The 70382-nt window shown below is 36.6% G+C and overlaps 7 protein-coding genes across 15 annotated transcripts in view; 3 read left to right on the forward strand and 4 right to left on the reverse strand.

The window, feature by feature from the left end:
• The window catches only part of LOC103447151 (uncharacterized), a 4773-nt gene extending 4692 nt beyond the window's left edge, over window positions 1-81 (reverse strand). The window contains exon 1 of the mRNA XM_029087899.2: window positions 1-81. This exon is cut by the window's left edge and continues 487 nt beyond it. The gene's annotated coding sequence lies outside the window, so the exon portion shown is untranslated.
• A 5419-nt stretch (window positions 82-5500) lies between these two features.
• Window positions 5501-7986, forward strand: LOC103429833 (uncharacterized). Of its 4 annotated transcripts, none has more exons than XM_008367958.4 (7): window positions 5501-5695; window positions 6008-6268; window positions 6372-6491; window positions 6574-6732; window positions 7036-7208; window positions 7472-7577; window positions 7787-7986. In XM_008367958.4, the coding sequence occupies exons 2-7, from the start codon at window positions 6047-6049 to the stop codon at window positions 7814-7816; spliced, it is 810 nt and encodes a 269-aa protein (XP_008366180.2). In that variant the 5' UTR covers window positions 5501-5695; window positions 6008-6046; the 3' UTR covers window positions 7817-7986. The 4 variants fall into 4 exon arrangements, with proteins under 4 accessions (XP_008366180.2, XP_028943734.1, XP_028943733.1 ...); XM_029087901.2 differs by having other exon boundaries at window positions 5511-5701; window positions 5917-6268; XM_029087900.2 differs by having other exon boundaries at window positions 5511-5701.
• A 2045-nt stretch (window positions 7987-10031) lies between these two features.
• LOC103429832 (uncharacterized) lies at window positions 10032-13260 on the reverse strand. 2 transcript variants are annotated; one of them, XM_029087904.2, is made up of 7 exons: window positions 12775-13260; window positions 11947-12156; window positions 11708-11851; window positions 11474-11593; window positions 11291-11377; window positions 10632-11184; window positions 10032-10436 (listed from the first exon to the last, which is right to left on the reverse strand). In XM_029087904.2, exons 1-6 carry the CDS (start codon window positions 13132-13134, stop codon window positions 10636-10638), a joined length of 1470 nt encoding a protein of 489 aa, XP_028943737.1. In that variant the 5' UTR covers window positions 13135-13260; the 3' UTR covers window positions 10032-10436; window positions 10632-10635. The 2 variants fall into 2 exon arrangements, with proteins under 2 accessions (XP_028943737.1, XP_028943736.1); XM_029087903.2 differs by having other exon boundaries at window positions 11474-11596; window positions 12775-13258.
• A 7279-nt stretch (window positions 13261-20539) lies between these two features.
• LOC103447128 (transcription factor bHLH122-like) lies at window positions 20540-24394 on the reverse strand. 2 transcript variants are annotated; one of them, XM_008386303.4, is made up of 7 exons: window positions 23756-24394; window positions 22634-23358; window positions 21902-22248; window positions 21648-21821; window positions 21449-21514; window positions 21296-21364; window positions 20540-21167 (listed from the first exon to the last, which is right to left on the reverse strand). In XM_008386303.4, exons 2-7 carry the CDS (start codon window positions 23232-23234, stop codon window positions 21117-21119), a joined length of 1308 nt encoding a protein of 435 aa, XP_008384525.2. In that variant the 5' UTR covers window positions 23235-23358; window positions 23756-24394; the 3' UTR covers window positions 20540-21116. The 2 variants fall into 2 exon arrangements, with proteins under 2 accessions (XP_008384525.2, XP_008384526.2); XM_008386304.4 differs by having other exon boundaries at window positions 21902-22242; window positions 23756-24006.
• A 17636-nt stretch (window positions 24395-42030) lies between these two features.
• On the forward strand, window positions 42031-43590 carry LOC103412707 (DNA damage-repair/toleration protein DRT100-like). Its single transcript, XM_008351243.4, has one exon. It carries the CDS (start codon window positions 42317-42319, stop codon window positions 43418-43420), a length of 1104 nt encoding a protein of 367 aa, XP_008349465.2. The 5' UTR covers window positions 42031-42316; the 3' UTR covers window positions 43421-43590.
• Window positions 43591-55869: 12279 nt separating this feature from the next.
• LOC103412722 (pentatricopeptide repeat-containing protein At3g42630) lies at window positions 55870-58425 on the forward strand. Of its 3 annotated transcripts, XM_029087907.2 has the most exons (4): window positions 55870-56025; window positions 56337-57668; window positions 57761-57883; window positions 58316-58425. In XM_029087907.2, exons 1-2 carry the CDS (start codon window positions 55951-55953, stop codon window positions 57495-57497), a joined length of 1236 nt encoding a protein of 411 aa, XP_028943740.1. In that variant the 5' UTR covers window positions 55870-55950; the 3' UTR covers window positions 57498-57668; window positions 57761-57883; window positions 58316-58425. The 3 variants fall into 3 exon arrangements, with proteins under 3 accessions (XP_028943740.1, XP_028943739.1, XP_028943741.1); XM_029087906.2 differs by lacking the exon at window positions 58316-58425 and having other exon boundaries at window positions 57761-58245; XM_029087908.2 differs by lacking the exon at window positions 58316-58425 and having other exon boundaries at window positions 55917-56025; window positions 56139-57668; window positions 57761-58245.
• Window positions 58426-63087: 4662 nt separating this feature from the next.
• LOC103447130 (uncharacterized) lies at window positions 63088-69491 on the reverse strand. 2 transcript variants are annotated; one of them, XM_008386306.4, is made up of 13 exons: window positions 68109-69452; window positions 67543-67745; window positions 67252-67449; window positions 66822-66893; window positions 66556-66651; window positions 66194-66273; window positions 65962-66037; window positions 65475-65685; window positions 65066-65262; window positions 64607-64712; window positions 64381-64470; window positions 64190-64292; window positions 63088-64018 (listed from the first exon to the last, which is right to left on the reverse strand). In XM_008386306.4, exons 1-13 carry the CDS (start codon window positions 68626-68628, stop codon window positions 63550-63552), a joined length of 2421 nt encoding a protein of 806 aa, XP_008384528.2. In that variant the 5' UTR covers window positions 68629-69452; the 3' UTR covers window positions 63088-63549. The 2 variants fall into 2 exon arrangements, with proteins under 2 accessions (XP_008384528.2, XP_008384527.2); XM_008386305.4 differs by having other exon boundaries at window positions 63088-64292; window positions 68109-69491.
• Window positions 69492-70382: the final 891 nt, after the last annotated feature.

Consider the following 70382-nt stretch of genomic DNA (forward strand, 5'->3'; position numbering starts at 1 on the left):
AGAGAGAAGAAATTGGCAAGGGAGTAAAAAGTCGATGAATTAGAAAGGGGGTGGGAGGTTTTGGGGGTGTTCTGATTTTATTTCACACTCGAACTCAATTTCTACGAATTTTCAGAGGGATTTTTTAGCGTACGGAGCCCACATCTTTACATCACTAATAAATTGAAGCAATGATTGCTTAATTAAAATTTTATTATTATTGATCTCTCAACGCATCAAAACGTGTACATATGGTTCTTTTCGTCAATTATGTTAAAATGAGTTATGTTCGAATGATCATTGCTACAATTAGGTTAAAGTTGAAAGATCATTGCTCTAATTGAGTCAAAGTTGAACAATTATTTCTTCATTTGAATTAAAGTTGAGGGATTATTGATAGAATTTTTCTTATTTGATTTTTCATAATTGCTTCTTGATTTAGCCTCACGTGCATGGTATATGACTCATTTTGACAGAAGTTCTAACGGAGTTGACAAAAAGGACTAGCTGTACGTTTTGATAAGTTGAGGGGCCAATGATAATGAATTTTTAGTTGAGGGATCATTTCTACAATTTACTCTTATATAACAACCACTTATAAAAAAAAAAATTCATCCACTTATATTATAACACTTGATTATCAAACTGTGTTCTTGGCGTACTAAAAATTTTCTCAAATTTTCTCTTTCATTAATAGAGAAACTTTCACGAGCACGTACCAAGAATTAAAAAAAAATACACGTATTATAATTTAAATAAAATAATTATTAATATTCAGTGACAGTGTTCGAGGGACATAAAAAATTAGTAGTTTTAACGAAACACTCCTGATATTGTTTACTTTTAACGAAAAACCATATTTTTATATTTATCTGATATTATTTACTACACCTTTATTTATCATTTTTCATTAAAACTAAAAAAAAAAATCAAACTTTTTATTAGTTTTCCTTTAAAAAAAATCTATTTATTAGTTTTCTTTAAAAAAAATGTATTTTTTTAATGTCAAAATCACATGTCCTGTACTTGAGAATAAAATAGGTGATCAACTTGTAATGTTTCCTGGTTAATGATGCTTTGTTGAAACCATATGATGATAATATATTTCTTTGCGTTCTTTCTCTCATATAAGAGAAATGCTAAGTATACTAATTTTTTATATTAAATTTACAAATTATGTAATGTGTTTTTAATTAAAAATAAGCATATTAATCAATACTTAAATATAATTTAATTATTGACAATCACGTTATATGGTTTACAAGGTATAATTTAAATAAATGATATTCCTAACATTATCCTTGTTGGAAATTTGATTTGGATCCCATCCGGATCTAAATTGTGAGAATTCTAGAAATCCTCACATCTTAGTCATTCATCGTGTATCGTGCTATCATAAATAATTTGACTTTTTTATTTTTTTATTTTTTTTTAAATTAAACACATATAGTACTTGAAGAAAATTAACCACACAATGTATAATAAATGACAAGGATATGGAGATCTTTACTATCCCCAGGATCCGAAGAGGACCTTTTCCTTGGAAACTAATCTTTGCAGAACAGCACAAGTCATATTAGTGTACATTGGGATTGGATAAGATCATTGACATTAAGGTGTGGGCATTTTACAATGATCTATTAACTATTCACTGCTTGTTTTACTTTCACTTGGGGTTCAGCCTAAGGTCAATATAACAATAGTAACACTTGTTAGCAAACTACTCTAAATACAAATAGATAGTGCATATTCTGAGGTGAGTGAAGTGATCTATTCTTAATATTTACTATCGCAAATCTAATATTTAGTAAAAAAGAATTACATATGCAATGTAAGTAAATTTGTTGCTTAAGTTCATGATAAAAAAAATTATTTGGATGAGAGGAGTTTTTGTTTGCATTGGGTTGAAGAACCCAATTCCTTAACACCCCGAAAACACATATGCCCGTTAAAAGGTTAATATACGTGTTGCTGAAAAAGTCATATGTGTTCAGGTGTTTCACTTCTTACGAAACATTTCACTAAATTAACCGTAGATGATGGACTACAACTGATTATTAATTCAAGTGACACATTGCTTCAAGTTTTTTAACTGGCAAATTGCAAAATTTAGAGTAAAAGTTCAAGCCAATTTGAGAATTGCCTTCAAATGTAATGTTCTCTTCCTTTTTTTCACACAACCTATATTCATCTTCTTCTTGCTAGTGAGCACGTTCAATCCTTCTATGTAATCGATGGAACTTACCCTTACTACAAACTAATGAAAATTCTAAAAAATGGTGGGTACCAAACAATATTCATGAATGTTCCACCAAAAAAATTTCAATAATATACATACCCATTTAGGTCTTACGAGTTGGATACTCGGATTCAAATGGTGGGTACCATACATTATTTCGAATAATATTATTGATCAATGTTTGACCAGTCTATTTGAAATGAAGAACCGGTGCTTAGAGTCCAAGACTTGTTCAACATGATTTCTTTACATAATTCTCTCAAAACGAGTAGGAGAGAAACACATGTTAGTATTCTGTCCAGATGCAGGTTAACCAACTTGCCATGATCAACAACTTATTACTCAACAACCAAGTCAGCATCTTCATTATTATTGGGGAATGAGACACCCAACCATTTTATTTTGATATGTGCATATATGAGTAATTTTTTATGGGACTGTCAATAGAGATGGTAAATCAACTAATTGAATTATTAATAGATATATGTTAAGATCTGTTTAATTTGATATCACCATAATATATGTGAGATTGGTAATAATGTTGATGGTGCAATGTGAAATAAAACTAAATGGATCTTAATATATCATAATACATTTAAATTGATAACACCATGTTTCTTTTAACCGTCACATCCTAAAATTTCTCTTGCTTTAGACATCGCTTTGAAATATAAAGGTAGTGGCCTACCATATACAATGCATGTAGTAATTAAGCGTACAAGGGGTGACAAAATAATAGCCCACCATGGCATTGAACGACCCAACCATTTTCCAGATAAGATTATCATCAGAGCATGTTTTCCAGATAAGATTATCATCATAGCATGTTAAGTAGGGTGTGAGACTTTGATAGATTGAGCTAGGGACAATATGCATGACGTTGCAACATGATGAATGAATGACGATGATATTTGAAGAGCCATACCAACAAATACATTTTTTTTTTTTTGATGAACTGGAAATATCACATAATCAAGACCGAAGCCAAAAGTACAAGTAAGCCCACAGGAAGCAAATAATTTGGGATTCACATTTTTAGTAAAAATGAACCCACTAATTTAGTCACATAATTTGGAGAGATTTTAGTGTGTCGAAAACACGGCTAAGAACACAAAATGTTATAATACAATTGGTTGAAAACTTAAAAAAAAAAAAAAATTCAACCAATTGTATTATGACACTTAATGTATCCTATAATGTTCTCGGCACATTGAAATTTTTTTCTATAATTTGGGGTTGACATTAATTTTAAGTAGGATCACAATGTCCTGTTCACCCCGGCCTTCTTTATTTCAGTTGCTAAACAATAGTGAGCTACCCCAAAATACTCATTATAAGTCTTTATAATGATTATTGGTCGGTTACAAGAGTTTTATTTGGGGAATGATTTTTACATCACTTTTTCTCCTCTATCTACATGAACAAGATGTTTATTTCCGAAGCACAATACGGTACACCACGTCTTATAACTTAAGTATACAATGGGGCGAGCAAAAGGGCTTCTCTGGCGCCCCAACCCCCGCATCTCGACCCTTGTTACCTTAGGGGCATCAACTTTGGCTCTTGTGCATAAGGAATCTACTCAGAACTGTCCTGCATTCCCCTCTGAACCCTCCCGATCTTTAGCAGTGGAAATCGGGGATGGGGGTTGGGTAATATTTGATTATGAGGACGAACGGGCCGGGACGCAGTCTGCAGGGGTACCCTATGCAAGTCTATGGGTTCGTTTGGATGTGCTTTTAAAATGACTGAAACCGTTTTTGGTGAAAATGTTTTTGACACCAATTCTTAGTAAAAATCTAAGTGGATCCTGGAAAAGCACTTTAAGTACTTCCGGTAAGAAGCACATATCTGGTGCTTCTTCCAAAAAGCACTTAAAGTGCTTTTGGAACTCAAAATCAATTTACCCAAAAGCACTTTCAGACATTTTAAAAGCACATCCAAACAAGCCCTATCTCATGTCAAGTGACTATATTAGTTAGGTTTATTGGTTCATTCTATAATAATTGGTTTGACTACAATTTTGGTGGGCCACCAATACTACAGGGACTTGTTTTTGGAATATATATATATATATATATATATATATATATATATATATATATATATATATACATACGATTGTAAGTACTAGATATAGGGCTGGTTTGGTATTGTTGTGCATTGAAAAAAAAATCGCTTCTGCTGTGCTGTGAGAATAAGCAGCAGAGTGTTTGGTAAACTTTTTTGTAAAAGTGTTTTTGAAAAAAAAAACAGTATTACAGTATTTGGTAAATTTTTATGTAAAATAGATGTGAAAAAAGCCGGTTTTTCAAAGCTGGGTTTTGCAGCTTTGTGTTTTAGGCTTTTTTCACCCAAAACTGTGAAAAAAAGCTGAAACTGAATGTTTACCAAACACAAAAAAGTTCATAGCTTTTTTTGATACCTACTTTTTCCAGAATCATCTCAGTACCAAACTAGGTTATAGAGCATCGCAAGAGATGCTCTTAGGCCATTCACTGTAAGTTGGAGTGAGTGCGATACAATTTATATAGGAATTAGGCAGCCTAAGTTTCTTACCTATAACATTAATGTTACACTAAGTGAGTTCAATAGCTATGAGAGTCAATATTTTTTTACAAAATTAGTTTGTAAGTATCACACTCAAGTTTAATAACACAGTCCAATATATTGGTCTCACAATCAAATTTTTTGGTCTACTATAAAAGCATGAATTTTTCGGCCTACTATAAAACTGTGTTTCCTGTACGAGTTCCATATATTAGTATCATACTCACTTTTATCGGCCTCCTGTTAAGGGCCTTATGCATAATTTATACATGTAGCTGCAAATATTCACATACAGATAATACTTATATCTCATACATATAAGTATCGGTAATGCTAGGGAGATTAAAATTTAATTAAATTTGTAAATTAAATTATGCATTACCAATAAGAAATAAACACGTTAATTAACGTTTAAGTGATAATCTAATCATCAATAAGCATATCGTTTAGTTTGTAAATTTAGTTTTAAAAACTTTGATTTCCCTAATACTATGTATTGTAGTCAATCCATAATCAACACTCCAAACAAAATCCCCCCCAAGCCGGTACAAAAAAAATGATAATAATGAAAAAAAAAGGATCAAATTAGAGTAATAAAAAACGACGAGGAAAGCAACGTCGTTATTAGAGTTGGCTTGCAAGTAATAACAAATTGGGAAAAATCCGCCAAAGCAGAGGAGGATTTTCGTACACCAGTTAACAATTAGCAGCCAGAAATATTCTGAAAATTTTGGAATCAAATGGAATCTCCATCGTTTACCAAAAAAATAAAAATAAATGGAATCTCCATCTCCGTAGCCCTCCATACAATAATTGGTGGCCTCGAAACCCCTCAAAATTCCACAATCACCCCACAAATCGTCACTTGGATAATAATTTGTGTCAGAAACCTGTTTGGTTCCCGGGAAAATTCAACTGCAGGAAAAGGTAAAGGTAAAGGAGGAAGCTTTCTTTCCAGGCTTCATATTTCACTTGAATTAATCAATTATCCATTTTATATGTGCCTTGTGGAATTACAAAACTGCTGAATTTTGAATATTGTTTTTGGGTTTTTCCAAAGGTGGGACCTTTGTGATGGTTTATGCTTATTTGTTATCAGAAAACTATGCAATTTTGAATTTGGTTTTTTGGGTTTTTTTTTTCTGCAGGTAAGAACTTTCAACTTTGTGATGGTTTAGGCTTGTTAATTATTAGAAAACTACTCAGTTTTGAATTTGGTTTGTTGGGTTTTTGTAAAAGGTGATATAGCATTGTGATGGTTCATCAAGTTCTGCAACCATGCTGATGGTGTATGCTTCAGGAGCTATTACATATACAGATTCTGCTCATAATTTTTTACAGCATGAGGCAGTTTTACCCTGCAAGACTACCCATGTGAATTTCTTGAACAAAATCTCTATTTGTACTAACCCAATTGGAGCTCCTTGTAATTCTGCACTCTCTGCTTTCTACTTGTCATGGAGAAGCCGTAATCAGCTAAACAGCCCCAAGAAATGGCTAGTAAGTGTTTTTGTAAGTTTCTTTTGTTTAAAATTTAGGGATAAGGAAATGGATTTTGATATTTGTACGAGTGTTTGATATGTTTTGATATTTTTCATTGCAGTGCCGGATGAAGGATTCGATTCCATCGGATGATGAGTATCGATCATCGCGCAACATAGCAATCAGTTTATTTAGGCGGTACAGGAATGTGGTCGACCGTGGAGGAGGTGCCAACCTAAACGTATATACAGAATTCGGCGGTATTTTGTGTGTTTTGCTTTGTTTAATTTCTTTCACAACTGATGTTTCGTTTGGTTGATCAGGAGTTCATCAGTGCTGGGGTGAATGCTTATGCACTGGGCTGCACAGACGAGGGATTAAGAAAAGAACTGCTTGATATGAAAGAATCTGGTGTTGAAATTGAAGGAATGCAAAGTTATGGTGGAACCACCAGTTTCAAATTCAAGATCGCATCGGAGGAGGTAAACTCCTCTTTAGTTATTAACGTTTACCCATTTGTCGAAATGCAACCATTGTAGTATACATTGAGACATTATCTGATTGACTATAAGGATTGGAATATGAAGTTTTTTGCCCAATTCCGATGATCTTTGTGATCTATTGACTAAACTGAGTGTCAGTCATAGTCTAGTGTTGGAAATGTGAGAAGCAGGGGTGCGTGTTAAGTTTTCTGTTGGTCATGATTTCGACTTTTTTCCTCTTACAGTGAATGATTAGTTCAGTGGGATCCGGATTCCCTTTTCCGTCTTTTCTTCACAATGCAGGTTGATGAGTGCATTCTGTGGTTGAGCATTATATTCATCACCATATTGTGTACGCCACAGCCAACAATAGTTAGATGGTCATCCATACCTCCAGTATCAGACGAAGAAAGGCTTAAATGGAAAGGCTTTTGTGCACTCATAGCAAATGCGTATTATGTGAGAGGAATGGCATGGTAAGCTTCTTTCAGCATATCCAAATCCTACTTTGAGTTATATATATCATAATCCGTATTAAACATGGCTGAATTTCTGCATCCGAATCCTACTTTGACAAATCCGGATTTTTTCTGTGCAAGCACACCGCTGTATATTTCTCAAGTACATGCTATGACAACAAATTATCGACCTCCACCTTGACCTTTTCAAACTACTCTTTTCGTGCAATATAAACCGGTTGTGAAGGTTCACCTCTTTGCTTAAACTTTTTTCCTTGAAGGCTTCCAGTAAAGACACTTCAACTAGAGCAATTGGCAGTGGTTGGACAAGCCGAGGAATCATCAGTTGTTGCAAGTCGAATGCAATTAGTTTTTAGCACACTTGAGGTTAGCTGCATATAGTTCATTTTCTTAATTGAGAATGTGTTTAATATCAAACCCCTTGCCCTTGTGGCGATTTCAGCTCTGTAGTCTCCGTGTTGCTAATCTAATTTCTGTAATTTGTTTTTAGATGGTATCAAACCAAACTAGGCTCTGCCGTAGAATATGTGATAAGGAATTGACTGTGATGACCGACAAATGATTTGCTTGTGCAGGTTGTGAGTCCACACTGGCCTAGAGTATAGCGGTTCGGTGTCAAGAACAGATAACATGCTGCCCGTATTTTTACATTTGTAGTATGTGAATCTGTATGGCCTAAACCTTTTCCACTCTAGAATGGAAAACAGGGGGAAATAATATAGCCTTGTAATCGAATTTTTATATATGAATGGGAAGAATTTCATTGTTTTGTTCACATGTTCTTTCAAAGGTTAGAAAGATTGACTTGCATTACAATCTTGTGCTTTCATGCCATGTCACAATGGAAGAAGAGGGCTTCCCTCGTGGTATGCAGCTTTTTCTGTCATAACATGAATTTCTCAGACCTATATAGTCTGATTGTTATATGTACTATAAAAAATATCGACAGCAGGGATGAATACCCGGAATTTCATGTATTGTTTTTCTCATTAACTTATTTTAATGAGCCGAAATCTCACTCACCGGCCTAAACAACGAGCAAACACTCAAACGTCAAAGTAAGGGATCCATCAACGAATAAACGAGCTCCACTGAGGAAGGAGAGAGGGGGGCAAGAACCATGCTTTCATAGAGAAGTGCCGGTCCGAATCTTATCTAATTGTGAGAATAACTGACTAAGCTATGCCATACTGACATCGTCCCTTTGCCTCTTTTACTTGGAATAATCAAGTATTTGCTTATCTAATTTCTCTTCTTAATTAACACTAATCACACTAGAAGTTCGAATTCCTCCTAATATTAGGAAAGTTTAACTTTCCCTTCACACCAATTTTAGACATGATAAGCTCCTCTTATGCGCACCATCAGGTTCCCAACCTTCATTCATTCTACGAATTTCTCATAACCAATAATATTATTTAGACACACAAAACTGACTCATTTATTTAAACACAATACAAATGGGCTCGACTCTTGTATGTGTTAGTTTTGTATGTCCAAGTAGCATCACCTCGACAATTGATATCTATATGCCCCAATTCTGAAAGGAAAAAAAAAAAGTGGTGAGAGTGGAAAGGGAAACCTAAGCTAGTTTCTTGAAAGGCGAACTCCAAGTCCAAAGCCATTCATGATGTCTTTCTTGAATTCCAAGTCTTGAAAGCGTACGTCAAATTAAGCTTTGAGATCAAAACCCTAGCCTTTCTTGATTCCCAAGTATCGGACGAGCGTGACATCAAAGTATGGAGATGCAGCAGCACAAGAGAAGAAAGATGAAGATGGAGAAAGGGAAGGAGATAATTACTGATGATTCTATCACTTTGGAACACAAGGATAAATTCTATCACGTTCTCCAATGTTGGACCCGGTTGGTCTCCCTATGGAACCCGCTTTCGAGGTTTTCGACCCTAGTGTGGCCAACTGGGTGCCTATGCGACGATCCACTTTATGCAACTGTAGGCACCAACATCTTTGTCGCGTCATTTGGCTCGTCTTCATGTAAATATGTGTTTGTCTTTGAGACTGATCCAACGGTGGATCCCAACGCCGGTATCGTCAAGCATCCCCAGCATGTCTTCAACAAAAGTCCCCTACAACAGGGGTAAAAGACACCGCTACTGGTGGAGCATGACGGAAAATTATATGTTCTTGCCTCTGATCCTTTCAAGAGCGTGATTGGCACCCCCGCGACACCCTCTTTCGAGGTATTTGACATCAGGGAGGGAAAATTGTTGCCTCTTCCCGAACCCCATTTTCCGACTACTCTTGCTTTTCAGACTGTTATGATAATCCCTACCCTTCTATCAGTTATACAATTGTAGGCACCAACATATTTGGCTCATCTTCAAATAGTCCCGTGTTTTGCTTCGATCCTTAACACGTATGGAAGATATGCATCTGCCACTTAAATTCTTACATCCTGAACTTCCTAAAACATTTGACAGTCGAACAAGTCGTTCCTAGGATTCTGTCCATCAAGGAGGTCAAAAAGTCCGCCTTGTTCTGTCCCTGTACTGGGAGCCATTCCACCATCGTCATGTACATGAAGAGTTTGAATTTAAACAGCTTACAAGACCTCCGAGCGAAAAGGCCGAGAAGGTAAGGGTTGGTCCGGTAGTTTTTGAATTTAAACTTGCAGAGAGTAGGGACGCCTCTGATGTCAAAATCTTTATATCCTTTTTGCATGTTCGGGGTTTATGCTTGTTTCATTTCTTCTACATCGCTACCACCGTCCTTCATCCCTCTTTCGCCATGTATTTCCCCTCTATAACTAACACAAAAGTGAAAACTAAAAATAAAAAACGAAATGGTTATTAAACGGGCTTTTAGTTAATCCGGTGTTCGATTATAATCTAGGGGAAAATTGGTCACAGCTTGAGCTTTTTACAATGCAAATCATCTCTACATCATCATTCCTATCCTCTCTCTCCTCCATATGTTCTCAAAGTTGCATCAGATTGACTTGCATCACAAGTTTCCACAATTCATGCTGTATGAAACATAATCTGGCTAATTAACAAGATCTTCCGCTGATGGAGCAATTTCACAACGTAAACAGATGATTTCCCGACTTCTGCAGCTCTGCAGTTCTCTGATAAAATACAAAACTCTCTCAGCACCTATAATATATATCTATTTACTAGCTTGATTCTTATATCTACTTCAAAGTATCGTCGACGACAGGGATGAATAAACTCAATAGCTGCATATACCGTTCTCCACATCAACCTACAAAAGGGTAGACAAGGAGGGATATATGAGAGTACAATTTGGCTAAGAAATTACAAGTTGAAAATCTTGCCCTTCCCCTCAAAACACATATTTAAGGGTCGTTCCTACCAAAAAAAAAGGGCCATTATTGTTTGATGTTTTGAAAATCAAGTAGCTAATTGACCTAATATTGATGGCAACAGCAAGGTCTACCTTTCTATGCCCATCTTTTCTGTGGAGGAGCATCCTTTCGTTCAGATATAGAACGCCTTCGAATGGTCTTTTTTGAATCCCCACCAGCTGATGTCGGCCTTGGCCTTGAAAATTGAGTGGTACTGGATCTTGTGATAGGGCTCATTGGTTGAGATTTTGGGCTCGCCGGTTGAGATTTTGGACTCATTGGTTGAGAAGTTTTGCTCACTGAGTGTACTTGCCTTGAATTCATGGTGATTGCTTTTAGAGGATTCGGTGGGTGGGATTTTATGCGACTGTTAGTTGGTTTCACCTTCGAAGTTGAGGCTTTTTCAGGCTCTGGTTTCTTAGTTGTTTGAACAGGGTCAAGGATCTGAGGAACCTTTCGAGTTTTAAAAACAGGAGGAGCTGGTGGTCGAATCCGTGGAGAGCAGTCTGAATCAGAAGATGAAGGGCCAGTAGTGTTATCCATATCATAAAGGATGTTGTTCATCATGTGATGGTTTTGTTTATCATCTTCATGTGCATCTGGGGAAGAGAAAGAGGGTCTCTGAAGCCTTGTAAGGTGCACTACCTGTATATGTATATACACATTGACAATTTGACATGAATAACTCAAAAGTCAAATACATTATTTTCCGTAATTCTGAAACCCCACATCTTACTTCGCAGCTCCGTACCTTTTGTTCTAGAACTACCATGTCCCTCTTTAGTCTTGTAATCGTTGAGTTCTTTCTACGTATTATGTCTTCTAACTCTGAAATCCTCTGATATGAATGATAAGAATAACCGTGATCAGCCAAAGACAAAATTTGGCAATAGAATTATAGAAGAACAAAACGAGAACAAAAGAGGGAGGTTGCCTTTGAACCGGCACTTTCAGCTGACTGGAGTAAAGTGGTCAGCTCCTGTATGGTTCCATCTTTCTCTTCACAATCCTTCTTGAGATTGTCTATGTCTTGTTCAATATCTACGGCGTTTAGCTGCTGAAATCACAACGAATTACATCAAGAACACGAAAAAGTGATACCTTAGAAAGTAGAAACTGCCATTTCTGGTAAGTTTTGCAGACCAAAAGATGAAAGCAGTTCCATTACCTGGATGTCTGCAGCAGAAGTGACACTTGAGCACAAGTCTGATAAATCTGACATCCGGCGCTCCTCTTGCTCTTGTACATTTGGCAGAGACACTTTATATCGTAGTATATGATCCCCATCAGAGGCTTTCTCAGCATTGTTATCCTGAAACCAAATTAAGAGATTAACCAGATCAAGATTTCTGCATTAGTACAAGATAACTCGAAACAATCCATGTAGCGACATGGAGCAATTCTTACCACCAACCCATTTGGAAGATCACGATGTTGATCACAAAGCCAACAACCACAATCAACAAACTTGATTTTATGGGAACTGAAAGATTCGTTGCGCTGCAATTCTACATTTTCGAGGGTGGAAGGAACAAGAGTTCCCGAGTGATCCTTAATGTTATTCATCTGCTCGCACAGGCTGTCAAGCTTCTGCTGCATGCTTGATAATATCTGATCCTGGTAAACAGTTTGACACAAGAATTTAAGTCAAGAATTATATTTCACCACTTGAAGGTTCTCAGCATTTAACATAAAATAGTACGCGAATTCGGTTAACTCGAAAGATTGATACTTTACTCAAAAACAATATCAAATCTGATACTTAAAAATTTAGACTAACACTTAGGCTGAACCAAAGATTTCAATATCAAATGTATATGAGAATATATAAAAGGGAACTTTCACGAAAAGCTCCTCGTTCAGTTCACTTTAACGAAAAACCATATTTTTACACTAAAAAGTCAATCATAATACTATTCACTTTACCTTTTATTTTGTTGTTATAGTTAAAACTCAAAGTTTTCTAACATTTTTCCATTAGTTTTCCTTATATAAAATTCATGAATAAAATTAAATTGATATTAAAAACACATGCCCAGTTATGAATATAACCTCCATAACTACAACAGTTAAAATAAATATACAGAGAGAATAATGATTGAATTATACAAAATTTCAAAATTTGTTAAAGAAAACGTCCAAAGATTCATAATTTAAACAAACTCAAATCAGCAATTAAAGAGAGAATTGAAAATTTAATAAACCCAAATTAATCAAAACTCAATGACTACAAACCCGAAGTTCCACAGATTTCTTCAGCTGAGAAATGTGGCGGTTTTTCTTCGACTCGGCGGCGGCGACACTTATCACGGCGACGAAGAGGAACCTCTGGAAGGGGGTAAACAGCTCCCAAGCCGCGGCTTGCTCTGGGCTCAAGCCACCCTTAATGGCTCGAGCCGAGCTGGCCTCGTCGGCATTGACCATCCGGCCTTCGAGGTTGACCCAGGCCAGCTTCCTGCGAGCCGGCACGGGGCGGCTCCGCTCATTGAAGCTGCTTGAGAGGCGGCGCTTGGAGGAGGGCGTGGGGATTGGGGTTAATGTGACCCGAACCGCGCCGAAGCCACCGGAGGGGAAGTCTTGGTCGGACACTTCCATGGCATGAAGGGCGGAGAGGAGAGGAGGGAGAGAAGAGAGAGTGAGAGAGAGAATCGACCAAGTTTTAAAATGCTTTTTTGGGAAGTTGTTGGTATTTTTTTCAAATGCTGTTGAATTGAGAGGGAAACCGCAATAACCGTTTGTCCAACGTCTCGTCCCTCTTCAAACGTTGGAAATTTTCTCCCTTTTTTCTTAGGAAAACTAATGGAAAGGGCTTGAAAACTTTGAGTTTTAATAATAAGGACAAAGTAAAGGGTAAAGTGAATAGTACCAGGATTGACTTTTTAGTGTAAAAATTTGGTTTTTCGTTAAAATGAACAGTACCGGGAGCTTTTCGTTAAAGTTCCCTTTTTTCTTTTCCATTTTTTTATTTTTGATTTTTCTCTGAAACTAAATATTCAATTTATCAAGAAAAAGTAATTTTATTTCTGGGCGTAATCCAAATAGAGTTGTTTTCTAAACACCTAGAATCTGTTAATTAGTCATTTATTTTGGTAATTTAGTCATGATTTTAACGCTGATTTACGTAGATATGTCATAGTGATTAGAATCAAATTATTTTTATTAAAGAAACTGAAAAAATCCCGTACGAATAGAGAAGATCAGATGTTTCAAGATTCATAAATTGGAATGAAAATGAAATACGAATATCATGATCATACTCAATTTGTTAGCATTATTTCTCACTTCTTTTTGTGATTCACATAAAAGAAATTTGAATGTTATAAAATACAAGGGCATAAAGTGTCTATAAGAGACTTTTTATGTCCACCGTAAGTTGGAGTACAATAGAGGCAGAGAGAATATTCGGTGAAGTGGAATGAGTAGAGATCGGAAAGAATACTAACGACGAAAGTATTTTGTTGAGCCGACACTGACATTGAGAGACGATTTGGGCGATATTGGTAACAATTAACGAATTGGAGGGCTCAAAATCAAATTAAAAATTTAGAGGGCAAGTATAACAAGATCTAAATTTCAGAACTTCAGAGAAGAGAAATATATGTTGTGAAAAAGCAATTAAATAGTTAAATATCTTGGTCTCATCCTTATTTATTGGGCTTAAACAGGCACTCTATTGGGCTTTAGCCCATGTAAACTTTTGGGTAAAAGATAGACAGAGGCCCAAAAATGCCCAAATGTTCCCAACCCAGATTTTAGCCGAGCAAAAATGATGTGATGTATCAAAAAAAAACCCAAATATTCTGCATGAGTGGTCTTTTCTTTCATTAAACCAACCATACAAATCAAGAGTCCGTATCTTTTTTTTCTTTTAGTTTTTTTGTCAAACGATAAATTTGTTAGATTAATCATTGACGAAATTTGAGCCGACGTCATCATATAAGGGCTCAACTCATTTCTACTACTACGGTACCGAGCCACTTATCTTTTTCTCTCTCTTGAATGATCAGAATTCGAAATATTTTGTTTTTCTTCAGTAAATTAGAGGGAAATAAGGGGATAACTATAAAGAAAACAAAAGGACATAAATGTTTTATTCCACAAGGTGATTCGCTATACGCTGGTTGCGAACGGGGCATATCCTACTACTCATAAAGCTTAGAACAAACTTAATTTAACCTCAACATAAGCTGTGATAACAAATTACTCACCCAAATAAATATAACCCTAACCCATGCGATCGGTGTAGCTTTTTGCCTAATCTCTTTCCCAATACCAGAAGGGGAGAGATTCTCTTGAGATAAGACCTCAATCTTAAAATAACACTTGGCCTGTGAATAGAAAAGGAGGATAAAAGTTATTGATTTAGGATGAGGATCCTTTCTCCTGGTCCTCTTTGAGAGGATCGTTTCGTAGGGATCCTCACATTATGATCGTTCATCGTGTATTGTGTGGTTAATTTTCGTTAAATAATATTTATGTTTAATTTTAAATAAACAAATTTAAAATGATTTATGACAGTACAATATACGATAAACGATTAGGATGTGAAGATCTCCACAACTTGGATTCGGATGGGAAACACAATATTTATTAACTTAGTAAACACCACCAGGATCCTTTCCGAATCCTCTTCTAGGGGATCCCAGGATCCGTAAATCGTGTTCGTTTATCGTACATTATGCGGTTTGTTTTCGTCAGGTACTATTTGTGTTCAATATTAAATAAAAAAATTTAAATGATTTTTGATCTCACGATATACGATGAACATAGACAATTCACGAATTCCTGAGATCCTCACAAAGTGGATCCGGAAAGGATCTGGATTCTTAGTAAACATACTCATGTTTTAATTTTTAATTTTTTCGGTTACATGGTGGCAATGCCAAATGAAAAAGAAAACTACAAAATAATATTAGGAACTTTAATGAAAAGCTTCCGGTACGGTTCACTTTAACGGAAAAACCATATTTTTACACTAAAAAGTCAATCATGATAATAATCACTTTATCCTTTATTTTGTCCTTATCGTTAAAACTCAAAGTTTTCAAGCTATTTTCATTAGTTTTCCTAATAATATTAGACCAAAAATGTTTTTCTTACTTTCTATTTGTACCATTGTTTGTTCCGTATCTTTAATATAGATGAGACATACATGTGTTAGTGAGCTCTACCTCTATTAGAGAGATGATAAGGCCATCTCCAACCGAGGGCTGGCCAGAGGGCTCGTTTGAGCCCTCTGGCCCTCCAAGATTCCCCAAGATATTAATATTTTAATGAACACTACATGGCCATATTTGCCTCCGTCTCCAACCAAGGGCCAGAGGGCCAAATGGCTCGTTTTAGCCCTGTCACAAAAAATCGTCTCCAACCGAGGGCCAAAGGGCCATAGGGCCAAACATAATTTATTATTTAAAAACTACAATTTAATGTTGTATAAATGGCCTAGGAAGTTATACGAAAAAAATAGAATTGAAAAAAAATATGAAACAAATTTTGTGAAATAGATATGAAAAAAAATTTGATTCATATGAAAAGGAAAAAAAAAGGGAAAAAAAGAAGTTTAAATTCATTAAAAAAAAAGAAGTTTAAATTCATTAAAAAAAAAAAAAAAGAGGCCTAATAATCCAACGGCTACTAGCCGTTACATTAAAAAACATTTCAAACTATTAGTGTCGGTTATAACCGACACTAATAGTAGAACTATTTAAAAAAAAAAAAAGCTCTTTAATGCTGTCGGTTTTAACCGACAGCAATAGGAAACATTAAAAAAAAAAATAGCCAGCCCCGGGGCTGGCTGGCTGGCCGAAAGCAGCCAGCCCTCCAGCCCTCCAGCCCTCTCCGATCCCGTGGGGCCCTCCCAGATTCCAGAGCCCTCTGGCCTAGCCCTCGGTTGGAGACGGTTTTAGGGCTATTTTCGGCCCTCTGGACCCTTCGGTTGGAGATGGCCTAAAGGTCGGTAAAGGTCGTACCTAGTGCACAAGGCTCCCGCTTTACGCAGGGTCTGGAAGAGGTGAATGTCGGCTAGCCTTACCCCCATTTTATGGAGAAGTTGCTCCCTAGTCTCGAACCCGAGACCTACCGCTCATGGATAACACAACTCATGTTACACCAAGCCTTGCCGACCTTGTTAGAACTTAACAGTAAACTAGTAGAGGTTCATCCCATATCAGCAATCATGCATGTTACTTAAGTTTTTTGATAGGGATTCAAACTCTCTTATTTTTTTTTCAATGGTAATTAGAGAGTGATTTCCTAGCATGCTTCAAAAATTCAATGACCAAGATCTAACGACTGTCCGAAAATTTCAATAAATAGGATACATCGAAAAATTATAAACTTTTCAATAAATGAGGTTTGTTTGGGTCTTTTCAACACCAACAGGATCCTATTCGGATCTTTTTGGCAAGGATTCCAGAGATGATTCTGGAGATCCGTAAATTGTGTGTTCATTATACATTATGTGGTCAGTTTTTGTCAAATACTATTTGTATTTAATTTTAAATAAAAATATTTAAAATAATTTCTAATTGCACGATGTACAATAAACAAATATGATTTACAGATCTCTGAAATCCTCACAAAAAGATCTAGTGAGAATCCGGATTCTTTTCAACAAACCAAGTTTAGAATGCTATTCTGTATTAAATAGTTTGGGAGGCAGTAGCTTCATCATGCAGCCAAAAAGAAAAAGGTCCCCACTTTTCATTAAAAATAAATAAATAAATCCCCACTCAGAAAAGAAAATTATGTAATTTCATGTTCCAGATGAAGGATTCTCGTCGGATTCTTTTTATGAAGATTTCAAAGATTTTCAAATCACATTCGTTCATCGTATATCGTACGAATAGTTTTTGTCAGGTACTGTTTATATTTAATTTTAAATAATAAAAATTTACAATGAGTTTTTACCGCACGATATACGATTAACGAATGTGATTGGAGGATCTGGCAAGGATCCTCATAGATGATTCCAAGTAGTACGCCTACATCTCTCTCTTTCCAACTAGAAATACGGATCCTCTTCGGATCTCATTGTCCAAAGCTCAAGGAACAAGTAATTTGAATTGTGCAAATTAAATTTGACAGTCCTTATTAACTCATTTCGATGACCTATTTCACACAAAGTAAGAGTCCGAATTTTTTTTTTCTCTTTTGAACTATCCAAATTCTTAGAAAGGTTCGAAGTTCTAGACTATAAGGTCCGGAGAGGATCCAAATCCTCCAACTAGTATATATGATGACCAAATATATATATACACATACATATACATATATACATAAAAAAAAAATATATATATATATATATGAACATTCTGGGCTTCCAGGGAATAAAAACAAGAATATGTATTCATCAATTCCCCCCCTAAACTTGTGATCATTGGCCAATTTCCCCCCTCAACTTTAATTTTGGCCAATTTCCCCCTTAACTCTCATAATTAGTCAATTTCCCCCCCCCCTCAACTTTAATTTGGCCAATTTCCCCCCTCAACTCTCATAATTAGTTAATTTGCACTCTACTGTTAATTTTTTTTTTAATTTTCCATCTATTCTTTTTTTTTTCTTTCAATCTTTTTAATAACTTCCAACAAAGTACTAAAATTAGCATAAACTCACCTGCATAATATAGGGTAAAATGTACAAAAACATAATACAATTAGTATGTGATATGGGTTGATTATAAGAAAAAGTTATGAATCGGGTTTAAAGCATGTAGAAGAAGAAATAATAATCCTAAACTCATTGATCAGACCTATTTCAATAAAATGTATTATTCTTAATAAGGAGTCGAAAATTATGAATTGACTAGCCATTTTTGCACTAAAACTCGATTCTCCACAATTTACTTGAACTTAGCTTTCACTTTTATAAAGAAAATTGTATTCACATACAAAAATGTACACATCAATCCTTTTCGTTATCAATTTTGTATAGTAAAAAATCAAATAAAATTATTCCATACTGATTTATTATGACTAATAATACTATCTATGATAAATTGTAAAATTCTAAATTTTAATATATTTGTAATAGGATAAAGACATAGGAAAATGATTAACATACATCTTATTTAGTTTCTTACACACACTTGTTTACTTATGATCAAATTAAAAAATTAACAGTAGGGTGCAAATTGACTAATTATGAGAGTTGAAGGGGAAATTGGCCAAATTAAAGTTGAGGGGGGAAATTGGCCAAATTAAAGTTGAGGGGGGAAATTGACTAATTATGAGAGTTGAGGGGGGAAATTGGCCAAAATTAAAGTTGAGGGGGGAAATTGACCAATAGTTACAAGTTCAGGGCGGAAATTGATGAATACCTCAAACAAGAAAGCAATCTCTCTTTCATGGGCAAGGAAATACAAGTTTTGGGAGGGACGTGACATCAGATATGACATGGCAATCACTTACATGCAAAAGAAAGTGAGTAGCCTCATCCGTTTAGTCCAGCTTACTATAGCCACTCATTCTTCCAACAATCCTTCTTCGCCAAGGCATCCAGCCTCATTTATCAGCTGGTTTTTCTTTTCCTTATCTCTTCAAACTTGAAAAAGCTCCCACTTCATGCTTATGAAAGCAAGTTGAAAAGGAAGCTGCAAAGAAAAGTTAGAAAGGAAAAAAAAAACAACTCATGTTTTTGCTATAGCCTTCTTACGACATAATAACACGTTACGAGTCTATAGCCACGAACAATAAAATAAGTCTTCGTGGCAAATTTTGTTTAGGTCTAATTCATGGTGGGTTGATATGTTTATATAACACATTAATTGAAGATTCAAGTCGGTGTTAATTTGCAAAACATGATAACGACTCTTTATCTTTGTGAAATATGTTTTTTATTTATTGTTTAGTCTTAACTTAATTGGATTCTTGTGTATGTTTGTTGGTGAAAGGTTGGACATTTGTTACACGATGTTATATTTTGATATTATTCTATATATTTTATTTGTTTGGTGTTTGATTGATAAAAGGAATGAAGAAAAACGAGTAAACATGTGAAAACACAACACAACCAACAAGATCTGCCAAGGAGATTGCGTTTGATATGGATCGAAGAGAAATAGATTGTCAGAATACAGGACACTGATTTAGTGTCTGAGCTCTAATTTAGGCTCGTGATACCTTTTTGGAAAAGGAACGACACCACGAGTCAAACTCACTGCTTTGCTATGATATATGATGATTTTGGTCATCTGAAGTCATTTTAGGCTCCAAACAGTGTTTACAGTTTCGTAATAAAATTGGACCTTTCGGTTTTCCGTTCGATTAATGTTTAACTAATGACGTTTTAATACTTAGAGTCCTTTGAGTTGTTTCAGAGCTATTTCATGTGGTTGTAATCTTTATTTAAATCATCTAGATGTATCAATAATTGGGAACCCGATCCCCTCCGGACCCAAAGGAAATGAGCATACTCATCAAATGATCCGGACCATTGAAATTTAATTCAACGGCTACAAACAGGAAGACCCTCTAAAGTTATACTAATTATAGCCGTTATATTAAATTTCAATGTCCCAAATCATTTGATCCTTGAACTCAGTTCCTTTGGATCCAGAGGGGATCCGGTTCCCAATAATTGTATTCATTCAATCATTAATCAATTCAATCCCTTGTATTTTTTTTTCTCAATTTTTTGATGGATTTTAGACTTGTTCTTCAAGAGATTACGTTGGTAAGCCTTTTAATTACTTCGTGCTGCGTCAAAATTTATATACTTGGGAATGATAAGTTTAGGCTTTAAAATTTGAATTTAATGTAATCTTACTTGACATGAACATTATCATTAGAACACGATAAGCTATGAGATGTCTAGTTCAATAACCCCACAAAACCAACACACATTTACTACAAAGAAACTAGTATTAGGAGTGGTCTCCTTGTTGCATAGAACAAGACAAAGGCCAATAATTTTAGGGTGGCAACCATGTTACTCTTACGTAAAATATGCATTTCTTTGACTTTCATCTGGCCCTCCATACCCATTTATAACAACAAAAAAATGAAATATTTGAACCTCCATTATTGAATCGAAAATGGGCAACAAGAACAGTTAGCATCCTTGACTGCATGGGTGCAATTTGATGCATAAAAATAAAAGCAAAGAGAAAATGCTCATTTAGTAATCATGTGCTCGTTAATTTGCTTCACTCGTTCTTCCTCCAATTATGCCAGGAAAAAGCATGTTTGTCCGTAGACGTCCCCATGTGTTTTCACTTTATATGTTACTTTCTCACATAACGTCGCATGAGTAGAATCTTCGTGTAATTCCGTCTCCTCGGATGGGAAGTGGGGATTTGATAAATTGCTTGAGCTCCACAACTGTAAGCATGTAATGTCACATTCACCACAGAATATTACTATACAGCATGTATTCTTTTAATGCCAGCAGTGGGTTTTGGATCTTAGACATCAACTTTTAGCAGCCCCTTTTTTCTTCTTTTCCCTCTCCACCCACATAAAGAAATAACCTAACTGTCAATTTTTAAGTACAAAAGAGAACCCCAGAAAGCTCTCTTCTTTACAACTTCTAATGGTTCTGTACATGAAAAGCAAAGTCCCTCCTACATTTTGGTGTTGCTACTGCTGCTTCTTTGAGCAGGTACACTTGGCACGATTTTCAGAGAGCGTCTGGAAAAATTTAACCGAAAAGAAAGGATAAAGCAGTGAGTGAATACATTACAAATGCAAGTCAGAAGTGTTTGAGCTACACAATTTGTAAATTTTCGTGATTCGATTTGATTTTTTATAAAACATACCTGGACTTGAGTTTGAAGGTCTTTAATGTACTCAACTGCCAAATCCAACATGTCTGAAGTGTTTGTTTGCTGCAAAGTTAAGACATTAGATGTTTTGAGTCTAGTGCACACGCTAACTGGTTCATAGATCGAAAAGGCATGTGAAGATTCTACCTTGTCCATGTTCGGTACAAGTTCTTGCAGTTTCCTCATTCGTTCGCTAATTCGGGTTCTTCTCACCTGCCCGGAACAAAAATAAACATTTTGAGCATTTTAATTTAACATACATGTTTCAATGGTGCTTTTCGTTTAAAAGCGTTTAAAGCAATAGGAAGAGTGTTCAATGTGTGACATTAAGACACTAAAACAGTACCCTCTCAGCAATGCTTCTTGGGTGTGTTGCACAGCCCCGCTTTGCTCGAATCTTACAAGGAACAGAATCTTGGAGCTGCAAAAACTTTTCAATGGCAGCCATCTCAGTGGCTGTTTTTGGCAAGCTCAAGTGATGAGCTAGAAGTGTAGGAGGGCGACTTCCGGCCTCTACATCCTGCATGACAGCAACGAAAACTATATCAGACACCAGATAATACACAACCAAGCACATTACATTTAACACAAATTTGGTACCTGAGTTTCGGATGGACTTAAACCAGTGTATGCTTTCACATCGTCATCCCTAAAGCCTGTTGAACTGCTGATATCATCACCTAGAATCGCAGAGTCATCCCATGAATCCATTGGGAAACCAGTCGCATAATTGTTACCGCGGCCATCCCCAAAACCTCTAGCATCTAGACTATTCGATCGCATTCTTTTGTTCCCAATTTCAGAAATCGGACTAATTAGCTCCGATGTAGATGGTGGCACTGAAGAGAAATTTTTCAACCTGCTTGCAGGAGAAAAAGATGCTTCTTCATTAGTGCTATCACGTGCTCCGAAGTTTCCCATTCCTCTCAATGCAGCATAGCCTGCCACTGCCAAATGCTAAGTATCATTCTCAAATCGATTCCATCATTTTTATTTCGAATCTAAACTAAGACTAGAATCAAACAAACGCAAGAACCAGAAATATTTTTTCTTTCATAAAATGTTCGGTAAAGATTTCGTAAGCAACAGTTATCACTAAGCCACTTTATTTCCAACTGATTTATCAGAATGATATCCAAAGTTCATTAATTTTCTGTATAAAATCAATCAATTCAAATAACAGAAAGCAAATACAATTCTGCATACAGTGAGAAAATTAAGCATCCAAAAACCGAAAGAAACAAAAATCTGCCTCGCAATAATCAAAATTTACTTGATTTAGCACCTTTTTCCTTTTGAAATTCATCTATGCTGAAAAAACAAAGAACATACCATCAATGTTCATATTGGAGAACCATCCAGCAGGCGAGCTACTATGCCGAATGAGATTGGAATTCGCGACACCACTACCGGTTTTCATAGGAGGCAAATGACTTCCCCTCATTGAATAAGCTCCTTCATTAGCTGATGTCAAGTTCTGATTAGGCAAAGGCGGCTTCGCCGCTGGACTTTGGTAAAATCCTTGAGCAACAGATGAATAGTTGTTCAAATTGCTCTGCTGCTGCTGCTGTTGTTGCTGCTGCTGCTGCTGCTGCTTGTGCTGTTGAATCACCTCCACTTCATCATCCACCTTAGGCACCAAAAATTGTGGTTGCTGATTATTAACTTGTGTTGCTACTTTGTGTTGTGATGCAATTTGTTCTGTTCCTCCACCACCACCACCTCCTCCTCCTCCATTACCACCAACTTCACTGGCCAGAAACCGGGCCAAAATCCTCTCGGTTTCAGGGCTAGAAGGCCGATTGAAAAACGGCTCATAAAGCTCTGAGTCCAAAATGTTTGTGAAATATGAGCTGGGAGCTGACCGGTACCGCATCAAGCCAGAGTTCATATGCTGCTGGGGTTTGTGATGCTGCTGAAGATCTGATTCCATTGCTTCCTTAATTCTTCAAATTCTCATCCAAAAATAGAAACTTCAACAAAGTAATAAACTTCTCCTTTTCTATTTTCTGACCAAAATCAGATCAAATCATAAGTAAAACCTCTGGCTCTTTCCCCTGCAAAAATTCCCAGAAAAAAAAAAAAAAAAAAAGAACCCAACTTTTAGATTCAACCCAAGAATTTAAAGCTACCCAAAAGCCAAATCCATCTAATGTTTACTTGAGTGAAAAGATAAATTGATTCTGCTATAAAAGTAAGCTTCTGAAACCAAGAAAAACTGCGGAGAAGAGACACTAAAAAGTACCATTTTTCATTGTTCACTCAAAAAAATTCTCACAAATCCCAACAACCACCTAAAACCTACCAACAACCCAATTTTCTATTCCTAAAATCTCAATCACCCAAGTAAAGAAGATAACATAAGAAATCCAAACAACCCACTGAAATCAAGCACAATATCAGATGATAGAAGACAAAAGCAAGAACATAAGCATAACAATATAAAAAACAAACCTTTACACTCACACACTCTCTCTCTAGAACTTTGTAGAAAATCTTTCTCTCTCTAGAGATTTGCTTCTTCTTTCTCTACAGGTGCTGCTGCTGGTGCTGGGCATGGAATACTATTGAGAGTGGTGGTGGAGTTCTCGTTGAGGCCAGTGAATTAGGAGACATAAATAAAAGGGAAACCCCACAATTATAATAATAATAATAATAATAATAATAAAACCATTTGTTTCCTCTTCTATTAGTTAAGCCAACCAGAAGTAACTGAGGACCGAAATCTAGTCCCTCGGATATGGTATATTTACATTTTTTACATGACCATATTGCCCTCAAAGACCGGTCATTATCACAGAAGAACCATTGAATTTTAAGAGAGAAATGGCTGCATTCATATTGAATGGAGGGGAGCAGAAGCATAATTATTAAAGCAAGAGAAAAATTGGCTGGATTGTGTACACGTTAGCCAAACACAGAAATGGGGCTGGGGTTTGTGTGACAAATAAAGAACATAATCCAATCCCATTTGCAGCAGAAAAGCAAGGTTTTTGGTGCAGAGGGTGACCACTAGGTCATGGACTATATGCTGCCCTTCGTGAATGTTTGGACCACTAGTATTGTGGGTGCTGTTTTAGACAGAGACAACGTAGTTGTACTCACAGGGAACTTAGGGATTTATTGCTAACGTACCGACATTATATGGTATACAGATGTACGGATGTGTGTGATCAAACGTATTCTACGTGTATAAAAAGTTAGGTATGAGGAGAAAAGTGTGAGTGAACTAAAAAACTGCTGGTATACCTTTCTGTAGGGGAACTGGCGAATTCACATTAGGGCCGGTTTTGATTCACTTTTTACTAGTTTTGCTTATTTTTTACGTATGAAGCAGACCGAGTTCTTTAAGTTTTCATGCTTCCCATTACCATTTCTCCCTAAAATGTGATCACTATACTCCTCCCATGTAATAAATGTATTTCAAGTTTTGGGATTGATCTGCAATCATTTGAAGCAGTTTCAATGCACTTATTCCCAGTTTCAGTTTTGTGAAAGTAATCAGGTAGGCATTTGGTTTCAGTACTTCACGTCGCCAAAGTGTGCAACTGAATCAAGGGTGGTTTGGGAGTGAGGTGCTTGAAAAAAAAACACCTATGAAAAAAAGCTGTGAGGGTTTTAGGTGTTTGATAAACTTAAAAAAAATGGCTTATTTTGGAAGCTGCTGTGAGAATAAGCTGAAATCAAAGGAAAAAGCTGAAGCTGCTATTTGCAGCTTTGGAAAACTGGTTTTTTTTCAAAGCACACGAAGCTACAGTGCTCCTTTAATGAAAAGACCCACTATCGGACTGTTTTTTTTTTTCCAAAAGCACTTTTACAAAAAAGTTTACCAAATACTCTGCTGATTTATTTCACATCCGCTTATTCTCACAACACAACCGCTTATTCTCACAGCAGCTTTTTTTTAAAGCACAACAATACCAAACCAGCCCTCAATCCATTTATTGGTACAATTAAAATTGCAATTTGTTTCTTTGATGTTCTCCTTAACATGATTGCCGTGTGGGCAAGATGCTCTAGCAAAATGCCTCAAAGAAAAATTCCTAGATCCGCCATTGAAGAGATGAAATTTTTTATAATCACCTTGTGTACAATGATGAGCCTATATTTCTTATTACGCACCTAGTGGCTTTGTAGAAGAATAATTTCTTCCTCACAATTTATCGGCAAGATATATTTTTTTTTCTAAGTTTACTTAGATCATTGTAGCACCAATTACTTGTGTTTAATATTGTGAGAATGGAAAACGAAAAAATGAGTTGTGGTGGTGGGTATATATCATATCATATCATATGTCATATATGTGGTTTTGCTTTTACTCTCATGGTGGTCAACACTGGTCTTGAGATTCCAAATGGAAGCACCTTTGAATTATCGTAGCAGATGAAGCAACTCATCAAATGGCTTTGGCATTTTTCTTTGTTAAATCTGTTGTTAATTTTAGATTTTAATTTTGATCATTGAATTAAGTACATTACTGCGAAAAATATATATATATATATATACAGAGAAGAACAGTAGATTTTGATTTTGGTCATTCATCATGGTGTACCTTAGCCAAAGCACCAAAATTAAAATGAAATCAGACAACCAGAGTTTAATACAGAAAATTCATCTCATAGGTTATAAAGTCCTAAGTTATTTGTGGATGTTAATCAAAGGCAAGTTACCCCCTCCACTTTTACAGAAACCCAAAAATTAATTAACAATCCTCCATCACTTTTGGAGAGACTAAATAAATAATGATCTTCTATTAGATTTACAAATCTGGAGGACTTTTTGCTTAATAATTCGTGACGTGCCACAGAATACAGGTTGTGGGAGTTCAAGTTTAATGTTTTCAAAACAAGGGATTACTTTCTTTAATTCTTGGTGCTTAAAGAAATGGTCTCTTTTTGCAATTTAGTGGGGTACCAATGCTGCCCCGATGAGTCGTATACATATAGAAATGTGCATATATTGGCACATGGATTTTAATAAGTAGAGGCGACCCTCATACTAACAAACAAAATCATCACGTTAAATCAAAGATTAATATGAATTATTGAGTTTGAATTTGTCTTATTAAAGTTGTTGATTAGGATTTAAGAGAGATTAACCATTGATTAATATGCATTATTGTCTTCCCTTCATCTAATTTTTTCTGTTGGTGTGCTAGGTTTCATCTAAACAATTTGTCTGACCAAATTTGCAATGCACCAAATGGTCAAAAGTTAATGGTCAATATTATCTAATGCGCAAGCTATTTTTGGACTTTTGGGTTCACTAGTTCATTAATATATAGGCATTCAAAAGTGGATTTCGCCAACTTTGTTGTGGTGGTTAAAGATGTCACAATAATCTAATTAAACTAGTTAAAAGGTGTTTAGAGCTTATTGCTTAGAAGGAAAGTATAAGGTTAATTAACTGAGATCTTACAAAACGGCCAGTCGATTTAATCAAGGTGCTTCAAGTATTATACTAATTCACCTAGTATTACAGTCTAAAGATATTTCTCTTCAGTTGTAAATAAAAGATTTTAGGTTCGATTCTCACTAAATGTGAATTTGAATCACATTATTATGGCTTACCTATTTTAAGACTTATGTCACTCTCTCACCTCTTAATGTACATAATATTATTCTTTTCTAAAAATTAAAAAAAGTCTTATACTAATCTTTAGTATTTAGTATTGTTTTTGTTATCAAAGGTGCTTTTGCACGTGTAATCATATTAGATTAACACTTAATTTGACCGTAAAAAGGTTGATGCCAGCTTATCGGGGATTAATTTAGTTTGTAGTTTAAAACCTATGAGAATCTCCCCCCGTTACTGTAGCCTTAATTAACTAAGCTTCAGATCTTGATGAGATTAATCAAATCACAAAGTGACAAGGATGGTTGAGTGGAGAGTAAGGAGCTGTGCATTATATTATTAGATAATGTTGTATAATTCAATGGAGAATTAGACAAAATATTTTGTAAACATTTCTAGTCATTTTATACGTGTCATAACATAGAATGGCATGTAATGAATGCATGACCCACCACAAGAATATACAATAATTGCATCTTATTTACAAATTGACATTATCTCTGGATTTTTGTATCCCAAACCGGTGGATCCAGAGATCTATACTATTTATTTTAAATATTACTATCTTTATTAGTTTATTTCATTAGCCTACCTCACACAATTAAGTGTTTGAATCTCTTTTTCTCTCTCTCTTGAATGCCCTAGATTTGTGTCTTTGTTGTGGGATCCCGATTCCTTATTTACCTTAACTTCTTAGGATTTGGTCACTAATAAGTCTCATGTCCACTTATTTGGTAAAGAAACCGAGTTTGACATATATATCTTGCAGCAAAAATTATAACTACTACATAAAACCAACTAATTTTTGTTGTCTTCGCAAGCAATATATCGAACAAACTTAGAAAGCCTAGCCTCCTAGTCCTAAGGTACTCCAAAACTTATTACATCAGCGAGAAAATGATCTGATAAATCTAGCTATTATGAGTTTTGAATTTTCTCGGGATCAATATATTTTGAAAGATATATATATATATATATATATATATATATATTTATTTATTTATTATGTAAATGGAGTGGTCAAACTTAATAAATTTTTCATTCTATTTTGTGACATGTTTACTCATTCAAGAAAAAAATTCAAATTTCTCATGTTTTATGCGTTTGTTAACACATGGAGAAAAAAAAATATGAGTCTCATACTGCAATCCGTAACATGAACAACAATGATTTTGCTTTTTCCTTTCAAAATTGGTTAGCATGCGATTATATTCTTAAATGTTAGGTAGAGTTTAAGTTTATAATTTCGTTTAAATGAAAAAAGAAAAACCATATAAGCCCCAGTAGAATTAGTGATAATTCTTAAGGAATTTTAACGAAAAGTTCTTGGTATTGTTCACTTTAACGAAAAATTACATTTTTACACTAAAAAGTAAATTATGATATTATTCACTTTACCATTTATTTTGTTTTTATCATTAAAACTCAAAATTTTCAAATTATTTTCTTTAATTTTCCTTAATTCTTAGTCATTGTCCCCACACGTTTTTTTTTTCAACGCCGGTTCATTTATAAAATGAAGAACTCATGGTGTCCGCACATTTGTCAAAGCTAAGCAATTTTATAAAGCGAAAGGCCATTTGTGCCACACATTTAAAGAAGACATTAATAAATTGGAAGCTGACTTGATAGTTGATGTATTTGAATTTGTCCCTGTTTTTTATTTATATATTATATATTATATTTTCTTTTTTTGAATTTGGCCCTCTTTTGATTTCGATGGAAATGAATGTGAGCTTGATTATCATGACTCATGCATCACATTTGAGATCAAACTCACTGCAGTAAGAAAAAATATTGCAGTCTATAATACAAGGAGATCCTCAATGTTCTTGTTCATGATTAACCTAATGATTTTGACTTAGTTATATATAAAATAATATATATACACACACACGCACACAGATATATGTATCATGTCTGTATATGCAGTGATTGAGAAGTTTATAAAGTTTAAAGCTGAAAATAGACTTCATGCTCTTGCTGAAATCATGATACACACACACACACACACGTATATGCAGTGATTGAGAAGTTTATAAAGTTCAAAGCTAAAAATAGACTGGCAATATTTAGTCAAACTCTTGCTGAAAACATCATGATTCATGACTTCCATGATTTGCTGAAGAACTAGTTGGAAAGGACTTATGAAGTGCCAAGAACTCTTTGGTATTTGCGACAAACTCAACCTTTGGCACTTAGTGAGTGAGGTATACATGCAGTTGTTTCTTAGTACTAAGACAGCTATAACGGAAGCTTACAAAGGGAAAACTAGTCGTGAAGTTTCTATTAGTTGTCTACGAATGCATCAGGATTCTTAGTCACAGAATGATAAAATGCTTATTGTGAGAAGCATGGCAATGGATAACTGAGCGTGCATGAGACTTGGGTTACGGAAACCACCCTAAATAAAATACATGTCCTAGCTAGCAAATAAGGTATGCAGTTGTTTCCTAGTACTAAAAGCAAAAAGATATGTAATTTACATAAGATTATAGATTAAAGTTCTCGTACATATTGATTAAGCATTTTATTTTTATTAGTCGTTTACGCATGCATGAATAATTCATAGTCACCTATCGACAAAAGGTATGTTGTGAGACACTTACGTAGCTATAAATGACTGGACAAGACTTGGATTAGTAATTAAAACTTTTGGTGTCTGATGGAATTTGTTTGTAGGTTTTGGAGGGAAGTGACTAGCTAATGTGAGAGATGAGAAGAGAATAAATTGTACATAAAGTGGTACGGGGAGAAAGGAATCCATAGGAATGGATCATTGAAAGGTACGAATTATATCGACCATGCATTGTTGGCCAGGTAGTGTGGAGCAAAGTCGAATAGAGTCAAATGTCATACAGTAGAGAGTTCTCATGAGTCACGATCATAATAGTGGAATCCAGATGCAAGAATAGATTCTCTCCCAAAACTGAGCAAACCAACGACGACACAAATAGTTGCTTCTCGTATCACCAAGGCATTTAGAGCTGCACACAACCGCAATAACTTTGTTTGCCTTTTCTGTTAAGAATTGTGGTCCTTCCCTTTTGGAGTTAAGAAGGAGGAAAGGCTATGGTTCTTTGGTTTAGAAGATGGGCTATATGGTCATCAGGCTTCACTGTTTCTGCCAAATTTTTTGTTAGCAACCAGGTATGCAAATCCAAAGACTTTGAATAGTAGATCATAGACCGATAATAGGGCTTTTCCTTTACCAAAAAACCAAGCTATCCACATTCCACATGCGGCTATTGGGCTTTCCAATACCTCCCTCCCTTTACCACTTTTGCCTACTTTAGGCCTTTAGGCCTTTGATCAACATTTTGATGAAACGATATCCTACATTGAAAAAGTGGGAAGTGGCAACTAAGATGAGAATAGGCAATCTTATGAGCTTAGCAAATACCCATATGTTCTCAATTCAAGTCCAAATTGGGATATACACAAGCTACGATTCTTTCATTTTATAGTATAACTATGATTGACGTAGGGTTTTATTTATGAAAAGACTTGACTTTCTCTAACTTGAAGTATTGAAGCAATCGTGAGTCCCAATTAATAATAACCAATCGAAAATTATGTAACGGTTTAATAGCCAGCAATAAAAATTCTCAAATATTCAGTTACTTTTTGCTGAATATTGAAAGTCCACATGAGTCCTTTGCATTCGACAACAACTACAAAAAATTGTGAACATGTTCAACATATCTAGCAACTGAAAATCCTAAAATATTTTAGCATGGGTGATCATGAAAATATCTTTCCAATTCCCAACCCAAGAAACCAACCAAGAAATTCAAACAACTTTCAGGAAAATCCTCAACCAGTTCTTGAAAAACTGGATATACAAAATATATTTTTTTTCCGACTTTTCATCAAAGATCAAATAAATAATAAAATGATTACGCGACAGAACATTTAAGCATGCCTTCAGGTGCAAGATAATTAGGGCGAAATATAAAAGAGAAATAATAATGAAAAAGGTAATTAAGATTATCTCCAACCGAATGGTCTAGAGGGCTAGGAGGCCGAATTAACCCGGAAACCATCTCCAACTGGGATTTAGGCCAAAGGGCTTGTGGGCCTCATTGGACAAAAAGAGGCCAAAAGGCCGACCAGCTGGCTCAAATGAGCTAGCCAGCCAGCCTCGAGCCAGGCCATAATTTTGAGTATTCTTGTCGGGACATAACCAACAGCATTGTACTTATTGTTGTCGGTTATATCCAACAGGAATGGTAGGCCTTTTTTTTTTTTTTTATAAAATTAATTTTTTTAATGCTATTTTTTTCCTATAACTTCCTAAGCCATTATACAACATTAAATTAAATTAAATTAAGTGGCATGAAACAACATTAAACAATATGAAACAATATTAAATAACATTAAATTTAAATAATAAATTATGTCTGACTCTATGACCTTTTGGCCCTCGGTTGGAGACGGTTTTCTATGATAAAGCTGAAACGAGTCATATGACCCTTTGGCCCTCAGTTAGAGATGAAGGCAAATATGACTATATATTGTTTATTAAAATATTAATATCTTAAATGATCAAAAGGCTAAAACGAGCCATCTGGTCCTTATTCGGTTGAAGATGGTCTAAAAACCCTAAAATTGCTCTGGTTAGGGGCATGTCCTACTCATTTCACATGCAAATTCCCAAGTGTCTGGCTAACAACCCTCATGAACGTGGGGCTTGTTTTTCTGGCAGGTCTTGCTGTTGTTGACTGCCCTAGATACCACCCAAACCGCGGCAGGAGAAAACCATTTTTTATTTACTAACATAATAATTAATTCCTGCAGTATATATATCAAATCCAACTGCTGTTTTTGCTGAATACTATTGTTTGATAAATTTTATTAAACAAAATAAAATGAATGATCTCAAAATTTTCACGTGTGGTTGTGGTGGCGATAAGGAAACTGTGAAAAATAAATTCATTGGCAATGTGGGTTGGTAGGATTTGTGTTGATGCCATTGCCAAAATATATATAAGATCATCATATAATGGTAAATGCGAGAATAATGGTGGGGCTAGGAGAAGGATTTTTTTTTTTCATTTCTTAATCTTCTTTATTCTTTATGAAATGACCACAATTGAAGATAAGATAAGAGAAATCAGTTAAGATGTTTTGAATATGTGAAACGAAGACTTACAGATGCTTAAGTTAGAAAATGTGATTCTGAGATATGCAGAGACTCATGACAAAATGGGTAGAAGAAAATACATAGAGTATATAGAGCTAATGGAAGAGCAAAATCAAGCATAATTGTGTACTAGAATTCATAAAACCAACCCCATGTAATGAAATAAGAATTTGTTTTTGTTGTTTGTTGTTGTTTATTCTTGATGTAAAATACCATTGAGATCTAATAGTGTGATGATTGCGGTGGGTTTATTTATGGCTCTGCAGGTTAATTTATAAAATAAAAAAGCATCTAAAATAAGTACAAATAATTGTAAGTAAACTGAACGGTTTTGGTCAATTTCTGGTCTTGTAAAAAGTGGGGTGTGTTTGTGATTACTGTTAAATCCTTCAAATTTATTTCAATAAGCACGATATCGTTTCCACGCAAAAAAAAAAAAAAATTGTCATCACTTTAATCCAATATGTACACATAATTTAACATCAATTTGCAAGACTCTTGAAGCCTAAGTTCAGGATACCAAGAGCTCAAAATAATTTGTTTGTTTCGACGACCGCTCAACTACCCCATCGCCACGTGTTTAATGTCTGAACCAACTAACTTATAGGCATTGATATCTTTCTTTTCAATGTTAAAATATTTGAATTCCTCTTTCTTTGCTAATTAAAATAAAAAATAAAGAAGAAGAAGTTCATTTTAGAACCACGGCAGCATCTTGTATTATGTAATATTATAACATGAAATTGGATTACACTTACATCTTTGTTTGAAACTTGTTTGTACCATACTTGACCAATATTGAAATTACTGATCACCGGTCAACGTTATACTGTCAAGGACTCAGAAGAGTTTCCCTCCAACCAGAAGGCTAATCACAGCATGACACGTGTCGACATCATAAGCCAATCATAACGCGACACGTGTCAACATCATAAGCCAATCACAACACGACACGTGTCAATGTCAGAATGAAACTAGAAACTCTCTTATATAAATAGAGATCATTGTCTCACAATATTTCATAATGTCATTTGTACTAAATCATTCACTAGTACTCACTAAATGAGAGCTTGAACCTATACACTTGTGTAAACCCTTCACAATTAATGAGACCTCCTCTACTCCGTGGACGTAGCCAATCTGGGTGAATCACGTACATCTTGTGTTTGTTTCCATGTCTCTAACCATTTACATACTTATCCATACTAGTGATCGGAGCAATCTAGTGAAGGTCACAAACTTGACATTTTCTGTTGTACCAAAGTCCTCATTGATTTTGTGCATCAACAAAACTAATTAATTATGTCACATCCTAGTCTCGACTCCGCCGTAACACGATATTGTCCGCTTTGGGCCCCGACCACGCTCTTACGGTTTTGTTTCTAGGAACTCAGACGAGAACTTCTCAGTAGGTCACCCGCCCAATCTCGCTTAACTTTGGAGTCCCGATGGAACCCGAAGCCAGTGAGTTCCCAAAAAGCCTCGTGCTATAGGGGGTAGCATGTACGTATAAGGCACATCACCCCCTTTCCGTTGGTCGATGTGAGATCTTACAATGAGCTGAAAGAGAGGAAGAGAAACTTTTCAGAAGAAAGAAAAAAAAATAAAAGAAAGGGAAAGGGAACCGGGGGACAAAACAGGGGGTGGGCTCCCGACCTGGGGCCCCCACCATATCCCAGGCTCGACTCCACCGTAGCACGATATTGTCTGCTTTGGACACCAACCACGCCCTCATGGTTTTGTTTCTGGGAACTCACGAGTAACTTCCCAGTGAGTCACCCATCTTGAGAATGCTCTGGCCCATTCTCGGTTAACTTCGGAGTTCCTATGGAATCCGAAGCCAATGAGCTCCCAAAAAGTCTCATGCTAGGTAGAGATGAGAATATACATATAAGACTTAGAGGATTCACACCCTTTGGCGATGTGGGATGTAAGAAATTAATAGAAAAACTAACGAAAAGTCCTCAAAAATTTTAGTTTTAATGAAAAATGACAAATAAAGATGAGAGTGAATAGTACTAGGAAAAGGTAAAAATGTTATTTTTCGTTAAAAGTAAACAGTATCGAGAGTGTTTTGTTAAAACTTCTTTAATTAATTAATTAACTAATCTTCCCAATGAGCTTCTGGTGGAGTTGGAGATCTCTCGCACATGCACACCACATGCATATACATACATAGCTAATCATACGATCATATCACTAGCTTGAGAGAAGGCATGATTGTAGTTTGGTCAATCTAAATTCAATTGATATTCATAACAGAAAAATAAAATAAAATACAAGATTCCCTTCATTTGTATGAGCTGTTACTGCTAACCCAAAGACAGATAATCCAGTTATAAACCCTTTTCTTGTCATATATATATTGTCAAAGAATATAGTTAAACCCTTAATGCCCCCCCTACTTTGCGAGGGTTGAAGAGAAGAGAACGTCTATTGTCCGCAACATTACTCTTGTTTTGTAAAAATATTATTTTTACAATCTAAACTGATGACTTTTCGATCACAATAGCGCTCTGTTACGCTAGGGCCCCTCTAGATATATATTGATGATTATATAAAGGGTTGTTATCACAAATGGTCCCTAAAATGGACCCTCACTATCAAGATAGTCCCTAAAAATAGGTGTCGCAAATCAATGTGGTCATTCCGTCATAATTCTGTTAAAAATTCCGTTAAGTGCTGATGTGGCACATAAATGGGCCCCACAAGATTTACGAGTTTTTATTACAAATGGTCCCTGAAATTAACTCACACCATCAAGATGGTCCTTGAAATTGACCGACACCTTAAAATTGAAAATCGATGAATGTAGTCCTTAAAAATAGGTGTCTCAAATCAATATGATCCTTGCTCCACAATTCTGTAAAAAAAAATGGTTATATGCTAATGTGGGTTTAATAATTGTTTAAAAAAGTGGTCTAAATACCTTTTTGCACAATGGAATTTTGCTAGCCTAAGGTTGTGAGGATGTTGATCGCCTAAATGTTAACGGTGATGTCCTAGAAGTCGTTGCCAATCAGCCAAGTCGTCTCCAAAGGTGATCTCAATTTAGGTTCAATTCGGTGAAGGGTGTCAAAGTGTGTAAAGATGAATGTATTAAGATTTTTTTTTAGAGAATAGACAACGAATGAGGTTGGGGAATATGGACTGGGATCAGAGGTGATTGTAGGACTCGGTTTTTGGGTTCACAACTTTTTATTAACTATTAAATTATTAAACCTATTTGTATTTTTTTAAATTTAATTAGACTTGTGTGATTCATTTATGTGTCGCACCAGCACATAACATAATTTTTGACAGAATTGTGATGGAAGGACTACATTGATTTGGGACACTTACTATGCGGGACTACATTGATCGATTTTCAATTTCAGGGATCATTTTGATGTCGCAGGTCAATTTCAAGGACCATTTGTGAGAAAAAATGACTTATGAGACCCATTTATTTGCCAAATCAACACTTAATAGAATTTTTAATAGAATTGTGACGGAATGACAACATTAATTTGCGACACCTATTTTCAAGGATTACATTGATTGATTTTCAATTTCAGAGATCATATTGATGGTGATGGTCAATTTTAAAGACCATTTGTGATAAAAACCATTATATAAAATAGTGGATCCGATGCAAACTTCTTTTTTTTTTGGTGAAAGAGATGCAATTGTTGTATTTGGGAACTAATTTAAACAGTATCTTAAATCATTTTTCTAATTAAGTTTGGGAAAGGGGAATAAACAATTTCAACTATTTTAAGTGGATCCGATGCAAACTTTTTTCTGTTTTTTTTTTTTTTTTTGGTGAAAGAGATGCAATTGTTGTATTTGGGAACTAATTTAAACAGTATATTAAATCATTTTTCTAATTAAATTTGGGAAAGGGGAATAAACAATTTCAACAATTTTATTATTTAACATGCATGTCGGCCAGATTATAATGCAAAATTTTAGGAGAAACAAATCCATGTGTTCTTATATTTCTTTAGTCATTTCATGTCTCCCAAAAACGAAACGAGCATCTTCTGGATAAGGTTCTTGACGTCAATAATTCAATCATGAATCCTAAGTTTATGCATTGCTGATCAAATTAAACATGGTATAATTTCATTATTATTTTGTTGAAGTTAATAAATAACATACAAATTATATAAAAGAAGGAGAGAGCGATTACAAATATAAAGGTTTTTCTTGACAAAGAAAAAGAACGACCACTGCTAAAGACGAAGAGAGAACAGGATTGACCACATAAAGATTGGGGTCGACGACTTAGGGTTTTTTTTGGTAGATGAGCGCAAACGTACCGGGTTAAAAGGCAAGCTGTTTAATGTACTACTTTACTGAGTTCCATGCATCACAATAATTGCTGCAATACAATCGTGTCCATTACTTACCTTTTCTCCTTTTAGATCATGAACTTTTGCCTCTAATCTAATATGATCTGCAATGGGAAAAGGTACTGAATTATCATGCCTTTTTTTAGGAAACGACATTCTTTTGAAAGGGATTTTGACACTTGCAGCAAGGAATTCATATGACGAAAAAACATATGTTTACACTAAAAAGTCAAACATGGTACTATTCACTTTACCCTTTATTTTGTCCTTATCGTTAAAACTCAAAGTTTTCAAATCATTTTCATTAATTTTCCTTTCATTAGTTTTCCTTAAAAACAAAGGATTAACTGTGGCTACTACTCCACATCGAAGTTCAACGATCTGAACCGTCTATTTTTTATGTCTCGATTTATAAATTATAAAATTCAATTCAAACAGAAACCATATCCCCATTTAATAACAATGAAATTTCAATGTTTTCTAGTGTTCGTCAGTTTCTTTGAACTCAATTAGATGCCTCAAATATTTTCGATTTGGTTAATATTTTATAAGGATGATCTACGAGGTGCAACTTCAAAAATCGACGATTCGGGTCGTTGAAGTTCGAAACTAATCCTCATTTAAAAAAATTAGGATATCTTCCCTTAAAAGCTCTATGTATAGGAGATGCTCATACTTATTTATTTATTTACTTTGGAAAACCTCAACTGTATGAGCGGAATTTTATTGATATCAAAAACCACCAATTCTAGTTCTACTTCTTTAGTCATATAATTAACACTAGATTATGGCTACATGTGTTATAATTCCTATGAACTTGTAACCCTAAATCGGCATGTTCCGAGGTGTAACCAAAATATTACTATATAAATATAATTTTTGGGATAACTAAAGTGAGCTCAAGAAAATTAGACAGAAAAGCTTGTAACCAGCCTAAAAATAGCGGCAGAATTCAGCAGCTGAAAAATCAAAATTCTTGGAACAAGAAAAACAAGCAGCTATAGCGTCGAATTGTTAAAACGATTACCAATCATACATATATAGATATGTTTTTCTCTTTTGATTCAGTTTTAAGGGAAGAGAGAGACAAGTACTCTGCCAGTAAATTTAGAAGTTGCGTATAATTAATTATTTAGAGCAAGTGTTCTACCACTAAAACAAGAAGTCTCGTTACGATCATATAACTGTATGGTGCTTAAAATGTGCATGAAGAACATGAATATTTAAAATCAGTTAAACTATATAAGACATATAGTGAAGTAATCCAAGCAGTAGAATAAATCAAAATCATGAAAATCTAACTGGAGATATGCATGCTTTTCAAATCTTTCCCAAATCCAATCGACATAACTTTTCATTTGTTTGAAATCCTCCTAACATGGACCAGTGGTGACTGCTTGTCCTCACATGACGATCATCCTCATCCACATGCAAGATCAAGCGATGGTCCACAGAACATGATCTCCAATCTTAGCATCGGCCTGTTTCTACTGTTTGATGATAGGGCATTTGGACCATCCAATGATACATAAACCCTAATTGAAAGCCATATGGGAAAATTTCCTCTATAAATTATCTTGTAATTATTGGTCATTTATTATAATTGACCACTCTGAAAAAAACCAAAATTGGTGATCCTAATTGGGGAGACAAAGATTCAGGTACTGGTAGGGACAATCCAAAAAGACGTAGCTATCATTCACATTTTCGAAACCCAAAATTTGGACAATTAATTAACCTTCTCCTAACTCAAGCATAATAGCACTAAAAAATTCATTGAATTTGATCAAACACTCAACATGTTTTTTCTTCATCACAATTAATAGAACACAAGAAACAATGGGAAGAAACCTTACATTGCACTTTCAATAGTCTCGGCTAGCGGTTTTGACACTCGTTTTTCAGCTTTCTGCATTTTTTTATCCAAATGTAAAAAAAAAAATATCCGTATAATATTTCATCTTAAGTGCAAATGGTTAAAAGAATAGTGTCAAAGTCGATATTCATCTACTGTCATAATCATCTAAGCATGATTGCAAAGACAATGACAAAAAAGGGAAGTGCTCATCCAATCAAGTACAAAAATAGATTGATTGGGCGGATATATATATATAGGGTTAATCTCAGTTTACTATCTTGAAATTTTGTGATTTTCAATATTTGGTACATGAAATTTTTTTCATCCCAAAGTCATACCTCAAGTCTTAATTTTGGGATAGTTTCATACATTCGTTAAGTTTTTCGTTATAACTTCTGTTAATTGATGACGTGGCACTTACGTGGACAATAACTGAGCACCATGTGTCAATATGGGCCCACTGCAATATTTAAAAATTAAAAAAATACAAAAACACATAAAAATAAAAAAATATTCCCCACCCGTCTTCTACCTCCCCCAACCCCCTCATTTCCTTCTTCCCTCTGCAACTCGCACCCTCTCCCCCAAAACCAGTTTCCCCCAAGCTCACTCCAACCACCAAAACCAGTCTTCCCCAACCCGCACCCTCCATTCCTTCTTCCCTCAGATCTAACCCCGACGAGTCCATGTGCGACCTCGAGAGCTCCAACCTTCCTTATTCCTTCTGTAAAAGACGTCCCCGAGAGCTCCAACCCTGACGAGTCCATGTGCGACCCTAAGCTCGACAAGGTCGTCGATGACTCCATGGGCGAGCCGGAGGTCTCCTTTGTCGAAGCCGATGGCAAGACCAGCTCTGACTATTACTTCGACTCATACTCTCACTTCAGTAAAGAGAAAAAAGCTTACTTTATTCGATTCTTTGTTTTTTGCTTCTAGGTTTTTGTTTGGATGGTCTGAAAAATTAGATAATGGGATTGCAAAAGGGGGGTTTTTAGTTTTCGTGATTGGGTTTTCGGTGTGTTTTGCAAGTTCCGAACTTGGTTGCATTTTGTTTTGTTTTGGAACTTGGTTGCATTTTCTTCGTATTGTTTACGTTTTGTTTTGGATCTAAGGGAAGAAGGAAGAGAGGGTGCGGGTTGGCGGAGACTAGTTTTGGTGGTGAAGGAAGGTTGGGAGAAAGGGTGCGGGTTGCAAAGGGAAAGAATGAAGGTTGGGGGAGATTGGTTTTGGTGGTTGGAATGAGCTTGGGGGAGACTGGTTTTGGGGGAGAAGGTGCGGGTTGCAGAGGGAAGAAGGAAGGGAGGGGGTTGGGAGAGGTAGAAGACTGGTGGGGATTTTTGTTTTTGTTTTTTTTTTTTTGTGTTTTTGTATTTTTTTTTAAATATTGAAGTGGGCCCATATTGACACATGGCGCTCAATTATTGTTCACGTGGGTGCCATGTCATCAGTTAATAGAAGTTCTAACGGAAAACTTAACAGATGTATGAAACTGTCCCAAAATTAAGACTTGAGGTATGATTCTGGGATGAAAAAAACTTCATGTACCAAATGTTGAAAACCACGAAACTTCAAGGTAGTAAACTGACATTAAACCATATATATATATATATATATACATTCCTTTTTCTTGTTTTCCCTTTTAGTTCTATCTAACGGTTGTTTTTTTGTCATAGTTCTATGGGTAAATTATATAGTAGCCCCTCAGGTTTAAGGTCTATTACAACCCTATACAACATCTTTAAAACATTTCACTTTCATACCTTATGTACTATTTTATTTCAAAATAATACCTCCATTACATTTTCCATCCATTAATCCGTTAAGTGCTGACGTAGCTGCCACATTTGTGCCACGTGGCAAAATAATTTTTTAATTTTTTTTGAAAAAAAAACCAAAAGCTGTGAGAAATCACCGACCCCCGTGTACCCCCCAAACCAGAAGCCCAGAAAGAAAATCCATCCCCCCTGGGCGACCCACCTCACCCAGAAAAACCACCCCCCCGCGCGACCCCCCCTCACCCGCAAAACCCCCCGGGACGCTTCCTCACCCGCAGAACCCCCTCCTGCGACCCACCTTACCTAGAAACCCACATCCCTTCCTCTACACCCACCCTCTTCCCTCCTCTATACACCCCCACTCCTTAAATCCACACCCATTCCTCCCACCTCACGAACCGGGTGATGACGGGATCTTTTTTTTTTTTTTTTTTGGGTTGCAGGGGGAAGAAGATAAAGATGGGGGAGACGGCATGATGAGGAGGATGAGGGGTGGGGAAGATGAATTGAAGGGCTATTTTTTTTTCTGGGTTGCAGGGGGGAGAAGATGAAGATGGGGAGAAGAGATGAGAGGTTTCTGGGTTTGGGGATTGCGGGGATAAGATAGGAGGAAGAGGGGGATAAGGTTTTAGTTTTTTTTATTTTTTTATTTTTAATTTAGAAGATTTAGCTTTTTTTTTAAAAAAAAATTAAAAATTATTATTTTTGCCATGCAGCACACATTTGGCAGCCACGTGGCACAAATGTGGCAGCCATTTCAGCACTTAATGGATCAATGGATGGAAAATATAACGGAGGTATTATTTTGAAATAAAATAGTACGAGATGTATGAAAGTGAAATGTTTTAAAAATGTTATATGAGGTTATAATAGACCTTAAACCTAAAGGGCTACTATATAATTTACCCAAGTTTTGTCTATAGTTTTGACTCTATGAAATGTTTGCTCGGTGAAACTTGTCATCTCCTAACTTACATTGTCTGCCTTATTAGTGTGGAATCTAATAGCAAGACTAAATATGTATATGGTTAGAGTTGGAGAGATCTTCTCAAGTTCTTGGTGTTTAACTTCTTTCTTTTCTGCATGTAATTCAATTGATAAAGAGTATTATTTTTACAAATGAGGTCCCGAGTTCGAGTTTTTTCCTCTCACAATCACTTGTATCAAAAAAAAGAAAAAAAAAAAAAAGAAAGTCTCTTCCTCTTCGACGACAATTACTTTATTTGTTTTGTTCCATACGGCCAACCGATTCGATGATACTAACTCAAAGTCAGACCTTATTTTATGCAGATACATCATACATGGCCTTAATATCCTGACAGAAAATTTATGAACAACCCTAACATTCTCCCTCTCTAAAACCTGTAAAATGATTTAATCTATGGACCTCAAGCTGCCACGTGCTCCAACTCTCAACGTCCTCCCAGCCAAATTTAGCCACATACACACACCCCCAATGCTTATCTTCTTCCCCCACCTGATCCCATAAGCTCCCATGTTTTTGAGCTGTATGTATCTCATATGCTCCCATGTTTTTGAGCTGTATATATCTCATATTTCAATTATTATTTTTAAGCCCCACCTTAATACTCAAATTTCAATCTAACCCTTTCTGCTCTTCTCCTAAATCGATCATATTAATAAAATAGAAATACAATCCAATTACCTCATACGTATATTTAGGATTTTTGTACATATTTAAACTTTACCTTGACCTTATACTCAAAAAGTAAGTTTTTTCTCATTGCCTAAAATAAAGAAAGTTGTCGTTTGGACTTTGAAAAATCATTTTGCACTTACTAAAAAGAGGGAAAAATATTTGAAAGAAAAAGAACGACTCTAATTCAACGAGGCAATCCGCAACTTAAAACTGTATCAACTATTTTAATCCATAGTTTGTGAGCATGAACTCTCCAAATCTTCTAACTTATACACTACTATAATATGTTGCGTGAATCAATCCTGTGAAGTGGCAATAATACAATGAAAATTCCAGGAAGCATATGAAATGAAAATGATACTCTTGTCATATATACTCCAAGTCTTGAAAGTTCAATCACCCATCATCCAAGTCAATCCAAGCTAATAAACCCTGAAAAACCCACGGTAGGGGCAAAACCGTCACAAAAAATAGTCTCCCTCATCTTATATATAAACCTACTGAAACTCAGTGAACCCACGCCCATCTCCTCTTCCCAACATCAAGTTCCGAAACCTGACATCACACTGCTCAACATACATCTCCACTTCTTCACTTATATATGTAACTCTCAAACACAAAACCACACACTTTTGTAAACAAAAAGTTTTCAATCCTTTCGAAAAATGGGAGCTCTGCGTCTTTACGTAACGGCGGTGGCCGCTACGCTCTTCGCCGTTACATGGGCCGTCCAGGGCTGTCAGCCTTCAGACCTGGCAGCCCTGATGGCGTTCAAGTCGGCGCTCCACGAGTCAAAGCACGGGATCTTTAACTCATGGGTCGGCACCAACTGCTGCCACAACTGGAAAGGCATCAGCTGCGACCCGCAGTCCCGCCGTGTTGCTGACATAAACCTCCGGGGCGAGTCCGAAGACCCGATTTATGAGAAGACCCACCGGACAGGGTACATGACCGGTACGATCTCCCCTGCCATCTGCCGCCTCACCCGTCTCTCCAGCGTCACCATCGCCGACTGGAAGGGAATTACGGGTGAGATTCCAAAATGCATTACTACGCTCCCTTTCCTCCGAATCCTCGACCTCATCGGAAACAAAATTTCCGGTGAGATTCCGTCAGGAATCGGCCGGCTCCACCGTCTCACGGTCCTCAACGTCGCCGATAATCTCATTTCTGGCCCAATTCCGGCATCGCTCACCAACCTCTCCAGCCTCATGCACCTGGACCTCCGAAACAACAAAATTTCGGGCGAGTTGCCCCAAGATTTCGGCCGACTTGGGATGCTGAGCCGGGCTTTGCTGAGCCGAAACTTGATCACGGGTACAATTCCGAGTTCGATCTCCCAAATTTACCGGCTCGCGGATCTGGATCTTTCCTTGAACAAGCTTTCGGGTCCGATTCCCGCTACGATTGGCAAAATGGCGGTTCTTGCGACGCTAAATCTCGATTGCAACAATATATCGGGTCGTATACCGCCAAGTTTGATTGTATCGGCCATTAGTAACTTGAACTTGAGCCAAAACTCTCTCTCGGGCCTGATACCGGATGTTTTTGGGCCTAGATCCTACTTCACGGCGATCGATTTAGCGTTCAATAAGTTGAGGGGAGCTATCCCGAAATCTATCATTTCGGCTTCGTATATCGGGCACTTGGATTTGAGCCACAACCACCTCTGCGGGCGGATTCCGGCCGGGCCGCCGTTCGATCACCTCGAGGCGTCGTCTTTTAGTTACAACGATTGCTTATGTGGCAAGCCACTAAAAACTTGCTAGCTTAAACATTAGATTGCGAAGGTGTTTGTATTATATTGTATTGGTGTGTTTACTGCACTTAATTACGGTCAATTTGAGTTCAGCCAAGTTCGTCAAGAAGTGTACTTTTAAGTTTGAATTTTGTTGTTGTTGTTTAAACCTATTTAGTAAAGATATCATATTTTTTGTTAGAGATTATGTCTGTTGAGAATGAATCCTACATTGTTAGAAGGAGAGGTTTATATGGACTTACAAGTAAGTTGGATTATTTCACATATTATCAATTGATTTTATCATGTTACTCTAACCTTCTTCAAGGTCTTTGTGCAACAAAAAAGTTATCACTTTATGACTCAAATGTTACATGTTCGATTTATGAAAACCTCTTTGCATAATAAATTAAGGTTGCGTACCATAAATTTTCTTGGACTCTCGCAAAGCAAAGAGTCGAGTGTGCTTGGGTCGCTCTTTTATCATTTATCATTTGTTAAACCGCTATTAATAGGACAATTGAATTGTTTTTTTTCATCCACGTAATTTTGCATGAATATATGGAGACTATTAGGTTGTGGCCCACTAATTATGTTTGACTCATGACTGAAAAGGGCAATATCAAATTATGTCGATCGGAAAAAAAATTTCATTATGATCGAAACATGAATGATACATAACGTATTTTTATTTTAATGATGAAAATTTTATTTTTTAAATTATTAATTTATTAACATATATATCCCACAATTTTTATAATAACACGTGGTGTATTACTCTGTATTCCGATCACATTAAAAAATCTCTCAATGTCATGAAAATTGATGTGACCATCGATCAAGAAAATGCAAAATGTTCTTTTAGAAGAAGTCAATTTTCCATTTTATAAGTTGAAAAAGATGAAATAGTTTTTTTTTTCTTTTTTCTTTTTCTTAGCTTTTGGAATGCCAATAATTGAAGGAAAGCTGTTTACAGAATTACATACCACTTTTGAGATTCGAAAAAACCTTTTTCCTTCATTTTAAAAATGTTTTCTAACCTAAAACAGTTTACCCAGAGCTAGGTTTTTAAATGAGAAGATCTTTAATATGGCAACAAAATGATCATGTCATTGGTATGATAGTTTTCACAAACATGCGAATATCACTTCAATTTTGTTTTATCTCGATTTATATTAATCTAATCTCACACTCGTATAAGTTGCTTTACATGTGATGAGATCAGGCTGTACCACTAAAGATTTTCTCCAACAGAGTAGTCCTTCTAGACTAGGAGAGAGTAGTACAAGATCACTAATTAGATTCAACCCATATTGTATGTTGAAACTTCAGCGAAGAAATGAATATGCCAGCTTTTAAATTTTGTTTATGTTATAATTAAAAACAGATTAGTTAATGAAAGAAATATAACATTTTCAATCCCACAAAGCAGTACGAATTTATCACCTTAAAACATCTAATTCCTTCAACTTGAAAAAAATTTGAACGTCATACGTTAATTTTTCACTTCAAGAAACCTCAAATCTAATGAATAATCCAATAGAATCCCATACTAGCACCAAACATGCGGCCAAATGTGGGAACAAGCCTACAACGCATCTATATCCACAAGGTTCGCACAACCCCATTTGAGTATTTGCATAGCTGTTGACATACACCAATATATTTACTTATATGAAACAGGTTAACGCCACATGACGTTCTCTCCAATAATGCACACACACACACATTATAATGCATTATTGAATGGAGCGCCACAGTCTGATAATCCTGTAAGTTGCTCTCACGTACACTTCACAGACTGAGCTTTGATATCAGTTTCAAGCATTCAAGTACATCAAAACAAGACATCACACGTGAAGCATTAGTGAGAGATGACTCTCCCAAAGCCCAGCTGTACAATTTACATTCAAGAAGAGGGGTCCGAAACGGTGAACAGTAATTGAGAACGTGTAGTGGAACGGTTGCCGCCTGGCGAGATAAACATATCAATTTATATCCAGTATTTCTGATAGCATATGTCATATGATCTCGTGATGCCAGAAGAAACAAGTAATGGCCACCTCAAACCAAAACTATGGTCACAGAAGAAAAAAAGGAACAAAAAATCTTGAGGCACAAGAAAGTTATGAACTAATGATAGATACTGCATTAGAATCCGAGTTACAGAAACAGTGCCTCCTCTTGGAGAGTGGTAGGGAGGCTATGATTCATCGAGGACCGTGGTGCCTAATCCCCAGACCCTCTTGAGGAACCTCGGTGACTGTTGGTCTGACCATTACATCGGGTTGCATTCATGGGATCGACGGCTCTGTGGGGTGGGAAGGGATGGGTTAGAGAGAGCCTTCAGCTTGCAGAGAGTGTTGTGCTAAGATAGCACCAAACCTTATGGAACCAACTCAAGCTAACACACATGAAATATATCAAATTGAATGCAAAAACAAAATATTAAAGACACCAAGATTTTAACGAGGTTCCTCAACAATCAATGTAACTGGAGTACGTTCTCGGAGCAGTAGAAGCTCACCCAATAATCCACTATCAACCAAATGGGAGTTTACAAAGTGTTGGCAAACTCACAACCCAAATGCCCAATACACCCAATAGCTCTCACACACCAACAACAACAACAACAACAAAGCTTTTTCCCACTAAGTGGGGTCGGCTATATGAATCCTAGAATGCCATTGCGCTCGGTTTTGTGTCATGTCCTCCGTTAGATCCAAGTACTCTAAGTCTTTTCTTAGGGTCTTCCAAAGTTTTCCTAGGTCTTCCTCTACCCTTTTGGCCCTGAACCTCTATCCCGTAGTTACATCTTCGAACCGGAGCGTCAGTAGGCCTTCTTTGCGCATGTCCAAACCACCGTAACCGATTTTCTCTCATCTTTCCTTCAATTTTGGCTACTCTTACTTTACCTCGGATATCCATATTCCTAATCTTATCCTTTCTCGTGTGCCCACACATCCAACGAAGCATCCTCATCTCCGCTACACCCATTTTGTGTACATGTTGATGCTTCACCGCCTTCAGTGGCCTACGACGGTCACACAACACGCCGGATGCACTCTCCCACTTCATCCATCCAGCTTGTATTCTATGGTTGAGATCTCTATCTAATTCTCCGTTCTTTAGCAAGATAGATCCTAGGTAGCGAAAACGGTCGCTCATTGGTATTTCCTGATCTCCGATCCTCACGCCTAACTCATTTTGGCCTCCATTTGCATTGAACTTGCACTCCATATATTCTGTTTTTTATCGGCTTAGGCGAAGACCTTTAGATTCCAACACTTCTCTCCAAAGGTTAAGCTTCGCATTTACCCCTTCCTGAGTTTCATCTATCAACACTATATCGTTTGCGAAAAGCATACACCAAGGAATATCATCTTGAATATGACCACAACAGAAAGTATTAAGTTTGTGATCTTCGCTAGATTGCTCTAGTCATTAGTGTATATAAGTATGTAAATGGATAGAGACAGGAAAGCAAACACAAGATGTACGTGGTTCACCCAGATTGGCTACGTCCACAAAGTAGAGTTCTCATTAATTGTGAAGGGTTTACATAAGTACATAGGTTCAAGCTCTCATTTAGTGAGTACAAGTGAATGATTTAGTACAAATGACATTAGGAAATATTGTGGGAGACTGATCTCGTAATCACGAAACTTCTAAGTACCGAAGTGTGGTATCGTCTTCACTTGCCTTATCTGTCTTATAGGTAGATGTGGCATCTTCTTTGGAAGTACTCTTCCTCCATCCAGGGGTGGTATTTTTAACTGGTAGAGATGCACAAGGTAATGTATCAATTTCACTTGAAGCTTACTTGTAGTTTCAAGCTTGGTCAAGCCCGATACAAACCATGAAGTAGGAGTCCCCCAAGTCGCCGAGCTAGGGGATCTGCTGAAAGAGGTGACATACAAGGTAAGCAATCAGAGCTCCAAGCAATCAGTCGCTGAAAGAGGTGACATACAAGGTAAGCAATCAGAGCTCCAAGCAATCAGTCCCAGATCAGAAGTTTGATTTCGAGTTCCGACTGATTGTTCTCATTCTCCCTATCTTGCAGGCAGTATGAAGGATAAAGAGAAGAAAAAGAAGAAGAGATGATATGAGATATTTTTGCTTTTGAAGAAGTAACTTTCCACATGCTTATTCTTGAACTGGGCTGGAGGGTTCTCTGGTTTCCTCCAGAGTATAAGGCCGAATGAAGAATTTGAGGGTCAAAACAAGTCCATCAAATCTAGAGTATGTTCGACCCTGCTGATATGAGATACTTTTGCTGTTGACAAAGTAGTGGATGTATCGGCACGTGTTCTGTTACGCTTGTCTCCACATGCTTCCTTGTATCATTCTCACTTCCCCTATCTGTTCCTTAGGCAGATGTGGTATCTTCTCTGGAAGCATAAGATGTTGAAGATGAGTACTCAAGAGCAATGCCAGGTAAGTAATCAGGTAAAGGGTTCCAGACAGTCGGTTCCTGACGGGAAGCTTGATTCCAAGTGCTGACTGATTGCTCTCTTTCTCCTTGTCTTGCAGGTAAGAACAAAGCCAAAGGAAAAGATAGGGAAAAAGCATGATATGAGATACTCTTGCTTTTAACCCTAATGATATGAGATATTCTTGCTCTGGTGTAGCTTGTTTGCAGAGGTATTATCGGAGGGAAAGAAAGCTAAGTATTTCGATAGGCTTCGTTGTGAGTGCCTTCTCAGATATGAGGAAGGGTTGAGCATTTTTGCAGGTCTGCCTGTCCGTTGAGGATGGAGGTCAACATATATAGGAGTCTCCCTAACAAGTAGTAATGCTATTCTTTTACCCTGCTTGGTCATAGCATGATAGTGGGAGCTGCCAGCTTCACGTGTTTTAACTTTGTCAGAGCACTTTGAAAAAGTGGTCTGTGGTATCTGGAAAGCTGATGTTGTGTGTGAAGTTTACAGACAAACTTTATCCAAGGAGATTTGGCTCTCGAAGTTGAGAAAGCGGTGCCTATTCGGTTTTCGAACAAGCAATTCTGTCGGGGATCTGGCTCTCGAGATTCGGAGAACGGTACCTTTCTCGATTTTTGAGAAATCAATCCTGCTGGGAGTCTGGCTCTCGAGATTCGGAGAGCAGTGTCTTTTCGATTTTTGAGAAAGTAATTATGTTGGGAGTCTAGAGGTCGCACTTGGTGTGATGGCAAATGCCTTCGCCCATGAGCTGTAGGTCTCGGGTTCGAGACTTGGGAGCAGCCTCTCCATAAATGAGGGTAAGGCTAGCCGACATTCACCTCTCCCAGACCCTGCGTAAAGCGGGAGCCTTGTGCACTGGGTACGACCTTAATCATGTTGGGAGTCTGGCTACCGAGATTCGGAGGACGGTGCACTTTTGATTTTGGAGCAAGCAATCTTGTTGGGAGTGTTTTCTCGAATGTGAGTAAAGGTTGGGCATGTTTGCTAGTCTACCTTGCCACAGAGTACAGAGGTTGACACACAGGGACTTTCCAATTATCCAACAGTGGTGCTGTTCCTTTACCCTTATGGGTAATAATATAGTAGCTAGACCTTCAAAATTTTTGTGTCTAAACTTTGTTAGTGTTGTTTCTTTGCTATTTTTTTACCCTTCTTGGTCATAGCGATGTAGTGGGAGCTGCAAGCTTCACGTGTCTAAACTTTGTCAGAGATCTTTGACAAAGTTATCTGTGGTACCCATGAGATGATGGTGCGTGTGGAAAGTGGGTGATTGAATAGTAAGATTCACGTGCTTTCTACTTCACCAGAAATCTTCGACAGAATGCCCGTAATTTCCGCAAAGCTGAGTGTGCATGTGACAGGTGCTGACAAGGCTAAAAAAACAGGTGCCTCTTCGATTTCTGAGATCGGCCCTCGTGGTCTCTGAGCAGCCCAGCTTTTGAGAAAGCAAGTCTCTTCAATTTCTGAGATCGGCCTTCGTGGTCTCTGAGCAGCCCTCTCTGAGCAGCCCAGCTTTTGAGAAAGCAATTTTGCACGTGAGAGCATGGCAGAAAAAGAAGGGTTATCTTTGGTTGCTGTTCATAGTGACGCCTGACTAGTGTTTGTTGCCTTCTACTTTGGTGCCAGATTAGGGTTCGACAAGGCTGACAATATTCCATATGGTTTTGGGTTGTCCAAGCAGCTGTCATTCTAGAGAAAAGCAAAGAAAAGCAATGGAAATTAAAAGCTTAAAGTCAGATGGTCTCCAAAGGCCATAAAACATGGGTGGACATAGATAATTGCGGAGGACCAGAGATAATTGCGGGGGACTCGTGGACCATGCAGAAAGGAAAAGTAGAAAGAAAAAGAGAAAGTAAAATCAAAAGCTTCTGCAGCCATCTGCCATACCACTACCCAAACTTCAATTGTACAGATACTATCCCATTATCTAACCATCTGCCATACCCACCTTTTGCAGCAACTTTTTTGAATGATGTAATTTACTGTTCTTATCTTTTGCAGACATCTGTATAAACCCCATCGGAGGGTAATAATAAAAAAATAAAATAAAATAAAAAACGGCAAACCCAAAATAATGGGCTAGAATGTTATGTGGAGGGCGAAGGCCCATATGCCTAAAAGAGCCAGGCCCTCTATTATCACCAACCAGTGATCAAAAGTACGTCCAGTACTACAAAAAATTATTCGGCACCCTGCCACTATTATCACCAACCAGGTGATCAAAAGTACGTCAAGTACTCCAAATTTATTCGGCACCCTGCCGGTAGTATCACCAACCAGGTGATCAAAAGTACATCCAGTACTTCAAAATCATACATGAGCATTATTTATGTCAATCATACATAAATATTCATGAGTATCACTCATGTTAATCATACATAAACATTCATGACCATCACTTATGTTAATCATACATAAACATTCATGACCATCATTCATGTCAACATTCATGAGCATCACTCATGTCAATCAGCTTCGAAAGCTTCATTTAAAGAGCTCTAGCTTCAAAAGCTTCACTTGCAAAGCTTCACCTACAAAGCTTCAGTGCAGGGTATACAAATACTGCCTCCGAACAACCGTCACTTCGGCCCATACATGGTTCGAATTTCAAGTCTCTAGCCAACAAACTCTATTGACTGAAGACTTGGAGGACTACATTATGTACCATATATTGGGCCTCAACTGGGCCTTATGAAAAATACTTGGGGGACTCTAGCCCATTATTCATGTATTGAGGAGTGAACCCTTATTTTATAAAAGGGACTCCCTCACCATCATTAGAGAGCATAAACTCTAGCCCATTATTCATGTATTGAGGAACGAGCCCTTATTCTATAAAAGGGACTCCATCACCATCATTAGAGAGCATCGCCGCCTACTGAGCAAACGCATTGCCGCGATCATCACTCCTAACCCATTATTCATGTACTGAGGAGCGATCCCTTATTTTATAAAAGGGATTCCTTCACCATCATTAGAGAACATCACCGCCTGATGAGCAACCGCCTCACCGCGAGCATCGACTCTAGCCCATCATTTATGTATTGATGAGCGAGCCTTTATTCTATAAAAAGGACCCCCTCACCTTCAACGCCACAAGCCGAGCCAGCCAAGGCAACATAAGCCATAAGCAGATCAGCCTAGCAACATGTGCTACTTCTAGTTGAGCATCACTTCAGATTGACCACCGCCTCATATCGAGCATCATCTAGTTATTTCGGTTTACACATGGACTGAATTTCAAGTCTCTAGCCAAAATACTCTATTGACTGAAGACTTGGGGGACTACTATTTGTACCATACTTAGGGCCTCCGTATTTAGATCTCGTATAAATACTCGGGGGACTTAAATGTAATTATGTAATAAAGGAAGGGGCAAATATGTAAAAAAGGGAGGAGCCCTTAGTCTATAAAAAGGCCTCCTCACCCTTACAATTCTAAGGCCTCCTCACCCCCTCAAGCTCTCATCCTCACAACCCTAAAGCTCTCACCCTCACAACCTTCTCACATACACAGAGGCTCTCTCAAACTCTCTCCTTCTCTAGAGGACTCCCCCTCACCCTTGTAATCCATACATACAGTCAGAGAAATACAATCAGTGTGGACGTAGCACAAACATTGGGGTGAACCATGATACATCCTGTGTTATTTACTTTCTTGCAGATTCACGGTCAGATTTACATTGTTTCAAGACCTCCGGTTTTGTGCATCAACATATTGAAACCTTGTTGGTTTTCAATTTTTGATCAAAATCCTTGAAATTAATGTGATAATTTATTTCTATGTATATTCCTATATTTTTTAAATTGAAAAATGAAATATTAATGAGATTTTAAATAAAAAACCATAATTTGTGAGATTAAAAATATTAAAATATAAATGTACTATTGTGTGTGTGTGTATATATATAAACATAGGTACATTCATCAAAATTAACCAAAAAATTAGTATACCAAAACATGGGTACATTCTTCAAAATCACAAAAAAAAAGAAGATATTAGGCTTAATAACATCAGTAAATTTCTTCGATTAAAGTTGACATTGATACATTCTCAAATCAAAGAAAAAAGAATGTAACCATATAAGTTTAAAAATGGATTAGAAAAAAAAAGGAATATATTTTATATAAAAATATAACAAATTGGTATATTTAAAAGAGTACATTTTAAGATTAAAAATTTGAAAAAATTACATGAATGGGTACATATAAGATTAAAAAATTGAAAACATTTTTTAAAAAAGCTAATGGGTAGAAACTTATTCTAATTTATTTATTTATTTATTTTGGAAATGTTTTGAATTGAAAATTAGTTAGATGTTTAATAAAGGTGTGAGTATTAAAATTCTAAATTAATTATTAATTTTTATTTTAAAAAATTATGTAACTAACATGTAAATTCATTATTATGTTAATGCTTGGGACTTAGATCAAATTCTAAAAACTAATAAGGTTTTAGTCAATGAACATTAGTAACTAGAGACCGGATACTAATTTTTCCTTAAGAAATTGAGAAAGAAAATAAGAAAAAAAAAATCCCAACTAGCATTGCCCACAACAAAACACACCAAAATACAAGGATACAAAAGTGACCCATGAACATTTCACAAGAAACCCAAAATTTCCCAAATACTTTTACAGCTTCCAAAAGCATATCCCAAATTTTATCCCCAATTAAAAAAAAAAAAGAACAAAAAAATTCAAAAACCCACTAGTATCTCAACAAATTTGGGAAGAAGACCACCTTTTCACTCAGGTGAAAATTGCTAAAAGGAAAGAGAGATAAAATGGGCAAGTGTTATTGAGGCTTTCAGATGTACAGCACTCATTTGACTCATTTGCTCTTCCGATCAGCTGAGCATTTTGTTTTCATCTTCTTCCAAATTTTTGAAAGAAAAAAAAAAGTGTGTGATATGAGAAAATGTAGCTACATTGCAGAGATGGGGGTCTTAAAGGTTTGAGAGAAAGACTTGTACTTACTGAGAGAGGTCTAGGGTTTTAGCCGCTGGTACGCTCCCATGAAAAAATTGGTCTTTTTTTTTGAGCTGCTATAAACTAAAAAGCTTATACAATCTTGGATTATTATATTCGGGCACTCTCAGGGCTGGTTTGGTATTGCTGCTTTGAAAAAAAACTGCTGTAAGAATAAGCGGCTGTGTTGTGAGAATAAGCGGCTGTGAAATAAATCAGCAGAGTGTTTGGTAAACTTTTTTGTAAAAGTACTTTTGGAAAAAAAAAAAAACAGTCTGATAGTGGGTCTTTTCATTAAAGGAGCACTGTAGCTCCGTGTGCTTTGAAAAAAAAAATCAGTTTTCCAAAGCTGCAAATAGCTGCTTCAGCTTTTTCCTTTGATTTCAGCTTATTCTCACAGCAGCTTCCAAAATAAGCCTTTTTTTTTTAGTTTACCAAACACCTAAAACCCTCACAGCTTTTTTTCATGGGTGTTTTTTTTTTAAGCACCTCACTCCCAAACCACCCCTCAATTAGCTGCTTAAACTCGTGTGCCAAGTGGTTGACGTGGATCGGTGACTCAATAGTGAAACAACATGGGCACGGAGGTCCTCCTCATGTATATGGGTCATCATTCTCGACCCAAGCCCAAAAGGCACAGTCCAATCCAACATAGGTTTTTTATTAGGAAAACTAATGAAAATGACTTGAAAACTTTGAGTTTTAACGATAAAGACAAAATAAAGGGTAAAGTGAATAGTACTAGGTTTGACTTTTTAGTGTAAAAATGTGGTTTTTCGTTAAGGTAAACAGTATCGTGGGCTTTTTGTTAAAACTCCATTTTTTATTCAACTAATTACATTTTGAGAAAGTTTTCAAAATGTGTTATGACCTTCTCATTTTCTTATAATGCAATCATGAGGTTTTAAAATTGTATCAATTTGTATCTTTTGTTTATTAGAATGTCTAATCTTCTACAAAATTGATGGGTTTTTTTTTTTCTCACCATTGTGGTGCAAATGTAGCGTACATGTCAACCCATATATAAGTCACATGTGACACGGCTTACCATGTCATAATTTATTAAAGAGTGGTGTACTTTTTTTTTTCTTTGGACAAACCCTTTGCATGGGCTCGCCGTGCACTTTTATGGCCTGGAGAGGCTTTACTTGCCTTATAGTTTAGCTGCTTTATCCGTTTTTGGTCCCTATTTCTTTGGACACCCATAATTAAATTTACGTAGTTTTCTGGAAACCCGTAATATTTCTAAATTATCCTTACTTAAAAATAGAGAAAAAAATTTGGCACAAACATCTCATTTGTAAATCTAACTCAACCTCCCCTCCCAAGCCCTTTCTTGTTTCTTCTTCTTACTTTCCTCATTCGTCTCCAAAAATAGCAAATTCCAATCCCCACCCAACCCAGAGCCCATCACTCTCATAAGTACTACCAAAATTGATGACAAAAGGTATGAGGACCCATTGCACTAAGAAATTGGATAACTCTAATTAGGATTTGCTTACTTGAGAGACAAGTAGTATCAGTAATGGGCTTAATCCTAGCCTGCAAGAGTAAGACTATCGAATTGTGCTTCACAGGCTATGGACATTGCCGTCCTTCTTGCCAATTGAGGTGCCATACGTTATGGTCCCAAAAAATCATGGTTCCCACAATTGCCCTTAACTATGCGTCTAAAATTGCGCTCTGCTTCGAAGATGGATAGTTACCAACAAACCATGAGCGAATCATCCCAGAATAATTTCTCCGGAATGTGGAACAAAATGACCTTCAAGCTGCTTGTTTGATTGAAACTAGCCGAGCTAGCTTGCTTGTCTCTCATAGGTTTGATCTTTTAGGGTTTTGAACCATATTGTAAACCCCTGGTAGGAGTTCCGGATGCATAATTGAAAAGCTGGATGGGAGGCGAAATGCGCCTAAAAATGGAAAGACATGATTGTAAGACAAGTATTAAAATAACGTGAGAAACTCATGAGTGGATAACTTTGTAATAATAAGGCACTTAATTGCCTTAATTATTGTGGGTAATTAAATTTGTTAACATATTTAAGGTGGTATGGCACATTTGTAAATATTTTGATAATCGTAGGTCACGTACTTGTCTATTTGATAGTCAATTTGATATTCAGATCTTATTTAAGGGAGTTTTAACGAAAAGCTCGCGATACTGTTCATTTTAACGAAAAATCACATTTTTACACTAAAAAGTCAAACCTGGTACTATTTATTTTACCTTTTATTTTATCCTTATCGTTAAAACTCAAAGTTTTTAAGCATTTTTCATTAATTTTCCTTGTATTTAAAGTTTAAAACGTGAAGAATTTTTGTCTAGAGAATAAGTGTTGCAAGGACTCAACTCTAAGAAATGCATCAAATCTAGTTATTCATTCTCTCCGTTTTCATCTTCCAATGGTTGAGTCTTATTACTTAGTACTTTTGTTTCTGATTAACAATTTTATGCTCAATTTCAATTGCATTCCGCCATATAATTAATGAATATATAGAGCCAGTGATTTCCGTTATTACAATTGCTACCCACTAACTAACCATGTATGTGCAAACAAGTCCTCCTACATGCACATCTCACGTATATGGTTAGGATGAAACTTTTTACCAAACTATCTAACCAACCGTACCATCCTAAATTTGTGTTGAAATTTTGTCTAATTGGTAATAATACAATATTTATACCAAATTATACATTTTTGATACAATAATGGTATCATTACCAAGGGTATACAGTACCAAACCCGTATGATTATTAGTAGTTAAAAAAAATTCTCAGTGACCTAATTGATTTATTGACACTTCATAAATTTACAAACACACAACAAATAACGTAAGCGGGTCTCATATCAAAAAGATGCATTTCTTTCATTTGTAATTTCAATCAGATATCAATACTATAGAAAGAAGTTGTTCATTTTATATCTAAACAATTAACGAATAATAAATATATAAATTTATGCGTCAATTAATATTGAATAAAGTATTTTCAGCGTGCAAATATTATACATGAAACTATTTACGGTTTAAATCTTTATTTAAAAATTATCGGGAAAAAAAAACATTTCAATGGAACATTTCCAAATGTAGTATTAATATCCAAATGCATTAAACGGAGGGTTCAAATTTATCAGCTGTGTCAGGAAATGGAGGTCACGGTTCTTCTGAGCCCAATACGTGCTTCAGCTTCTCTCAACCCAAATCGAGCCTTAGCACGCAAGGTCGGTCTCTCTCTCTCTCTCTCTCATGAACATTTTACTGTATTTGCAGAATTGGGACTTGTATTTTTTAATCAAATTTCGATTCAACAAATGCCCGTAATTTGTTTTAGCAGGTTTATGAATTTTATGAATTTCTTGATCTAGTGTTTGATTATCCGAAGAAAATACTGTCACTTTTGTGCAAAGAGTGTACATATTAGTGTCTTGGAACTCCTTAATTACCCATCATTTGTGTAAAATGAGTTGAAGATTATGATATTGCTTTAGATTTCTTCAAGGATATCCCTTTATATGGGCTGTGCTTACAACAGATAATCCGGAAATGGAAGCGGGATGAGTGTTTTAATGGCCAAGCTACTTATGTAGATTGCGTGCGGATAATTCGGAGTTTAAGTAGGCAAAAGTTGCCTCATGTAGCTCAGGAGCTTTTACTCGAAATGAAATCAGATGGTCTTTTGCCCAGCAACTCCACTCTATCTGCTTTGATGCTGTGCCATGCCAACAATGGCCTTTTTCCTCAAGCGGAAGAAGTGTGGAACGAACTGTTACATACTTCTTTTGTGCCTAGTACTCAAGTTGTTTCGCAGTTATTTGATGTTTATGGAAATGCGGGATGTTTTGAAAAAGTGAATGAAATTTTGGGCCAGCTGAGGGCTAGGAGGTATTTGAGTTTGTTTCCGGAGGTTTACTCGCTAGCTATCGCTTGTTTTGGGAAGGGAGGCCAGCTTGAATTGATGGAAGGTGCATTGAAAGAAATGATTTCAATGGGGTTCCCGGTGGACTCTGCCACTGGAAATGCCTTTATCAGATACTATAGCATTTTTGGTTCCCTGACTGAGATGGAGACCGCTTATGGCCACCTTAAAAGGTCTAGGTTTCTGATAGAGGAAGAGGGAATCCGGGCAATGTCATTTGCGTATCTGAAGCGCAGGAAGTTTTACGGATTAGCTGAGTTCCTGAAGGATGTAGGTCTAGGTAGAAGAAACTTGGGAAATCTTCTGTGGAACCTTTTGTTGTTATCCTATGCCGTGAATTTTAAGATGAAAAGCTTACAAAGAGAATTTTTGAGAATGGTGGAAGCTGGTTTCCACCCCGATCTTACTACATTTAATATCCGTGCTCTGGCCTTTTCAAAGATGTCTCTACTGTGGGATCTCCATCTTAGCCTTGAACACATGAAACATGAGAAAGTTGTTCCCGATCTTGTGACTTGCGGCTGTGTTGTTGATGCATACTTGGATAGAAGACTAGGACGGAATTTGTATTTTGCCCTCAATAAAATGAATTTGGATGATTCCCCATTGGTATTAACGGATCCATTTGTGTTTGAAGTTTTGGGAAAAGGAGACTTTCATGCAAGCTCAGAGGCATTTTTGGAGTTCCAGAGGCAAAGGGAATGGACTTATAGGAAGTTAATTTCAGTATATATGAAAAAAACATACCGGAGGAATCAGATCTTTTGGAATTACTGACTAGCGACCTGCATATTGTGCATGTTTGACTGATCATTAGGAAAGGATTATTGTCGCTGATAATACTATGTCTATCAGTTCCAGTTTGCATTCTATTGGTTCAATTAGTGCATGTATGTAACAAAGTGATAAATGCAGCTCAGATATGCCTCGTCCTGCATTGTGCAATCGGTACGTATCTGGACTTTCTTATTATGTTCATTTTAGGTAAGCACAAAATGCATTCCTAATCTCATGGATCTTGTGTGGATCTCCATGTTCAGGCTGAGATGAAGTTGGATATTGCTGATGGATGACTTACCATTGTTATGAACTTATCAAAAGCTAAAATGAAGATGCTACATTCATTCAGACTCAAAGAAAACTCCGAGGAGTGTGAAATAAAGGTAAGAGCAGTCCAACTACTATTCCTTCTGAATCTCGCATGCTTAAACTGATCTGCAGTCAAAACTAATTTTCTCAAGTCTGTTTCGTTTGCTGTTTACTGCAGTTTCCCTTCTATGCTTCATAAACCTGCTATGAAACCTTAATATCACAAATTGATTTTTTCTTTATAGTTTCATTGGCTTGAAAAGTACCTTCTTAAATTAACAGATGAAACTGTTAGCTTTTCTACTTTCACAAGAAGCCTAAATTGTTGGGAAGTTGATGATATGTACATATAAATAATTTCCTCAGTATAATTTCTGGCAAAAACATCCTGTTGTTGTGGAGCCTTAAGACTATTTAAACATCAACTCGACATTAATACGTGTGAGCATAATATCCTGCTGGGGTGTCTCGTACTAATTAGTTGGCAATGCTGCTATCCCGACCAGGTACTTGAATTGTTGTCCTGCAAGGTATAGAACAGCTAAGGGTATGAACTATGAATACATCTGTACTTTGTCCCTTCGTAATGAAAGAGAAAGCTCCTAGTTGTTATAAATATACAACAACAACAACAAAGCCTTTTCCCACTAAGTGGGGTCGGCCTATGAATCCTTGAACACCATTGCGCTCGGTTTTGTGTCATGTCCTCCGTTAGATCCAAGTACTCTAAGTCTTTTCTTAGGGTCTCTTCCAAAGTTTTCCTAGGTCTTCCTCAACCCCTTCGGCCCTGAACCTCTGCCCCGTAGTCACGAACCGGAGCGTTAGTAGGCCTTCTTTGCACATGTCCAAACCACCGGAACCGATTTTCTCTCATCTTTCCTTCAATTTCGGCTACTCCTACTTTACCTTGGATATCCTCATTCCCAATCTTATCCTTTCTTGTGTGCCCACACATCCCACGAAGCATCCTCATCTCCGCTACACCCATTTTGTGTACGTGTTGATGCTTCACCGCCCAACATTCTATAAATATATGTGGTACAAAATGAAGTAATTAATCTTCATACCGTAATAGTTTAAGCTTTTGAGAATAGTGGTAGTCCAGCAAATATGTGGTATCAGAGCATGATATTGTAAGTATGAACCTTGCAAAAAATTTAACGGCATGCCCTTCCAAAGAATGCCACTTATGTATTTAGGAAAGTGCTATCAGCATTTATGTCTCGACTCTCGAGTGCGGAATGCCTTTGCCAGAGGAGATTTTATGTTTTTAAGAAAAAGGGAGTTTAATGATAAATCTTCAATGGACAGTAAAACAGTACAACATATGTAGACAGAAAGAAAACCTCAAAGACAAGTGAAAACAAGCTCCACAAGCGCATCACACAGTATCATCTGGGTTTTCTAAACATACATTCGGGATTTCCCAGTTTACACAACTACGCAGACTTAAACAACTCTTTTGCAGTCCCTACCAGAAATTATTAGAGAAAACAGAGATGGACTTGCAAAGGTTACAGGGAGGCGGGCTGAGCAATATTACGAGAAGAATTCAATTTTGCTACACCTTTTAAACATTTCTAATCCGAAAGATAAGATGATGTGCTTGAGCGGCTCCTTGAGCTTTCATAACCAGGCTGTGATAGATAGCCGTCACTGATTACATCCTGAAAAAAGAAAAGACCAAAAAATTAGCAAATAAGTTAGTGTTGATTATATATATGCGAAAGTAAAAGAGAACCAACAATTGTGAAGCATTCACAGGTTATAATCTCTGTTCCTCTTCCAATTTCCACCCGTGGAGTTCGGTTGCCTGTGATGATATATTATTAGAATTTATGCTTAAATAGTTGTTCTAAACCCAAGGTTTTATTTATTTATTAAAAGATGGCATAATGAGTGTCAAATGAAGGACAATGTTGGGATAATTAAAAACAAGTGAGGGCATAATTGGTAAATAAAATCCATTCCGGATTCCTCAAGTCACAAGGAATTGAAATGCCTCCCTGGGAGTCAAATTCCTCCAAAATTAGGAGTTGGATTCCTTAATGCATGTGGACCCCACATGTATTTTGATTCTCCAAGATTATGTAAACAAAGGTGTATGCCGTAATCGGAATTTAATTTCGTAAATTAATTTCAATTACGGATACGTAAACGTGTCATACATAAAATCCTCCTAGTAAAAGTTCTTAGAATAAGACTAGGAAACTGAATAAATTGAAATAAATTAGGAAACATAATCCTAAATTGACTTTGATAAATTTGCCTAGAAATCTGTACAGCCACGTTTTGGACCCTAATCAGCTCCAAAACTGGCCCAAATAACTGGATTTAAAGCTTGGATTATCCTGAACACTTCTCCAGAAGGCCACGAACCCATTTGCAATCATCTCGGGCTCCAAGAACGCAATTTAAGCTTAGAAACGTCATTTTCCAGTAACGTGCACTGCTTCTTTAATAAATCGGCAGAAAATAACTGCTTGGTAGAAAAATCCCAAATTTTGACACGAACAAGCTAAGGAACACACAAACGTCCTCCAATCACTCCATAATTCGTCCGTTTGATCATGTTTTTCTCCACAAATCAACTACATCTACCTACAATTTGTCATAACTAAAAATATTTAGTCATCAGGAACTAGCTTCTTAATTGCATAGTGTATATATAGGTATATATGTTGATCACCGGATTAAAAAATAAATAAGGGGTAAGGTTTATGTCGTGTAGTCATTTATAACCAGAGGTTTCTTAAAAAGAAAAAGTTAAGAATTAAATGAACCCTACTCGTTTGCGCGTACAGTAGCAACGAAATGGAAGTAAGAAATCTGTATTTGGAGCATCGTGAGCTTGCCCTTCATTTGATGGGGTGTTCTCGATAAGCGCCACCAAAAATCAAACAAAATGTGTTAATTACTCACGGAAGAGTAGTGCTACTTGTGCCATCTCAACACGCACAAAACTTGTGTGTGTTCACATAGATGAGTCCCACCTTTGTTAGAAATGCGATAATTAACACAATATTGATTGATGAACAAAACTAATTATCGGGCAATATATGGCACGTATTTATGAAAGATATAGATGAGAGATGATTCTGTTACAATGAAGAAGTTGAAGAACGATATATAAGAAAAAAAGGGCAGTTCAGAGTCTCCCTTATGGCATTTGGGGCATTCTTTTTTAATGTGCTGCAAAAGAACAAACACAAAAAAAGGAAATTTCAATCGAGTACTATAGCTCATTTAGGACAAGACCTGTGCAGAAGATGCAGTATGAAAATACAAAAACAAAGAATGGCAGTGTTCCAGAGAGGAGCAAGAAGGGATGGACGGTACTTGTTCGACGCAGCTATTTATACGAGAATTTTGAGCCACAGATTAAAAACACACACAATTAAACAAACTAGAGATCTTGAATTGAGTGGCTACACATAGCATTTGACTCCCTTGACACCAGAAACTTACGAGATGACTACGTTCAACCTCCGATCCTACCGGTGACATTGACTCAGGTAAATGGTAGCTTAGGCCGACGGCAATCTCACAAGACAGAACGAACCCTAAACTTCTGGCAAAACCATGAGCGTTCCGTCCAAGTTGCTAAGTAGAACAGAATCAAACCATTGAAGGGTTTTAGGTTCTTGAAAATAAGCCCCTCACAACTGCAACTGAAGTCAAAAACACTTGAGCGCGCGACTGTTATTGCACTATAAGTGACGGGTCTCTTCTGTACTATAATTCCTTAAAGTTTTTTTTTACTACAAATATCAGTAGTCGGGGACTAAACTAAGTATAAAGTTTTCACAAATGTATCTACTAGAAACAGTTCAACCACAAACTCAGAAAGGTAGTTCATTTCGTATTTTCATCGCTTGTTGCACGTAAACATTTAAACACGGAAATGGAATCTCCATTGTGTTGGAAATTTTGAATAGAAATTTCATTGTCGCGCATTGATCATTCTTATAAGGTTTCCTCAGTTTATAAGGCTTTGTGCCTTATAGAAAGTGATTAGAGTGATAGGCATTGGAGAATAAAATTGGGCTCACCCTTGAGGTTGAGCTTTGAGGTGCACTAATTAATATATAATTAATTATCTAAAGATGAGCCTTCGGCTCGGGCTCTAATAATTAAATTAATTATTTTCGGATTTAATTAATTAATTTTTAATTAATTTCCAATTTAATTAATTACTTAATTTTTTATCAACAGACTCATGTTTTCAGCTGAAGTCTGTTGAGATGAAAGAATGCAAAGCAAAGCACCCCTCTGTGAAAGATGACTTCCAACAGACTCACTCCATTTTCATACCTGTTGCAAATAGGTATAAACCTATTATATATACATTCATCTGCATAGCATTTAGAATACAGAAAAATATCAAATTCTTCTTCTACATTCCTAAACCTTCTCACTGAGAGAACCACACAAAATTCGCCAGAAGTTAAGTTTTCCGATGCTAGAATTCTAACTTGATCCATAAGGTTGATGGTGTACTCTCTGGCGACGCACTCTTCTGTTCTGACTAGGCTCCTCTTCCTCTTCTTCGCCATGGCTGACGTCTGAAGCTCTGCACTGAAACCCCAAAACCCTAAAATGATGACGAAAAAATTCAAACCCTAGGCGAAACCTTATATATAGAAAAGCCCAAAAGCTTATTAGGTTTTCATACTAAGAAGGGCCCATTTAGAAAATTCGGCCTATTTTTTCTTGTTTACTATAGTGTTCCAAGAAAAAAGCCAAGGTCACTACGTCACGTTTGTCCCACGCGTGCTAGAGAAAATAGACAGTTCGGACTGCTGAGAGTCAAATTTGTAAGTAAAGTAGAATTTTCGAAACACTAACCAAACATTAAGTCGTATGTGAACTATAATTTAGTGCCGCATATTGCGCTTTATCGTAATGACGAAAAACAATCATACTTATGTACCCTCGTGTGGGTTCAATTCCCCTTCCTCCTAAAAATAATCATTTATCCTACTAACACAATTTTTAGTAAAAGAAAATTACAATGTAGTCCCTTTTTATTGCTTGTATAGTACTCTACTGATTTTGTGTTTTGATTAGAAATGTTGTAATCAATTCTATTTGTACATAATGACATGGACAAGATTTTTTGTGTTATTTCGATTTTTGTGATTTTTTTTTTTTGTGTTCTTATATATATGATATATTTTGTCTCGTGTCCTTATAAATCGAATTTAGAAATTTATCTATTGCTGTAGCTAATTGACTGAACGACCTCTGTTTTAAATTGATTTTTGTAGACATGATCTTTACGAAATGATTTATAATATAAACGGTTTTAATCATAAACACGAAGTTATGTGAATCGATCACAAAGTAGCTTGAGGAGGAAATCCTACTTCAATCATAAGGAGCCAAGCTTTCCTCATTACATATTTCAAACCCTGAATACTCTTCACGAACAAGAGTACACTGCAGTATCTAAGCTACAGTGATTATTTCTTAATGGCATGGATACAAATGGCAAGAACCCTAATCAATTAGAAAGCTGAGAATATACAAGATAATTACTAGAATAAATAACTGTTTTTACCCAACTTCTAAGCCCTGTGATCCCTAATAAGATTCCTGAATGAGTAAATTCATCCCGCCCTATGTGCAGAAGCGATGAATAATTTGAAGCAACCAGTGCCATCCCGAGAAAAACCATCACAAATAGTTTGTCTGTCGCATAGTTCAGCTCTGGCTTCAACAATCCAAACCCTACTTATCAGGTCGAAATGTTGAGATAAGCGGAATAAGATTCATCCTTGAAGGTCGACAATGGCGCTAGAAGAAAGTTCCTTGGTGTCCCTTTAGCAACAAAGCTGATAGGATGATACTGATTTATTCCATTGTTCATCACAAAGCTGGCTGCCTGATTGAATTCGGCGCCCGATGACTCTGAACTGCAGACGAGCTTCAAGCCTGCGTTCGCCTTAACTGTTTCGCTACACACATAGCAACCTGCGTTGCTTTCGGACTCTAAGGATACTGTGGTGTTTTTTCCATCCAAACCTGGAACCAAAAGAAAAGCTGAAGTGTCTTTACTAGTGGACATGTCTGCTATACCCAGGTTCTTGTCTTTCCCTTGCTGCACTACAACCTTTCCTGGAAGATCAAAGAGTTCTAGCATGACCGATTTGCCTTTAACATCATTTGCTGAAGAGAGTTTTGTGGACAAGTAATTTATAACGAGCCTGAAAGTGGCATGATTAGCCGCATCAGTGCCGGTTTCAGGAAACTTGTCCAGTACAATTGATTCGTTTAAGTTGGCTATGACGAAACTTGAGCTTCCAGACTCTTGAGATAGAGAAACCAAGAAGTTATTGTATGAGGAAGGGATTGGAGTTATCCAGTCAGAAACAGACCTAACAGAGCCGGTCTTAATGTCCCAGTTGCCACTGGTATGAGCCGCTAGCAGATATGGACCATAAAGAATTGCTTGAATCGAAGCATACTCAGGCCGATCATCTGAGTTTTGTTCAAAGGGCTTTGTCAGTTATATATCATTCACAAAACAAAATATTTTGTTCATCGATAGGAATGTACTATAAACTACCTTTAATAGCCTCTGTTCTTAGACTAAAGGGTAGCTGAAGCGTCAAAACGTCACCAGGACTCCATTTTCTTGTGACTGTTAGGAAACTACCTGCAATACGAACACAAAAATAATATCAGTTGATCCTATAGTTTGCACCCAAAATACAAAGGAAAGAGGTTTCTAATGAACATTGAACTGACTCCAACTGCAGAAATAGAGGGGAAACTGTGAGTATATCTCTCACCTGGAGCTGGAACACTCAGAGTTTGACCATTCAATGCTGCTTTTGCACCAGTTGAATCTGTCCAAATTGGAATTCGCAAGTTCAACGTAGATGATATGCCTGTCCCCTGCATCATTTAGATCCAGTATAAAATTCTATGTTAGACTTACAAGGACACGAGACAAAATGACAGTATATATGTTTGTTTTAGTGAATCTATAAACCGAAACATACACATGTTTGTTTATAGACAAGGATGACTCTTTTACAGGTTTCTAAATGAGTGTCAAATATTGGAGGACGTGTTTACGATGTCCTTGAAAGTGTTTCACAAATCCTTATGAAAATAAGAGAGCTGCCAAGCATACCAGAGAAACAGTAGAAACAAAATTGCAACTGAAAGACTAAGCAATAAGATGGCAGAAGGATGAATTGTGAACACCGACTGTGTGATGATGTTAATGACAATGTAATATATACCTCCGCTGAAGAAAATGTTAGCGTGACTCTAAGGTAAGGATCCCTTGAATTGGCAGGATCAACTGTCTGATTAAGCGCAATTTGTCCGGATTTCCAATCAAGAAAGCTTGAGATATACTGGATAATGAAAAGTGCAGGAGCTTCTTTCTCCTCTTCAAAATATATGGAATCTCCTAGCTTTGAGAATGACTCAATTCCTACAAAAGCATCAAGAAGTTAGACATAACTGACAGTTGTTACACAGTACCTATAACAGGAACAAGTCGAGACACAATCTAAATTTTTCTTCCATCAGAACAAATTGAAAATGAGAAGACACATCATCACGATATATAGATCATGACGGTTTCAGAAGAAATCTGTAATGCGGAAAAGACAAAAGGGACAAGGAAATTTAAGAATCCCGCACCAGTGCCATAGCAGCACCAGAAAGAGTCGAACGGTTTTCCCCAACCATGGTAACTTCTGGCCTTGGAAGTTCCACGACCTAGTGGAAGCATGTAAATCATGACTCCAGGCTCTGTCCCTCTTTGGATGCCTAGCACGCCATTTGTCAGAGCTCGCTCATAATAATCCGCATATGCTGTTTCTTTGGTCCATCTAAACAGGTGGCGAGAGACCTACAAAATCATCAAGATGTGCTAAAGGAGCAGCAGAAACAAGGCCTTTATCGTACATAACAGCAAAACTCAATCGATAATGATGAACTCATGCACTACACTAAATTATTGACAATACACTAAATTATAACTGCTATGTGTAATATATAAGGTACCCCAGCACCGGTTCTAGCTCTATGAAGTGAAATATATTTAAATGTAAATCAATCAATCAATCAACTTTTCGCATAACTCATAAAAATCCATCAGCCTTGAGAACGGTTACAACTGGCATACCTTCAGCATGTTATAAGTTGTGCACGACTCCTCGTTCTCTGTTTTTAGAGTGCTTGCCAACCTTTTAGGGTCGGACCTGCTCACAAGTTGAGGAAAGCAAATCCAAACAATTCAGGACCCATGTTAAGACTTTATAACTACTTATCCTCACAGTAGTACTAGGATTCAGGCAAAAGGAAGAGCTTATTATGAATGAGCTGAAAATGAAACATTAATATCTGAATTTTAGTACCAGAACTCGCCGACTGATGTCCCTCCGGTTGCATAGCTATGAGAAGAGTTAACAATGTTCATAAAGAAAGAACTCATTTCCTGAAAATTTCAGATATTTTAATAAATGACAGAATAAACCACCATAATACCAATGGTATAGACACTAAGGAAATAGAAAAGATGGTAAAAAGAATAAAAATTAAAAATTAAAAACGCAAGTGCAATGCTGTTTTATAAGAAGAGAAGTAACATACACAAAATTTGAATGGTGTGCAAGGGGGGGAAAGCCGATTTGTTGAGGTCAAACATAAACCTTAGAAAGGATCTTAGGTTTTGTTGAATCATAGTTCAGATAGTCTGTAAGATGAATAGATCATTTACCTTATAAAGTGGATCACCAGTGACTTCATATCGCATTTGAGCACCGATAACAATTGGGATATGTGTGTTAGCATGAAAACCAGATATGTCCTCAGCCTACAAATATCAAAACTACTTTGATGAGAGGGATTCTAAAAGAAAAGGTTCAGAGAAGAAAGAAATTTAGCTGTCATAGCTGGTGTTTACCAACAGAAAGAGAGAGGAATACAAAATATGCAAGAAACCTAGGGTCTCGCTAGACATACTGAACCGAAAATAATGGTTACCTGCACTGCCAACACTCCCAGAAAGCATGGTTTGTCGAAAAGATGAGCCAACAATAAATGCTTTGCATCTCCCTGAGCATAGTAACAAGAAAGGTCAATGTCACAACTCTAGTGCTCAAAATACTGTAAGTCTATAAAGTAGTTCACATATCAATGGAAACCTGAGTTATGATACGGTTGCCATCAAAATAGTAAATTCCATGAAACTTCCACATGGGCTTTTTCCTAATGTTTAGAAAGGGGCATATGACATACATAAGCAGTGTAATCTCCCAGATAGCATATTTTCAAAGAAAGGTCCTTGTATATATGAATGGTAGTTCCTACTAATGCTAATTTCAACTAGGTCAAAGACACAATTAACTGTCTGCACATAGAATGAACGATCTGAAAGAAGTGCCAAGAGTACTTTACAAGAAATCTTACGCACCGTAATAGCATATAGCTTATAGAGAACATCATTCATCCCCCCAGTTTCTTCGTTAAGTGCCGTATAATGCCTTTCTACACTGTACTTCGATATCACATTCTGAACACGGTTGTAAAAGTACTCAACCATCCACGTCACCATTTTCAATGCTTGAGCATTATCAGCAAATGTATACTGATCCAATAGGCCTGCCAATATCTGTCAAAGTAGATAAGTCAGAAAAGCTAATGACGCGTCCCTTCGAATCAAAACGAAGTAATGGCAATAGGTAACAAACGAAGTAGATTCTACCTTGTGAATGGTGTAATAAGGAGCCCAGACAGGCTTAACAGCTTCAAATCGATCAAATTCTTCAGATGGAAAAGCAGAAAGATATCCACTGCCAATTTTCTTCTGACAAAGAGATAGATTGTCCACTATTGCAGACATTTTATCTTTGAGGGTCTGGTTATGAGTGCTAGCCCACATTTGTGCTGTTGCACTCAAGTAATGCCCTTCAAAATACAAAAGCAAGCCGTTCTTTATACAGATCCACACAACCCGAATTTTCAAAAATTAAAATAGCAATTAAAAGCAACATCATTGCTGAATTTCAGTTATATATCAGAGACAAAGGCAGTAGAATGTGGAGGCAGGGAATGCATCTATAGTATATCATTCATTCCCAAAAAAATCGGAACAATGTGCAAGTGTTCTCCAAACTAAAATCGAGGTACAAACAGTCACATCGTATAGACTATAAGAAGACAATATCAATGAAGAAATGTATTAACATGCGAGAAACAGAGAAATTACACTAAAGCTATGATTATGTTGACAGAGAAAACAAAGGGAATGAGTTAACAAACAAGACTAACCAACGAAATGTCCCCGAAGCTCACAAGTCGGGTCCTCCCACCCCTTGTATGGTGTTCCGGGGGTTGACAAACCCGCTGTCTGACGAAAGCTCCAAATTAAACTATCTGAATCCAACATCAATAAGTACTCCAAATTTGTTTGCTGTGCCCTTCCATGTTGTGAAGTTGGATGCAACCTCACATCATGCAATGGCACTTCCTTAAGAAAATCTCCGGATGCCTCAAAACCACCCAAAGCTTTCATTTTCCGGTACATCATTCCCCATTCAATTTCATCTTCATCCCTCAGTAACTTTCTTGGGAGCAAATCCATCCACGCCGAATCATCGGTAGGTATCAAGTGGTAGTGTGAGAACATCTCCTCCTTGAGTGTTTCATTGTGGGAAGATAAGAGATCATACCGGTAAGTATGCGATGAAAGCTGAGTAGGACTGTTTGTACATTCCTTCCCCACAGCAAAACCACATAGCAGAAAGACTACAAACACAGCTAACAAATCGAAAAACACAAAACCCTTCATTTTCTTCAAAACCCCAGATTAAAATTTCCCAAATGTGATTATATATAACCACCAAAAAACCCCCAGCAAACAGTCAAAATTCAGTCAACTTCACATACAACAGCCAATTATCAAAAGGTTCAAACTTTACCAAAACCCAACAATTAAAACCTCAGAAAGTCACAAATCAATCAAAAGATTCAATTTTTAACAAAAACCCAACAAAGAAAAACCTCTGAAAGTCACAAAATTCAATAAGATAAGAGCACAAAGCACCAGAAAACAGGCACTTTGAGCTCAAAATCCAATTAAAAAAATTCAAAGCATCTGTTTTTCGCAAAACCCAGAAACAACTTTCTCCAAAGTCAAAGAACAATTGTATAATCTATAAGAGAGAGAGAGAGAGAGAGCAAGAAAAAGATAAGAATAGAAGCACATGTGGGAGTGAGAAAGTGAGAGTGAGAGAGTGGTTAATCTTCTATATATACAAACACAGAAAGTAGATAGAGTGAAGCTTGAGTCCAAGATTACAAGCTATACCCAAAACCACCCCGCGTGAAAGCAAAGAAATGGTCATTCTTTGGGTCAATAGTTCTACAGATTCTATATATATTTACTATATCTATCCATCTATACATACACAGTTACACAGACGTATACAGAGAGGGAAGTGAGGTGAAGATCACGGATACGGTGTCGTGTTTTGAGGCAGGTTTGACCGAGCGAAGGGTTGGGGGTTGAGGGCCATCTGAAATATCTCGGAAGAGAAGATGAAAGACGCACAAGAAAACGGCACCACAGCAACCCCCACTTTTGAAGTTTTGGGATCTCCTATTATTCCTAACAAATGGCCTTCTTTTCGCTCCTTTTTCAACTGAAATTTCAACCGTTTACTTCATTTTTCTCTTATTTATTTTACTCATTATTTAGTGGATATAAGAAATTTTCGACGCTCCTCTGAATTTTTATTTCAGTTAATTATTTTCCGTGTCGTTAGATTACTTAAAATTGTATAAGAATTTCATCCACATATTTATAATATGAACCGCATGAGAGGATAAAAACTTCATTTTATCACACTCAGATAATTCACAATTACGCATGAGAGGATAAAATATTTTTTGGTTTTTTTTTTTTTTTTTGGTAACATGGAAGAAAAAGAGAAAAAAACGCAGAAGAACAATTAATCTAGCTTTAGCGACTACACATTAGTCATCGGAAAAAGTTTGAACTAAACAGGGAGGAGGCTCCGCAAACTCTAGAAAATCCATCTCCTATTGAAACCCAACTTGGCTAACTCGTCAGCTGCAAAATTATGCTCTCTATGAACATGTTGCAAATTGCAACTCCAGTTCTCTATGATCAAACTTTTGCACTTCGAGACAAGACCATAAAGAGGATGATTAAGGTTAGAAGAACCATGAATGATAGAGACCACCAAAGCATAATCAACCTCCACAATAAGATGAGAGAAATTTCTAACTTTAGCTTCAACGGGTAAAACAAAGCCTAAAACTCAACATGGAGACCTTCTCCAACTCCTACTTTAACAATAAAACCAGTAATTCAATTACCGTGCTAGTCTCTATTTAATTCTCCACTTCCATTGGTTCTTTTCTTTCTGGGAAAGGTTGTGGACTTTTTGCTTTACAACAAAATAGCTTTGATTAGTTTTCATATATCACTAAGATAACCTCCAAGAATTCATATTGGCGGTATCTTTGCATCGTACAGCTGTCTTGACCTCCAAGAATTGATGTCTACTCACTTCCAAG

This window comes from Malus domestica, chromosome 11, assembly GCF_042453785.1.
Source record: "Malus domestica chromosome 11, GDT2T_hap1".
Classification (NCBI taxonomy): domain Eukaryota; kingdom Viridiplantae; phylum Streptophyta; class Magnoliopsida; order Rosales; family Rosaceae; genus Malus; species Malus domestica.

Excerpts from the sequence above, each read along its gene's own strand:
- LOC103429833 (XM_008367958.4), top strand. The coding sequence starts at position 6,047 with ATGCTGATGGTGTATGCTTCAGGAGCTATTACATATACAGATTCTGCT. Across the intron at positions 6,733-7,035 it reads TCAAGATCGCATCGGAGGAG|GTTGATGAGTGCATTCTGTG; the intron begins GTAAACTCCTCT and ends TTCACAATGCAG. Across the intron at positions 7,209-7,471 it reads TATGTGAGAGGAATGGCATG|GCTTCCAGTAAAGACACTTC; the intron begins GTAAGCTTCTTT and ends TTTTCCTTGAAG.
- LOC103447130 (XM_008386305.4), bottom strand. The coding sequence starts at position 68,628 with ATGAAGGGTTTTGTGTTTTTCGATTTGTTAGCTGTGTTTGTAGTCTTT. Across the intron at positions 65,686-65,961 it reads CAACTTATAACATGCTGAAG|GTCTCTCGCCACCTGTTTAG; the intron begins GTATGCCAGTTG and ends ATGATTTTGTAG. Across the intron at positions 64,293-64,380 it reads AAGAACAGAGGCTATTAAAG|ATGATCGGCCTGAGTATGCT; the intron begins GTAGTTTATAGT and ends AACAAAACTCAG.
- LOC103412707 (XM_008351243.4), top strand. The coding sequence starts at position 42,317 with ATGGGAGCTCTGCGTCTTTACGTAACGGCGGTGGCCGCTACGCTCTTC.
- LOC103429832 (XM_029087903.2), bottom strand. The coding sequence starts at position 13,134 with ATGGAAGTGTCCGACCAAGACTTCCCCTCCGGTGGCTTCGGCGCGGTT. Across the intron at positions 11,597-11,707 it reads CTTCTGCTGCAGACATCCAG|CAGCTAAACGCCGTAGATAT; the intron begins GTAATGGAACTG and ends TTGTGATTTCAG. Across the intron at positions 11,185-11,290 it reads TGGTAGTTCTAGAACAAAAG|GTAGTGCACCTTACAAGGCT; the intron begins GTACGGAGCTGC and ends ATACATATACAG.
- LOC103412722 (XM_029087907.2), top strand. The coding sequence starts at position 55,951 with ATGGAGGTCACGGTTCTTCTGAGCCCAATACGTGCTTCAGCTTCTCTC. Across the intron at positions 56,026-56,336 it reads ATCGAGCCTTAGCACGCAAG|ATAATCCGGAAATGGAAGCG; the intron begins GTCGGTCTCTCT and ends TGCTTACAACAG.
- LOC103447128 (XM_008386303.4), bottom strand. The coding sequence starts at position 23,234 with ATGGAATCAGATCTTCAGCAGCATCACAAACCCCAGCAGCATATGAAC. Across the intron at positions 21,365-21,448 it reads TTGTACCGAACATGGACAAG|CAAACAAACACTTCAGACAT; the intron begins GTAGAATCTTCA and ends TTAACTTTGCAG. Across the intron at positions 21,168-21,295 it reads ACCTTCAAACTCAAGTCCAG|ACGCTCTCTGAAAATCGTGC; the intron begins GTATGTTTTATA and ends AAATTTTTCCAG.